At 41.1% G+C, this 58735-nt stretch overlaps 3 protein-coding genes across 7 annotated transcripts in view; all 3 read left to right on the forward strand.

Moving 5' to 3' along the window:
* USP45 (ubiquitin specific peptidase 45) overlaps nt 1-7587 on the forward strand; it is a 53956-nt gene extending 46369 nt beyond the window's left edge. For all 3 annotated transcript variants that reach the window (XM_068677855.1, XM_068677857.1, XM_068677858.1), the window contains 5 exons: nt 2285-2948; nt 4032-4129; nt 4532-4618; nt 5073-5226; nt 6436-7587. In XM_068677855.1, the coding sequence (XP_068533956.1) occupies nt 2285-2948; nt 4032-4129; nt 4532-4618; nt 5073-5226; nt 6436-6569 (1137 nt within the window). In that variant the 3' untranslated portion in view covers nt 6570-7587. The remainder of the gene's footprint in view (nt 1-2284; nt 2949-4031; nt 4130-4531; nt 4619-5072; nt 5227-6435) is intronic.
* Nucleotides 7588-13258: 5671 nt separating this feature from the next.
* On the forward strand, nt 13259-38763 carry PNISR (PNN interacting serine and arginine rich protein). 3 transcript variants are annotated; one of them, XM_068677852.1, is made up of 12 exons: nt 13259-13386; nt 23108-23217; nt 24456-24641; nt 27590-27813; nt 29457-29643; nt 29941-30131; nt 30717-30854; nt 31991-32090; nt 32789-32842; nt 34155-34325; nt 37080-38187; nt 38418-38763. In XM_068677852.1, the coding sequence occupies exons 2-12, from the start codon at nt 23139-23141 to the stop codon at nt 38446-38448; spliced, it is 2469 nt and encodes an 822-aa protein (XP_068533953.1). In that variant the 5' UTR covers nt 13259-13386; nt 23108-23138; the 3' UTR covers nt 38449-38763. The 3 variants fall into 3 exon arrangements, with proteins under 3 accessions (XP_068533953.1, XP_068533955.1, XP_068533954.1); XM_068677854.1 differs by lacking the exon at nt 13259-13386 and adding an exon at nt 13593-13862; XM_068677853.1 differs by lacking the exon at nt 13259-13386 and adding an exon at nt 19449-19486.
* Nucleotides 38764-42724: 3961 nt separating this feature from the next.
* Nucleotides 42725-48716, forward strand: COQ3 (coenzyme Q3, methyltransferase). Its single transcript, XM_068677861.1, has 7 exons — nt 42725-42883; nt 43334-43457; nt 43815-43967; nt 44124-44223; nt 45332-45574; nt 46300-46459; nt 47688-48716. Exons 1-7 carry the CDS (start codon nt 42763-42765, stop codon nt 47882-47884), a joined length of 1098 nt encoding a protein of 365 aa, XP_068533962.1. The 5' UTR covers nt 42725-42762; the 3' UTR covers nt 47885-48716.
* Nucleotides 48717-58735: the final 10019 nt, after the last annotated feature.

Here is a 58735-nt window from a genome sequence, read left to right on the forward strand (position 1 = left end):
GTTCTAACTGGTGAGGCTTTGTGATTCTGTGCTCCCACTCCATCTTTTTGGACGTGTATTTTTTTTTTTTTTACTTTATTCTTCTTTTGAATTATTTTGTAAGATGTCTGTTGGTTCTGCAGTAAAACTTCTATCCCCAAACAAGCAATTGTTGAATTCATTTAGCACATGTTGGTATTCTGTGAGTTCTGTTAATCAATGTATAAGTTTGCTACAGAAAGTGGGATAGTCCAATAAGTAGTCCAATACAGCTAACAGAGTATCTGAACAGAGGGTGTTGTGCTTTCCTCCTAAAATGGGGACCTTCACAATTCTAAGAATTCTTTGAGTGCTGTTCGCGTAATACCCCCAAATAGTAGCAGTAACTTCACACGAGTTCCTTTACCTCTTCTCCATCTATAAAGAAATAAAACATAACTGAGATGAGAAATGGTCCTAGTTGATAAGTGTTTGGGGTTTTTAATTATTTTCAGTTGGATTTTATTCCTTTTTTGTTAAATTGTTCTCTTGCTTTTAAGCTTAAGGACTTCGATTCTGAAGGAGAATGTTTATTGTAACTTTAAGCCCTGCTTAGGAAAACATTGAGAAATGTTATTTGCCTTTTATATTGACTTCATTTGACTTAAGTTCTTCCTTAAAGCTTAAAACTGAGTAAGAGCTGAAGGTTCTTCAAGAACTGAGCCTTGGTGTATATTTAAGGAATAGTCTGGACAAAGGTCTTACATACCTGCAAGATAGGCACTTAACTGTAGTGCCAAATGTGTTGGTCCTTGTGACCTGGAGTGGGATATGAGACTTCCAAGATTTACCTTTATGTGTAACAAAGACAGAAGTCCTCTCTACTAAATGAGAATCTACTTTGCAAAGTTTTTCAACTGAAAGAGATGAAGACTAAGGAGGAAATTCTTCACTCAGAGGGTGGTGAGGCCCTGGCACAGGCTGCCCAGAGAAGCTGTGGATGCCCCATCCCTGGGGATGCTCAAGGCCAGGCTGGATGGGGCTTTGGTCAACCTGGTCTGGTGGGAGGTGTCCCTGCCTGTGGCAGGAGTTTGGAACTAGATGGTGTATAAAGGTCTCTTTCAACCCAGTCCATGATTCTAAAGATAGTAGGAAGTCCTAAACATAAAGTCATGTCTATAATTAGATGTTTGCTGCTACTTAGGCACATGACCAAGTGTGCAAAAGGTATTTCTGTCCACTTAGTTTTCCTGTTATGGAAGCAACCCATGAAAGTTACTTTCTGTAGTTTATTCTGTGTAGGCAATGATGTGTGTCTGTTGTGCTGCTCCACACCTTTTTTTTAATTTCCTTTACAGGTATTTTCTTAGTGCCAGTAAGATTTAAATTTGTGTGCCTAATATCAGAGTGAGTCCTACTTGAAGGGTGTGTGCTCTGTTGGGGACTGTAAATACTCTTCTGAGTCAGGTCCTAACACAATAAATGTGCAGAAAAAATAACAATAAACATACCAGAGTGTGATAGAACGAGAATGAGACAAGCATAGAAAGTAAATGGTTTGGAAGATGGAAACAAAAAAGTGCAGAGATCAATTGTCATAGGAGAAAAGATATAAAACTTTAATTGTTGAGGTTAATGGAAACTGCCACTGGCATCATTGGAATTTTGATCAAACTCGGATTAAAGAAACAGCAATGAGGAAGGAAAATTGCTTGTTTCTTCTGGAAAGAAGCCAAAGAAAGAAAGAACAGAATCATGGATACTTATAAATAATTTAAAGTTATGACGGCTTTAAGTATTTTTTTTAATATGTAGTAGTAGTTTTCTCTGGCAGCAACACTTTTTCTTCTAGCTATCTGTCTTCATCCACAGTAAAATATGCAAATTAACAAACCATACTGCAAGGGATGGTTAATTTAGTTCTAAAATAAGTGCCTACAAAGGGAGAAGAAGGTGCTTGTCAGCTAAGGCCTCATGGAAGGTTAGCTTAAACTTGAGAACCTTTGGGAAGCTTAAATTAGATTAAATGATACCATTTCAAATGTGCCATCCACAGCTGTCACAAAGTGAATGCAATTAGTTGGAGGAAGTATTGATCCCACAGTAAGTATAATGCTCTTAGCTGGCTGGTGAGTAGGTTTTCAATCCTATATTAGTTTAAACAGGTCTTAAGGAGATCAAGTAGCTTAAGCAGGTGAAAGATGGAGAAGATAAAGCATTAGGTTTAATTTGCTTTGAATTTTTTGTTTCAAAAGTTATGTTAGATCACAGCCCTGTTTTCTGTTTCTCCCCTGTGTTCCTAAATTAATAATGCCATCATTTACAGAATCAGTTGAACCAGGAGAGAAGGCTTGCCAGAAAAGCTTCATCTAATGAAGAAGAAAGAAGTCCTATTATCATGGAGGAAAAAAACAAAACGCGTGAGCTGGAAGGTAGCTCTGGCATGCTGTACCCCAAAGACCCAACTGCTGAATCTGCTGTGAATGGGAGCCAGACTGAGGGCAGTGAGAAGGAAGCCAGCCGCTCGGAAAGCAGCTTTGATGCAGACAGCGAAGCCTCTGAAAGTGAAAGTGCTTCTAAGCAGTCAGCTTTTAGCTCATCCAGCAACCTCTCTGCTTTGCATGTCAACCACATCAACATGAAAATGCCGCACACCAAACCAAGTGACAATAGCGATGAGGTGATTTCCAGTGCCATATCCAAACTCAGCTTCTGTGATACTATAAATGAAGATGAAAAATCAAGCCGTGGTGATTCAGGTTTATCGAATAATTCCATGTTCTCTGTAGACAAGTCTTCACTATCCCAGAACCCTCAAAATGCTTTTCAGACGCTTTCCCAGACCTATATAACTAGCTCAAAGGAATGTTCTGTTCAGTCCTGCCTTTACCAATTTACCTCTGTAGAGCTGCTAATGGGGAACAACAAGCTTTTATGTGAGAGCTGTACAGAAAGGAAACAGAAGTATCAGAAGAAAACCAACTCCACAGGTAATTTGCTGGTGTCCAAATACGGGTATGTATGAGGTTTCCTCTCAAAACCTGTGCAACCACTGATGTTTCATTGCTCCAGCATGGGCTTCCCCCTTGTGGCTGAACAGAAAATGTCTTCCCAGACAGAACTGCTTGCAAGAACTTAAAACTTCATCCTGCAAATATTAAAACATAATAGTAGATGTAATTTAGAATTTATGTTGCATCTTTTGTTTATTTCTATCCAAGATAAGTCATTTAAAGATTATCATAAACTGAATAGGCTCATCATTTGATATTAATCTTTTCTGCTGTTTATGTGTGCTTTACAATCCTGGAAACTTTGAAATAAATGCCGTAATATTCAGCTCTAGCAACCTAAGTACTTAGGGAATTCATGTAATTAAGTAGGTGAGGGGCAAAAAAAAAAAAAAGAAGACACTTCTAATGAAGAAGAGATTATTATAAATCAAAGAAGAAGTAATGATCATTTATCAGACATTGGACTGACAGGGCTGTGTAATTAATATTTTGGTTCAATGGGCACAGTGAAAAAATGGAAATAAAAAAACATTTACAATCATTAATTTTTTTTCTCCTAAAACGAAAATCCTAAGAAGTCATCTACTTGTACCTAAAAAACTATATTCTGCCTCAACTGAAATATTCTGCTTTGGGCATGTGTAAGACAAGCCAATTAATTCATTTTTTCAGGGAAAAAAAAATGCTGGTGTCCTGTTCTCTGTACTCTATAGCTAACCACGGAGCTACTTTTGGAAAGAGCCCCCCATTCAGTTCCCTCTGCACCACAGGCATATCTCCATATCTCCATATCTCAGTGCACACTCTGACCTTGCACTTCCAGCTTTTGGTCAGATTTGCACTGAATGGGTTAAAATAATGCTCAGATTTGGTATGTGATGTTTCTTGAAAGCAAGAAGAGTGAGGAAATATTTTTTGGTTACTCCATAAAATTTTCATTGGAAAACATATACAGGCACAAAGTCATTGCAACACAGATCTATTCTATCAGAAATTTTAAAAATAATTGTGTGCCTGCCCTCACCTTACAAATTATTGTTTTAATATTCATAAATACAGAAAGGAAAATGGAAGGTGTCTACACAAACGCTCGGAAACAGCTGCTGATTTCTTCAGTTCCTGCTATTCTTATTCTGCATCTGAAAAGATTCCACCAGGTAAAAGGCCCAAAGCCTCTTGTATATTCCTCTGCCATGGTGGTGGTTGAGCAACTATTTAAGTATCATTGTGCGTACTAATGTTTCCTTTTTATATGAAGGACTGGTAGAACCACTATTTATTTCTGTTGGGAAATTTGCTCGTGTTTTTTTGAATCTTTGGTAACTTCAGAATGCATTTAGTCATTCAGATGTATCCAGAGAAGGCTCTTAGGTGTCTGCCATGCTTATGGTAGCATGCACTGTATTGAAAACATAACAAAGAGTTTCAGGAAGTTACAATCTTATTCTTAGATTTGGTTTATTTTAATAGTACAGTAATACACATCAGCTTTAGAAAGCTTCCTAGTAAAGGTATTTATGTTACGCTCTTTTTTTTTCTTTTTTTTTTTTTATCTTAAGGCTGGTTTGAGTCTAAGGAAAGTGAATAGGCACGTGGATTTCCCACTGATCTTGGACTTAGCACCGTTTTGTTCTGCTTCTTGTAAGGTACGTGTTTCAAATCTGTATTTTTGTTGTATTTTCACCGTTATTGTCCTGAATGCAGGTTAAATTGGATTGATGATGATGATGATTCCTTCCTTTCCCAGAGAAATTTTAGACTGAATGCTTTCTAGTAGTGCGCTGAAATCAGAATGTTAGCTGCCTGAAAATTCCATTCATATCAATAAATAGCACTGATGTTACCTAGTACTAGTTAAGCTGTGCTGTCCTGATGGTTTTAGTGTATCTTAACTGCATTAAGGACTGCTACCGTGCTGCTTCCATGGTAACTGTATTCAATTAATAAACTCTTAAGTCTGTGATGTGTTTCACCACTGGAAATGCTGTAGATGTCTGCTTTTTTCAAAGTAACACTAATACTGTTGAAAACTAATTAAGATATCTGTAAAATTCTTTGTGAAATAATTCATCTTTATTTTCTGTGTTTCTGGCAATACAGAACGTTACAGACAGTACACGAGTGCTATACAGTCTGTATGGAATCGTGGAGCACAGTGGGTCAATGAGAGGTGGTCATTATGCTGCATATGTGAAGGTCAGGACACCCTCCAAGAAATTACTAGAGCATATTTCTACCACTAAGAATGTTCTAGGTACGTACAAGAGAACCTCCATTGTGCGTGAGTAAAACCAAAGCAACCACTGGCTACAACTTCTTTTTGTTACAAGGGTATAGAATTGTTTTAGCTCAGAATATGATATTATTTTTAGGGCCCCTCGTGTCAGTTCTTTTTCGGTTACACACAGTGCATGACCTGCTTCTGTGTAACCACACACGGCTGAGTAAACAATGGAATTTTAGTTCAGTTATTAAGCAGAGAATTGGTGGAAAGTGCTCCTCCTTTTCCTAGTCAAAATAGTACATTTACATGAATGGCACTGCCCTCTAATATATCATTATTTGTAGATTTGGCATTTGAAAATGTTCTAGCACAAAAGCTGAATCCAGAACAATTTAAATCAGATTTTCTATATTTTTGGTATCTTACCTATTTATATTTGTTAGGATTTGAAATTTTGTAATGCTTAAAAATCTGGAATACTCTGATTTAATATAAACAGCAAGAAACCTTTCCATGGAGGATAGGCATTTTTTAGTAGGGGTTCTCGTGGTATTTTGCATTCCAGTTCTTTTTAAGATGTTTTGGTCATGTAGAGTGAAATAAGTTTCTAGAATAAACTTATTTCTGTTGGTAAATGATTTGTTGGAGGCAATGTTGAGTTGTCAGAGCAAAATAAATGTATTTGCTCTTCGCCTTCCTGTAGGAACAAGAGACAAGCACACACTTGTCTATCCTGCAGTAGCACTTTGCATTTGAAGCTCATCTCCCAGGAGGACAAGTATTTTATATTACTTTTGAAACAAGTCTCCCTCAGTCCTAGACTTCCCATGCAGTAATTACTAGAACTAATAACTAGATAAGATTAGATCCTTTCAGCGTTCTCAATTTCACACTGGCCAGCTTTTGAAATGTGATTTTTTTCCTATCAGAACTGGTTGTGTGTGCTTACGTAATTTCCTGTTAGAATTCAGTAAGCTGTACTTAGGTGTCTTAGTTTTTGTTAATAAATATCAAAAAGATGATGACGGTGTACATTTATAAGTGTTGTCTTCCACCAATTTCTCTTACGGTGTTCTTGGACTTGTACTTTTCAAACTATAAATACCGGACTGCATCTAAGTCATGAGTTATTCTTGTAGATTAGAAGTGATTTTTTTGTGTGTTTTGAATCATCTTTTTATTTGTTCAATGATGGTGTGAAGGACAAGAAACATGACTTCTTTTGCTGTTGCATTTCAGGTTTAAAAGAAGCTGTGGGCACATCATCAGGACAGTGGGTGTATGTTAGTGATGCCCATGTTCAGATGGTTCCGGAATCAAGAGTACTAAATGCACAAGCATATCTGCTTTTTTATGAAAGATTGTTACTATAATTCTCAACAGTTTAAATTAGAAAAAAAAAAAATGGTTGTGGTTATTTAGTTTATCTTATTTAAAGCTGCAGTGGTAAGAGTACCTGTAAATATTGTGCCTTTATCTTATAGAGAATTTATCATATGTTGACTCCGAAGTTCAGTCAAGCTATTATAAATATCTGAATATCTGAATCTTTTGAAATATGCACTTTGCCATACACTTTAAATTCCTGGATTCATTAAAATACAGTACAGTTAGAATGTAAGATAATGTCCTATCCTAGTGAGGTCAGTGAAAAGTTTGGTTCTTGATTCTAATGAAGAAAAGCTTTCACCCATAGTTCTAGAACAGGTGAGAATAAAAATGCTGATAGTATTAAGTGCCTGGATTTGCTGCTGTACAGTAACAATATAAAGTATTTCAACTTCTTTGTGATTTAGTCCAGATCTTTCCCATCTCTGGGTTGGATGTCTGCTGTTAGGCTTTCTGCAAACAAGTACATGTCAAAGCATGTAGCTCGCAGGTGTAGTGATTGGAAAGCAGTGTTTCCAGAACAGGGTAACCACAGATGTCTCTGGGTAATGCCACAGCACACTTTCCCAGTGTATTGTTGGGAACTGATTGGGAAAATGTGACAGAGAACCCTCAGATACTCAATACCTGTTCAGCTGTCTCCAACGGGCACTGGTGTAGCCATGTACTCCTGTTTTGATGTAAATATATACTGTGGTGTACATGTATATATCCTCGGAGATAAATACATATATATATATATATATGCACACCATAAAGCCATCAATATATATTGTCATTTTGCCTACTAGGATAGGAAAGAGAATTGCAAATACTTCTGTATTTAGTAAATTTTCAAGTTCATAATTATGACACATGTACAGCATATAACAAGCTCGTGTATGAATATGTATGGAATTAAAGTGTAACTGGGTAATTCTGTTACTTTGGGTTCCAAACATGAATTTATCTGTTCCTGAATACTTTTCTCACAGGAGTAATAAACTATAAATTATTTTTGCACTGTGTGTGTGAGTTGGACAGTAAATGATGACTTTTGCCTTCTGATGCGTGTTTGGACTTCCCTTTGCCCTTAGTGGAGGACAGCATGTCTTCTACTGGCAGAACATGCTCCCATAGTCTGGCTCCTGTTCATATTTTGACTGCCCCATTTGTAACGTTTACTTCTTTTGGTAATTGCCCATTTCCATCCCTGATAGTAATAGATACATTTTAAGGTCGAAATCTGATGATGATTTTGAAGCTGTGTGATTATGTATTTATTCCATAGGCAGGTACTTAAATACAAACTGCTCCTGTAACAGTTATATCTGCTCTAGCTTCCTCTGGTAGAGAAACAAACAAACAAACAGTGTTTATTTCTGCTTACTATTTTCATTTATAGAAAAGTTGTGTTGTGAAAAAGCTTGCTATTCTTTTTACCACCTCTACCATAGGTTATCATTTCTACTTGCACAGATTCTCTATTCTCTAGTTCTATTTCAGAGCTATATCTCACCTGTATTCACCTTTTTTTCCCCAAGAAAATAACAGAGCCTGCATTGTTGCCTTTGCTCAATCAAACTGCTGTGGCGTATTTGATAATTACAGTACTTCCACATACTTATGTAGGCAATAAGGGCTGTTTGGCCATGCAACTGTTTGTCAGAACAGGTAGAGTGAGCTTCTGGTCACATAGGATTTTAGTTTTGAATGGAAAAACTCCTCTGGTCAGGTCAAAAATAGGCTGTATGTCTTGGCCAACCCAGTCAGTTTTTCCCTTTGCTAATTAAAATTGTCTCAGTTTACCCAAAAGTGGCAAAACTCAGAAAAACTAAGCAGACAGCTTTAGCTATCCATATTTCAACTAAACGCATCCTAATTTTGAGTCTACACTAAAACAGAAAAAAAACACTGTGTTTAGACTGGAGTCTGTTAAAATGTTAATTCTTTTACCTTTGTGTCTTCTTGTACCCTTCCTCCACCTGCCTTCCCCCTCTTTGCATATAGTTGACCAAAACTCAAAAATAGTTCTGAGCAAGAATCATGCCAATTAAAGAGTAAATTTCATTCTGTGACTCAATCTTACGTACAGACCACAGATGGAGTATATTTGACCCAGCTTAAGGCAGACAGATTGACTACATGAGGCCCTGAAGTCTCTGTTTTTGCTGACTTCTGAAAATGTGTAACTACTGAACTTACATCAGTACCTATATTCATCTCTTACTTTTCAGCCTAGAAATAACTCCCTAGAGTGCAGAACCCAGAGAGAAGCAGAATAAGATTTTCTTTCTGTATTTCGTTTTTTTAATGCAGTTTTCAAGGAACTCTCTTTGAGGTGGTCTTTGCTTCCCTTTAACCATGGTTCACGTGCTGTTTGGACTGCTGAAGTTTTCCAAAGTGCACATAGTGATTAGGATGCCGTGAGAGATGCTGGCAGGATGATTTCCTCATTAACAACATGGAGGAAACACGGAGGCAAAAAAGGCATGAAAAGAAGCCAACACCTTTATCCAAGATGATCATTCTTGCTCCTGGATGAGCCTTTCTCACTTGACATAAAAAGTAGTTTTGGCAGCAGCTCCAGGTAGTTCAGGGTCAGGAACAGATACAAGAATACTATAGAAGAAAACATTCTGTAAAAATAAGTCTTTTTGTTTTAGAATGAAGAGTTCAAAGCTATACAGAATGCTATCCACAAATTTTAATACAACTCATACTTAGGGTGTCCTTCATGACCACAGATTTTTATTTTATTTTATTTTATTTTATTTTATTTTATTTTATTTTATTTTATTTTATTTTATTTTATTTTATTTTATTTTATTATTTTATTTTTTATTTTAATTTTGCCAGAATTTGTCTTCAAATCAAGTAGCTGTAAATAATATGCATACTGAAGACCTGTTGCAGTTCCTTCTCTGGAATGGCATAAGTTCAGAGCATTCCTTGAAAATGGAGGTTGACATCCTGTATTGTTAAACTCAATTCTACAGCCTATTTCCAAGGCCGAAGAACTTGGCAGCGACCCTGAGATGTGTGCACACTATTGAAAAGTAATGGGTTTTCAGAATTTAACTGAAGGGCTCCTTCCTTGAAATCTGTTAGCAGACCAGAGATCTCTTCAGGTCTACAGCATCTGCTCTTCATAGAGCTATCCCATACCTTTGTTTGAGAAAGTGCAGCAGTAGCCCGCTTCCTCATTTGGAATAGCTTGGAGACTTCTTTCTCTTAGTCCCACCCTTCTCTTCGCACCAGTCTTCATAAGCCTCACTTGTTCTTTATGTTTGGGTTCTCCATAAAATTCTGTGCTAATGCCTTTTCTTTAATGATCTCTTAACCATAATACATGGTTTCCCACTCTCATCACCTTGGTTCCTTGAACTAGCAAAACCTGCTGGAAGAGGTACTCTTCACCATGATGTTGCTTCTCCAAATTACTCTGTGGGCTCTGTCCACAGGTGGCAGTACAGCTGTTTGTAAAACTGACTCCGGAGCAGCTCACACAGCGATGCCTTTAAACCAATGAGGAAGAAAACAAATAATTGCCCATCCCTCCATAAGTAAACCTAATTTATGAGAAGTATTTGATTTGCATATAGGGCAACCAGATCCTCTACAATAGTTTCCCCAGAGCTGAGGCATCAATAAAGATGGCTCTACCAGCTAAGAAGTTAGTCCCGATTATACAGTCTTCCTCGTCAGAAAGCTTTGTTATCTTTGGATCTCTATACCATTTATGCTATATTTGGCTGAAGATGGCAAAAAGTGTCAGGGAAAAAAATTACACTAACCTGTCTCTGCCAATACACCTACAGACATCATGTTTGTATAAGCATGTTCTCCTAAGAGTGTGCTATATGTACTTAGTGGTGAAGGAAAAAGAAAAACCCCCTAAACTTCTGTGCCCAAGATATGTGCGCTGTAATTCTTTGTTTAGAAAATGAAATCCTTGTAGTCTGCCAAATCTTCCTCCCCTATTCCCATCTGCACCTTTCTGTGTGCGTCAACAAAGTGCTCTTGCTTGTAGATTTCAAGTGGTAGCAGGTGAGAGTGGCTTATAAATTCATTAAAAGGCCAAGATGTCTTAACTTCACCATTTGCTTCTCTTTTGACTTCTTTATACTAACATGAACTGAATTATAAAGGGACATGCAATTAATGCACCTACATTCATGAAGTAACCTGTTTTAAAATTCTCATTTGAACTTACTAGTAACAAACTAAGATTTGGTAATTAGTAATTTCGTAGGAGATGGTTTAAGATGTGATAAAATAGAGACAAAGAAAACATTCAAACACAACCTTCAGGTTAGCAAAAATTAGCAAATCTCGTTTTAATTAAAAAGTAAATGGCAGAATACTTCACAAAATAGATTTACTAGCCCTGATTAAACAAAACTTTGGTATTTCTATTTCCATTAGCTGGAAATTTTTTTTTTCCCTGAGACCTGTACATGTATAAAGGTACAAAAACTTCTCAGTCTAAAAAGTCTAAAACTTCTCAGTGGATTATTTTTGCTTCCATACTTACTGTGCCTTGGGGTGTCACTTGCCAGTTGTTTTAGCTGTTTTTACCTCTCCCTTTGGTAAATAAGCTGCAGAAACAGGGAGAAAGTAATATTCAAGATGATTCAAATTTATTTTTTCTGTAAACTGAGATTATAAGTACGTTCAGATAAAAGTCTGTTAGTGCAAGTCAAAACACTTCCTTTGCACAATACTACATAAAATGTCTAGGTGAATTGAGTTTTTGACATAAAACAATTGTAATTCTTTGCAACTACGTTAAAAGTACTTGATATACATTCTGTCTATTTAAAGTTATAGTTACTTCTGTCTTCATGTATACTTATGCAAAAACATTATTTTTTTACAGCATCAAGAATATTTCTTATATCTATTGTAGCTTCCAGTGTGTTTTTAGCACAAAATACAAAGTTGCAGTACTGCTTTTAAGAGCAAAACAGCATTCCTTTTGAGATGGTTTATGACTTCTTAACACTTACCTCATTGCTTTGCTAGGTTAAATTTTTGCTTTTGTGCTATGTAAACTGGGGTTGTTACAGTGAACTCTAATGACACCGCGTCAATGGCAACAATTCCCTATTTAGCCATTTTACAAAGTTACGCTTTGATCCTACTATCATTCCTGCATGTGGATAAGCCCTGGTATGTTCACATCTGCTTGTATTTAATACAAAAGACAATCTAAGTAATCAAACAAATAAACAAACAAAACACCCTGTTGTTCAGTCTGAAATACACAAAAGCAGTAAGTATGTTAAGGTTTCACCTTGCTTTCACTCATTTACTCATTTCACTTCTTTGAACTCATAGTCTCTTTATTCTGCAGGTATTTAAGTAGCAGTATTTTAAAAATTTTACCACAGTACTGAAATTTTGTACACTTTGTATATTTCTAATTCCAAATACTACTAAGTAAACAGGGCCTTAAATGCAAACTCTAATAAAATAGAAGTCTCAGCAGCCTCTATCTTTGGTGCTTTCACAAGTTTCTCAGAATGAAGTTGCCATTTGTCTTCTATTCATTTTGTCTTTTACATCTATCATACATATAATTTGTCAAGCGTATAAATAAAACATCTAGTCATTTGGAATACTATGCCAAAGTACAAGATGTATGTTGTACAATTGAGTTCACAAAGCTTCCATTTTTTTCCCTAGCTGAAGGAAGAATATTTTTCTCCTTTTATCTTGTGTGACGACTTCACAGCACCTGGATGAGGTACCCAGATACAAATCCATATCCTTGAACGTGTAAACTGCACCACGTTTCCCCCATTGCTTTACCACCTGTGGCACAGGTCAGGGACAGAGTTCTGCTAACAAGAAGAGAGTTTGGTGACTCTGTGGTCAGTAAGGCCTGGAGCAGGAGTGCAGGTCCCCACACACCCGGTTTCAGCAGTAGTTTAAAGCTTGTCCATCCACAAAATGCCAGTCCAGGCTGCAGTTTTCTGTCCGGTTGTTCGTCCCTGGTGCTTAATGCTTCCGTAACACTGCTGTTTCTGGAAAGCATTCTTGATGCAGCCATTTCTTGCAGCATAGAAAAAGAGACATCTAAAACACTGCCCTTAACAGTGATATGATGACAGCAGCAAGCCTTTCAGTGGCATTGCTGCATGAAGTAAAGCACATGTTCCCTGCAGCTTTCGGTTCTCTATAGTCAGAGAAGTTAATTTATTCTGTTAATCGACGTTGGTTTTAGGGTTGGTTTACCCAAGGGTCAGACATAATGGCTGTTTGGTACATTCACATCAGAGGAAGCCCAGAGGAGGAAACGAGGTGAGGAGGGCATTAGCTACTGGAAATGTGCCCACTGCACCTGAAGCAGCCCCAAATTCCCTGTGGGGAGACCCAGCGTGGTTCAGGGGGTGACAGGGGGTAGGGGGGCGGTTGGACCAGGTGATTTGGGAGGTATTTTCCAGCTTTAATGTTTCTGTGATTCTGTGGACACAGGGGGCCGAGCCCCAGGGGGGACCCCACAGCCCCCCTCCCATGGGGGCAGCCCCCCAGGACGCGAAACGGGAGGGCGGGCTGCCCTCAGTAAAGATGGCGGCACCCAGGGAGGGTGCCTGCACCCGTCCCTGTGTGTGCGTGCGTGTGTATGCAGCGGCGGGACGCGCGGCCCTCAGTAAAGATGGAGGCGGGCGGCGCCGGCGCGGGTCAGCGCCGTGACGCGCTCTGCTTCCGGGTGAGCGGCGGCGGGCGCCATATTGTCTTGTTCGCCGAGCCGAGCCTCACGGCGGGCGGAGCGCGGCCGCGGGGCCACGGCAGCGGCGGGAGGCGGGGGGCAGCGTAAGTAGCGGGGCGGCCGCGCTCCGGGGGCCGCACGGGCCCGGCCGGGCCCCCTCCGCCTCCTCCTGCCGCCCGCGGCCCGCGGGAGCCCCGCGCCGTGAGGCCCGAGCAGGGCCCGGCCGTGCCCGGGGCCGGGGGTGTGTGAGGGGAGGGGAGCGGAGCGGGGGGCGTGAGGGGGGCTGAGGGGCCCGGCACCCGGGTGGGCCCCGGTGAGGGGTGAGGGGCGAGGGCTGAGCTGCCCCGGCCGGCGAGTTTCTGGAGCGGGGCTCGCCGGGCGGGCGGTGTGGGGCCGCCCCTGGCAGGGCAGGGCCTTTGTGGCGGGTGCGGGTGCGGGTCCCGGCCCGCTGTCAGCGCCGCTCCCGCGCCAGCAGGAGGCTTGGGGCCCTGCGGGGGGGTTGCGGAGCTCAGGAGGCCACGAGTGTAGCGCGGGCAGCTCACCTGCAGCGACAGGAGGGGTTTCTGTGTTTGGTTTTCAGGTAGGCACGGGATAGTGCAAAGGTTTTATGGGGACAGGAGCGCCCAGTGTCTGCTTTTCACGTCTGAGGTAGCTGAGGATCGTAAATCTGCCTTTGGCAACAAATAATCCTAGGCAGCATATCTGTGGGCTGGCTTTATTGCTTGCTTATTTTTCTTACTTCAGTCACTGAGTGGCTGAGGTTGGAAGGGGCCTCGAGATCTTCTGGCCCAGCCCCCTGCAGGGATGCCCAGAACAGGTTGCGTGCATCCAGGTGGGTTTTGAATATCTCCAGAGGAGGAGACTCCACAGCTTCCCTGGACAACCTGTTCCATGCCCTGACACCCTCACAATGGAGAAGTTCTGCCATGTGTTCAGGTGGAACTTCCTCCGTTTCTGTTTGTGCCTGTGGCTGTTGTCCTCGCCAGGTCACTAGCTCATCTCTTCCCTTAAGTGATAGCTGCATTTGTCACAAGGGCTAAAATCTGCTCACAAACAGTAAGGAATAGCTCTGTGTTTATTTAGGTATTGCTTTTTCTGATTTTGTTAATTAGTTATTGGTGCTGTTTGCTTTTCGTACAGAATGTGTTTGCATAGGAGGAAGCTGCAGATGGACAGCAGGGAAAAAGCGCTGTTACGTGGCTAACTGCAAATGTAACATCAGGTCTTCTAGTGGAATGATATGTGCAAAAAATAATCAGATCAGACTTTTTTCCAAGCCCAACAGAGTTATGACTCACTGCTTAAGTTGCTTTGGTGTTTCTGTAGCAATGTTTTAACAGTGTTTTTAGAGCTTGTGATAATCAAGCATGTGTTAGCCCTTATGTCTCCAAAATGCAAAAACCCAGTAAATGATACCTGGGTTGCCAATTTCTGGTCCTTTTGTTTGTTTAAAGGGATTGGCTTCATCTCAGCGGATATGTGGATTTAAGTTTAAAATAACGTAACTTGGAGGCTATGCTGCTTGAATGACTCACTGTAGGAGTTCTTGTAGTATTTTTTTTTTTCAGTTTGGCCTTTGTTCAGCCGACTTCATCTTAGTAGAGCTGTAAATATTAGTCGGACATGCTGACCCATGAAATAGGTTCTGGAAAACTTTGTGGCTACCAAACAAGCTGGTTTCTTCAGTTCCTTTTATGTTTCTGTATCTTGGATCATGGCTACATATTTGGAAAGCCTCTGGTCTTCAATTTGAGAAAGAGCAGTTCCTACATTAGAACTGGAGTGGGGAAATGTAATTGATTTCCAGTGTTCTAGTGATATGCAACTGCAAATGGGCTAGGAGAATTTAACACTTTTTTTTTTTTGGACTAGACATCTTGCTAACAAATCCCAGCAGGCAGCTTGGTGTAGTTTCTGGTTCTCAGGAAGAGAAAAGCTGTGTAGTATCTAGGCATTAAATACTTGCAACAGCTTAAGGCCATGCCTTTGGCCAACCAAAAGGGGGCTGGGTGAAACAGAGTAACAATGAAGATACTTATTTTTAACTTTTTTCCTTCATAATTGCAATCTTAGCATGTTCCATAAATGTTTCATTTTCTAACCAGCAGTTCTGTAACATAGTAACAAATACCTGCTTCCATTTTATTTGAAGAAAATAAGTGGGTTTTTCTTCAGGTTATAGGTGTTATCGTGACCCTAATGAAGCAATAGCACAGCACAAAGAAGGGCGAAATATTTTTCCCAGAGTCGATATCAACTACCTTGAATGAAAGCAAAAGAGTTTCTGTTGGAACAAGGCACTTGCACAGAAGATCAGGACATTGGGCTGTTGACTTCAGAGAGGTCTCAGAGGTCCTTGTTTTCCTTTTGGTTCTTCTCCAGAGCTTAAGGCTGTATGGGAGATGGAATATAATTTTTTTTTACCTGGATACCTGACTGATGAGTGGAATATCAGAAGGAGCATGTCTCATCTCTTAACCCTGTGCCCAAAGGCAGTATTTGTGTGGAGGGTTCTCAAAGTATGCATTGCAGCCTGCAGTTTCAGCTTCTCTGCTTATTAAGGCACTGCATTCTTCTATGCTAAAATTCAGCACCTGTTTGGAAGGCCTGTAGGACCAGATCTTTAGTCACCAGGAGAACTTCTGCAGCTACATATTAGAGCTCAGGCTGCAAGTAAAACTCGTCAGGCCATCTCCCATTCCTGTCATTCAGGGGTGGTGAGTAACATTTATCAGAAAGGTGGTGCAGCAGCCCCTCTTTTGCATCAGAAAGCACTTGATTGTTGGCTGTGGTTCCATAGGTTCCAAAACCACCCGCCTTCAGTCTGCCTGTCTACAGGGCTGAGTAAACCAGACTGTCAGTGTGCTGGTTATATGGTCAACTGATGTTAGTGTCTGCTGTAGGAATTCCTGACCTTCATCTCTTCCGCTCGTGAAGGTGCTTCTGCTACGTTCCTCCTAGGACAGCGTGAATCCTAGGCTGTCTCCTGATTTCTTGGAGTTGAGGTAGTTTGGTGCATTCCCTTTGATCTTGCTTTTACCAAATACACTGTTGAATGTTGTCTTCCTAAGAATACCTGTTTTTCTCTGCCAAGATACTTCACTTCCAGGAATGTCCTGGGACATGCCGTTAAGGATCTCCAGATCTCTTTTCCTGCAGAAGCTGCTGCTGTATAAGGTGTTCTGTGGAGTTTGGGTGCTGCGTAACGCTCATGGGAGAGGAGCATATTTTCCCAGTGACGGGAGGTTCTTGGGAGGAGCAAGAAAGCCTGCTAGATGTACTCATCACATAGATGTGGCTTTCTTCCTGATGCTCTTCTGGAGTGCAGCTGACTTCGTAAGCCTATGTGCTTCTCATCTACATTATCTCTATTAAATTTCGTTTATGGGCAGGTCTTCCGTGTCAGTCCAGGGAAAATTGCTTGCCACTTCTCAGTTCTGCTGTATGCAGTGTCATAAAGTATGTAGTGGAGATAGCCCACTTGTCATCATGGTGTTGCTTTATCTTCTTAAATTCATGGGACTGAGCCTCACTCCCCAAAACTGCTCCTCTCTGTTGCTGAGTGGTCCGGCCACGGTTAACTGTGCACAAGCACTCTTGAACTGGATGACAGCTTCTGTGAAGCTGCCAAGGCAGAGAGATGTCCAAGGAATCTGAGTGAGTCTAGTTCAAGTTCTGCTGGTGGCCTTGTTCAAAAAACAGCCCCATCCTTGATGTCCACGGGCAGCTACCTGGAACACCCCTGGGGCTTTCACCAAGCACTGTGCCGCTGGGAAACCTGTGCTGCATACGGCAGGGTGGCATTGCTGTTGGTGAGCAAGTTTGTATGTGCCTCAAGTGGGGTAATTTGGGGGGAGTGCTGGCGAGAAGTCTCCCAGAGTTTAAAGTGAGCATAAGAATTGCCACTCAAAGCTCTGTCTGCTGGTAAGTAGCTTCTATTTGTGTACTTCTTGGTGTGTGTGGTGTGTCAGGACACATCATACAACTATATCAGAAAATACCTTATTTGTGGACAAAGAGGCAAGCTGAAGAAGAGGTTATTTTTCCTAAAAGAACAGGTTAACGTGAAGGTATAGTCTGTTGCTGACATTCACATCGTAGTCAAGGAGAGGAGCGGACAGGTACCTTTTAAAATAGCTCTTCTTCCTCTGTCTTACCCTAGCTTGTGTTGGGTAATATCCTGAAGTGTAATAGAGAATTTGACCCCAGCCTCAAATTTGTCTGGGTGCTGTTACCCTCAGAGTTTACCATCTGCTGGGCATTGAGGTAAGTCCTGGGTATGCCCCCACACCAGCTTTCCTTCCTAGAGAAGAGGAGCTTTGACCAGCAGTCCTCTTAAAGGTGGCACGTGTTAGTGCTAGTAATTTGGTATAGTAAAACTTCATTCAGAAGGCTCAGGCTTTGAATAAAGTTCCAGTCCTAGAAAATGGATGATTTTTTTTTTTTAAGCATGCAACAGGACATATTTTGGAGCAAGTCTGCTTTTAAAGGCTTTATCAAAATTTTGAGGCATTACATTAATTTCCTATAATCTGTTAAGTACTTGTGACTGAAATTAAATGCAAACTGACAGGGTTCTTTTCTGTCATGTGATTGTTCCTGTGTAAAGCAAAAATAATCCTGAATTGGCTTCTGTTTCTTCATTGGTAAACAGATTTTTAATAGATTCAGGTTCCTGTTCTGTGATCTGACATCAGGGAACGGTTCTTGGAGCATCAATAAACGTCCTTTTGTTTATTCATGCTTCTGGAGAGGCCGAAAGCAGAAGGGCTATATTCAATGAAATTGGAGGGTAGAACAGCTAAGTAAAGGAGCCTTAATTCATCATCATGAGGGAGGTCAGTATTTCCCTTTGCAAGGAGGGATCTGTAAAATCAGTCCATTCTTTGAACCTGCTTTTCTTTCAAAACTTGTTTGCACTGGTGGCACTGGAACCAGGGCGTCTTAATGGCTTCCAATTTGATGCACCCCCTCAGTTAGTAAGGCAGAGGCTTGCTAATGGCTGAATTTGGTAAATTCTAGCCAGTAAAGTCTACCAATTGTCTTCCCCCTTTTTGGCAGAAAATAAGGCTTGTTTCAGTGCAATTTGGGTGCTCTGCAGTGTGTGTGGCATGGTGTCACTGGGGGGAAGCAGGCTTAGATCTGTCTGCTGCTGTTAGGCGAAGTCTTTCAGGTGATGCTGACTGGGGAAGCCTGGAAGAAATTAACATTCATTTGTTATCTGTGTGGCAGGATCCCAAGTTAGTTTGGGCAGTGCAAACTGCAATTAGGTCGGAGAGGATGTTGATTCTCTCTTTTCCATCCCTTCATTATTGCTACTTGAATTGTGTCATGAAAATAATGTTTGCTTCTTGTCACACACATGTACGAGGGTGTTCAGCTGTTTCAAGCCTTTAAGCTATTGACTTGGTTGAGGGGAGACTTTTTTTTTTTGTTTTCCCTCAATATTATGGATTAATACCTTGCTGTAAAAGTAAAATTACTGAGAACAGGTTGTGTTTTCTTAGCTATATTTTGCAAGCTCATCTATGTGTAGTTTGTGGCGCTCATGTTTAAATGTGTCATTTTGTTAGCTCTCACGTCTGTTTGTTTTCATTAAGTGAAGACATCTCAGTCTGCATGGATACTGTTTTTTTTTTTTTCTTTTGAAGTCTTTAAAATAGCATCACTAGCAAAGGGAAGTGTAAGAGTGATGCATGGGACAATGCTGAGCTTCTCTGGAAAAGGTCAAGTTACACTCTTCTAAGTACAGGTGCACAAGCAGTGAGCAAACCATTACCACTTTTTATGTAAAACAGCAACATGAAATAGTCTACATGCATGTAATGGTATGAATGTGTGAGTAAGTAAGATTTATTTAGTTATCTTTTAGATTATAGTAACTTAAAAACAAGGGCTGAAGTCTGTTTATTTGCCTCTGAAACTTGACAGAATCTGAAGTCATTAAATCCGTACTTAGGAAAACAATTCATGAAGGCAATAAACTACCTTTAAATTCCTGTAGTAAGTGAGAAAGCTTGTCATCCTTTCAAGTACCTTTTTCTTGTGAACTCCATACCAGTTAGTAAAAACTCAGTAAAAATGCAGGAAGCCAAGCAGGGGAGTCTGTTTCTCTTCCAGGAACAAAATGCAGTGATGTGTCCTGTTGCCTCTGGGCACTGTGTAGATGAAGGCCTTAGAACAAACCACTTTTCTTCACTGGCTGTGAGTAGTACGTATTAAAATACATCACCTAGCTCTGAATACTGAAAGAATGTGAACACGTTTTATATTTTCCTTTAGTAAGTACATTTAAAGATCTTATTTATTAAATATAAACACTTTCAGATGATGATTTTGTTTCTTTCTTATCCATTTCCCATTTCTGTCCGAAAAATAGCATAGGGGAGATGAGTTGAAATGGGTAAAAAATGAGAAATGTTTTTTGGCCAATTTTCTTGCGATATTTGTAGGAGTACTTCTGTGTGCTCATACACAGATGCATAAAGAAAGTGATGCAATTGCTAGAACATTTGTGTAGTATGTGGTTTTGATTAGCAGAGAAAGTTTTATGCTAAATTTGGTAATGAATCTGCTTACTTGAAAGCCAGCATGTCTTAGAGTTGCCAACGTATGAAAATTAATATTTCTTAAGGATAACAGTGAAAGTACAAATGCAATACAGCATCAAGAGCTTTCAAATGCAGCTCATAAACTAACATTAGCAGTTTTAAATAAGTTTCGTTTTGGTTTTTGATCATTCTGCTGTGGTTGGCATTGTTTGAATTAATCCAATGTTGAAGGTCTGCAGAGATGCACAGAGTTGTTGCTGTCTGGTCATATTGTTGTGCATCGAAACAGGAGGTGGCTCCGTGTCTGTCATGAGCTCTTCACGTCTGGCTTTGCACTTCCCTGCCTGATTTCTGTCCCCAGAATAGCAACAGTAGGGTGAAATAATCTCTTTGGGGAAAGCTGAAGGCTCTGGGCCATGCTGCGTTGCAGAGTGGCGGGGAAGTGGCAGTGGGTGCTGACACAAAACCTGCTGGCGCTGAAGCCAGCTGGCACAGCAAATTACTTCCTTTGAGCAACTTGCACAACGGTAAGTTGCTGTCTTGAGGGCATGTGATGTGGAAGAGATTGGAGGAATTTGTTACCTTGCATCCTCTTTCTTTCCAAACTGGTGCTTCAGTTCATCCCTAGTGAGAATCCTGAGCATAAAGGGAAAAAGGAGGGAACACTGAACAGCTTGTTCAGTGCACAGTCCAGGAGAAGCAGGTAACTGCTGGGTGTCTTCACAGGGACTGAAGTGTATTGCAGACTCATTCTCTTAGTTGGAACACATCAAAAACGTCCGTGCCCAAGATTTTGGGACAGAGGTAGAGCTAGTCCAACAGAAATAAATCTTACCTCCTTCTGTCAAGTAAAGATTGGGAGATCTCCAGTTCTGTTGAATTTCTGGAGGTGCTCTTAATATTTCTACACTTCATAAGAGAAGTTAATATTTCTTAACTGTATTAAAATATGTTTTTAAAATGTGTTTTTTTTTTCTTTATTGCCAGAGCTATTTAATTTTCTACTTTTTTTTAAGGTTATTTTAGTAAATATTGGCAAACTTTGTTCAGGGAATTACATATTTAGTTAAACAAGTGATGTCAGAGTTACCAAAATACATTTTTATTACTGCTAGTGGGATTTAACAGCTGGAAACAAACTGAATACATGCCGTGAAGCTGTTGGGTTCTTTGAAGGCTGGTGCTTATCTTGAACCGCAATTGTTACAGCTTTGTTTTTATGTAAGCAAGTTTATTTTGACAATGGAACCAATCTGGGTTCTGGAGGGGAAAATGGATTAAGGGGAGGAAGAAAGTTATTTACTTTTTGCTTGCTTTATGCTGAGTAACCTTACTTCAGGCACGTGAGTTTGCTTTTTCATACTTTGTGTATGAAATGTTAGCTTAAAAGTGGCAGGGTGGTTCCCTTCTTAGTGGCTTTTTTTTTTCACTCAACTGGTGCAAGAAAGTTGACTTCCTAGGTACGTACAGGTCAAAATGTAAAAGTGTAGGGTGAAAAAAAAAAGACATGGTATTGACATACTAGAAGTATTAATATGATAAATATGTCATTGAACAGGAAAAAAACATATGTGCTTATTTTGGCAAGGAAGGATAGGGAAAATAATAAAGCAGGATTTGCCTGACAATCTTCTCTGTTCCTGAACTTGATCTTGAGCCCCTCCTTCCCTCCAGAAGGCATTTGCAACTGATTATTTTTTTTTCATGAACCATACACACCATTTTTGTAACGGCTTGAATGTAAGTGGTCTCAAAACAAAGGTGACCTAGGGTTTTTCAGATTACCTATTTTAAAAAAAAGAGGTCTGTAAAATCCTCACCTGCGTTCATCTCTGCTTGACCCATCATCTCACAACTTTGTGTGCAGTTGTGTGTGTGTTTCTGCAGCACGCTGCTTTCTTCGTGTGCAGTCATGCAGTTATTTATGTCAATGTGTAGCCACTGGGCACGAGATCCCTTTGCAAGCAGGATCCACTGTAGTTGCACTTTTTGTGTGTGCTGTGAGCTGGCTTCGCTCAGCACGGTGCTAAATAAGAGTGGTCGGGGCTGTGTCCCTGGCTGCCCAGCCAGGCGGCTCTGGCTGCTTTCAGCTGGTGGCCCCTGAGGCAGGCAGGCTGTGTTTCTTCCTTCTGCTTTGCACTTGGCTGCGAGCCTCCTCTGTGTCATAGGTGCTGCTTTGGTGACCTGAGGGAATATATTATCTGTATTTCTTACAAGTTTGGAGAGACAGCGTATGTGGGTGATGCCTTTCTAGCATGAAAACAAGGACTGTGTGTTCAACAGCATGAGGATTATATTGGTTGGGTGCAAAGCCTGTTGAGGAGTTGTTATCTGTACTGGCATTTGGGAACAGTTCCTGGACTGAAATACTCATGAACTGTGCCCAGGCTTGGTGTTCAAGAGGGCTGTGTGGAGCAGAGCAGGTGGCCACGCTCTGGCTCCCCGTATGTGACAGGTTATCTGTGCACAGGAGGTACATATCACCGAAAGAAATCCGTTTGCTGTTACGGACACCCCAACTTGTAGGAGCTGCTGTACCTCACCCCCTTCCTGCAGGGCTGGTCGGAGCCCTGCCACGGCTCCTGCTTTGGCAGGTCCCAGTGCTGGCACTGCCAGCCCAGCGGAAGTGTACAACACTGCACCAAAAATGCTTCTAATGACCTCAGGGGAGTGTGTGGTAAATGTGCAATTAGGTAGGGATATTTGCTCATCAGATTTTAAGGCATGTTTTATGTAGGAATTATGAGTCCGCACTATACATCAAGTGTCTGTGGATGCTGACTTGTACCTGTTTGGTTCTCTGTGTAGTTGGTAAAGATCTGGTAATCATCTGGTAATCATCTGTGTACCATTCGGTGATGTTCCTTTGTCTCACTTAATGGCCTTGCATGAAACTAGTACAGAAAGTACACAGTTTTTCTCTACAACACAGGCAAGGTTATCATATAAGTAATGTCTTATCTACTTTACTTTATTTGAATTACATTTACTGACGAATATTTTTGTCTTACAAACCTGTCGTGTCTTTCCTTGAACTCCATGTAGTAGTTAATTTCTTCGCGCAAATGCAGAGAAAGCATACTAGTCTTCTGAAATCTTACAGTGGTGTTTTCAAGTGTTGCTCTAAAGGATGAACCATTTCTTCCAGCTTAAAATATTAAGCCAGCATTGCTTCAGCTTGCTTTGCAAGGCTTAAATGTAGCTGCAATTATGTAAGTTTCAGTTGTGTGATATTTCATGGGCATCTATTTAAATATACAACTATTATTTTTAGTTGAAATATAGACTATATAAAGACTTAAAAGATGTGGGATCAACCTTGGCAGCAATGGCCTTTGAACCAACAGCAGTGGATGCAGTCATTTCAGCACCAACAAGATCCAAGTAAGTATATAGAAAGCTTTGGGGATTAAATTCTTTTTCTGTTGTAATTTGAATTTTTGAGTCTTTGTTACAGAGCATGACTGAGAGTTGCTTTTCTGTGTCTGCTTTCGAGATAATACATTTATGGTGCTTTTCTCAACAACTAGAAGAAAGAGTCCATACATTCATTTCAAATGTTTTGATGTCTTTAATATTTAATATAGGCCAGCAAACTGAGGGATTCTGGACAAATTATATTAACCATCTACCAGTCACTCGGATCTACATTTAGACTGCATTTACTTTTACAGAATCTGTATCCCTTTCAGTTCTTTATCTAAACTAAATTATAAGGAAGTTTTATTTCAGAAAATCTCCATTTTTGTTCAGTGCCTCTGTGGCAAAAAATACTAATGTAGATGTATACACAGAACTCACTAGAAAATCAGTATGATACTTGGTTTAGGTTATGGCAGTGATGATCACGATCAGTTGTTTGCATTTTATTCCCATCAAAAAACACTTAGAACAGAGCGTTACTTACCTTAAATTGAGTGTGAGCTGACAGCAATTAAAGGTATTCAGAGAAATGCAGAAATGGATAGAGAGGATAGAGGAATGTATTTAATACTCAGGCAGAGTGATCAGGCTGACTGATTTAACATTTTCTGTCACTTAAATTTCTGTAACTTTGCTAGAGAGATTTCCTGATGTGATAATGAGCAGAAGATGTAATGCTGTCCTCAGATGAGAGTGCAATTTATTTGTCTACTGGTAGGAACGACAGCAAAGAAAGAAGAGGAAGAGAACTAACATGAAAAAGCATTCCAAAACCTGTATTACTTAAAAAGCATACATTGCAAAATGTGATTTACTAACTATATTAGAGACTTAGAACAGTTCAGTCTCTATGAATTTAGAATTTAAGGCTATATATAGTTCTTTTTGACATCAAAATTAGTTTATTTATGGGGAAAAAAAGTGTATTACCGTTATCTACTCAGTGTTAATGTGAACCTAAAATAATTTGCTTTACGGCATTTTGGACACGTGCAGGGAAACTCAACTTTAGCAAGTATGTACGCTTTAAGATTTGTTTTGTTTGTTTTACTCTACCCTGTAAAGAAGTTTTAATGGTGCTCGTGGTACTTGCTGAAGGCAAGCATTACCTGTTTCTCTTGAGCAATGAGGTGTAATTGAGAAACAGTGTTAGACTTGAGAAACTTGAATACTAACCTTTTAAATTTCCTCTATTTTAGGCCAGATTGACTGGGCTGCATTAGCTCAAGCATGGATTGCTCAGCGAGAAGCCTCAGGGCAACAGAGTGTAGTGGAACAACAAGGAATGATGCCAAATGGACAGGATATTTCAGGAATAGAGTCTGGTCCAAACAACCATAATAATTTTCAGGGGGATCCCAACTTCAACAGAATGTGGCAGCCAGGTTTGCTCTCCTTCCCATTCTTTTTTTTTTTTCTATATAATGAAATTTTATTTTTGTCAGGCATTTTTGGGTTGAATGTGCCCTGTCTCTCAGGTGTCAACATGCAATACTACCAGTAGCAGCAGCTAATTAGTTGAGCATCACAGCTGCTGCTTTTCAGCCAGTGTTCCACAAAATGGGTAACAAAGGTCTTGTAACGCAGCTTGGTGATCTTTATATAAATGTGAAATATTTGTTCTGTCCTTGAATGTTGTAGAAAGGTAGTGTGAATAGCAGTTCTGTATTTATTTCCCACCAGTCTTATTCTTACATCGTTTATGTGTCATTGCTTATCTCGTGGCACTAGGAACTGCAGCACTGAGGGCAGCAGGCTGCTCCAGAATTACAAAACATCCATTGCTCTCCTGTACCATAATACCTGCTTCTGGTATGATTTTGGCATGTACAAAGAGTTAACCTAGAGAACTAGCAGATAGTAGCTTCTGGTGCCTTGAAATCTTTTAAAGAGAGTTGAGCAAAATTCTGTGCATAAAATATGGTGTTTTTTTTTCTATATCTAGTTAGTTTGTGTCTCATTTGTCTGGTTGTCATATGCATAACTTTTCAATTATCATACAGTCATAGAATGGCCTAGGTTGGAAGGAACCTTAAAGCCTGTCCAGTTCCCAACCCCTTGCCATGGGCAGGGACACCTCCTGCCAGACCGGGCTGCCCAAAGCCCCATCCAGCCTGGCCTTGAGCACCTCCAGAGATGGGGCAGCCACAGCTTCTCTGGGCAGCCTGTGCTAGTGCCTCATCACCCTCTGAGTGAAAAATTCCCAACATCTAATCTAAATCTCTTCTTTTAGTTTGAAACCATTCCCCCTTGTCTGTGGCCACTATCTGCCCACATAAACAGTCACTCTCCATCTTTTTAATATGTGAGGTGAAAAAAAATCCTTAGTGCAAATTTTTTCACATAAAGTGGTATAAGTGAGGAAGACGTTTCCTTGATAATAAGGCATCATTTATTACATTATAAATGTTGGGAACCCAATACTCCCACAGAACATGCAGAACAGGAAAGCATCCATTAAGGATTAGATCCGGAGTGGGAAAAATGTAACACATTGTGTTAATGGGAAACACTGTGCCACCGTGTTATCATTTGGTAACCAAATATATGATAACATACAAATGATAACATTTGTATGTTATCATATATATCATTTGTATGTTATCATTTGGTATATCATGCAGAGAATGTGTTGTTTTCCCAGTGTTTTGGGATGCTGATAAAAGACTCTGCTGATGTAGGCAAGGCTCAGCTTTCCTTAATTTAGTCAATGTCATTCTTAGTGTCTAATTGTCTCAGAAGACAAACTAAATCATAGTATATGTGGGTAGCCAATGTCGTCCTTCACGTATTTACTTTTTATCTTTCTCCAGTGTCCTTCCAAGTTTCTGTGTCAATTCTAGATCTAAAAGTTCTTTGCATGCTACTGAAAAGTGGCAAAATGGCAATATGAGGGCCAACTGCGTAACTAGCAGGCAGTTCCTTCTGAAGGGTGTCATGTTCCAGTAGTGAAAACAACATGTTGTGTGCAGCTTGCAAGCTTTCACATCGTTTGATTTCATGTAAACTGGGCATTTAAGTAGTGTCAGAAGTCAACATGAGCAAAAACTGTTGTAAGCTGTACTTAAAGGATAAAGGATTCTCTTAGAATACTTCAGAAACATTGATTTTGGAAAAAAAGTTTGAATAATCATCTAAATATGACCTTCAAGGATGACAGTGAGAGTGAAAGGAGTTGATGCCATCTTTGAACATGCAAATAAAAGAGTAACCAAGTAGAAAAACTGTTACCCCTATTTAGTTGTTATTATGATGCATCCAATCATAGAATAGAGCATGCTGAGTTAGAAGGGTCCCACAAGGATCACAGAGCCCATCTCCTGGCTCCATGCAGGACCACACACAAATCAGACCATGTGTCTGAGAGCATTGTCCAAATGCTTCTTCAGTACTGTGACCACTGCCCTGGGGAGCCTGCTCCAGGGCCCAGCCACTGTCTTGTTGAAAAGCCTTTTCCTAACACCCAGCCTGACCCTCCCCTGTTGCAGCTCCATGCCATTCCCTCAGATCCTATCACTGTCAGCAGAGAAAAATTATCATGCAAAGGATACTAAAAACTAGAAAAATGAAAAGCATTATTGAAGGGTTGGAAGCCACAACTTAACCTGAGAGGCTAAGTATTTTTATTGGTGAAAGTTAAAAGGTAGTAACAATCAGCGTCTGTAAGTATTTATACAGTGGATATAATTGGACTGATGTTCTAAGAAGACAGAGCTTATGACCACACAAGCTATTAATTCCTCAAAATCTCTGAATTGTAACTTCAGCCAATTGTAACTTCAGTTTGATGGTTTATAGCCGTAGCTTATGCTGGGACCTGTGCCTGGATACTGGAAGCTCCAGGGAATCATCTTTTATCAAAACACATCTGCATAAACCAGGATTCAGTGGTTCTGCTGCTCACAGAACTACTTACATTTAGAAAAAAAAATAGTATAAAAGTATTATGCAAAGGAATAAAATAGGTCATTATTTTAAAAGCTAAAATAACAGAAGTAGAGAAGTAGGAGCAGTTCTTCTAACAGTTGACATGATTTCTAAGTGCTGTAATGGATGCAATAATACTGGAAATTAACTAAAACAAACTGACAGATCCTTCTCCCTATCCTCCCCCCCCAAATGTATGTTCTATTTCAGCTACAGCTTATATGTATTTCCTTCACTTAGTTATATTACTGAGATAGTAAAGTACAGCCTGTAGGCTGATGATTTGCCATATCTTTATCATCTGTGTTGCTTTGAGGAACCTTCTGATAAACAGAACACTGAGTGATGGGTGACTCATATGGACATTATTAACTTGTTATTGAATTGTATTCTGCATCCTAAACAGAATGGGGAATGCCTCACCAACCCCCTCACCCACCTCCCGATCAGCAGTGGATGGCTCCAACCCCAGGTCAAATGGAAATTGTTCCTCCATCTGAAGACAGCAACAGTCAGGACAGTGGGGAGTTTGCTTCTGACAACAGGCATATATTTAACCAGAACAATCACAACTTTGGGGCACCTCCCGATAACTTTGCAATGGGGCCAGTGAACCAGTTTGACTATCAGGTGAAACATATTTGTTGCTTTAATATTGTAGACGTGCAGAGTCCCTTCCGTGGATGTGTTCCTCTAATATCACCTAGCGGCGACTTTCATTCTTCAGTTCTACAAACAACTACAGAATCTGTTATCTGCTAAGATACATTTTTACCAAATACTTTACAGAAGAAGACTTTTAGAGTTTTCTGTTCTATTGAGGCCAATGTTTTTTTCTAGACTAGTAATGAGAAATGGCTGTTGTCTGCAATATTAAAATGAATCACTGTTTTCTAGTATATAAACTAACATTATGAAGTTTTGTGTTTTTTTTTTTTTTTTTAAACAGGGAATAAAGGTCAGAAATATCTACTTAAATACACTAGATAATGTACCATAGGGAAACAGTCTCCTATTTGCAGGGAGATAGACTGGATGATCCACTGATCTTTTCCATATCTCTCTACTGTGATTCTTTGAATAAACAATGGTATTTATAAAAAAAAATCCACATCCAATTTTTTCTTCATTCTGGCATACAAGTTGTATAGCACAATGAAACCGTAGGTGGTTTGAGCACTAATCATAGAAAGAGGCATTGCATAAATCTTTAAATGTAGAGCTTTTGGATCTTTCTCCAAATTTCAGTATTTTTCTCTCAAAACTCTTGATGTAAATGGCAAACTATACCTTTTGAAATGTCTACATCCTGTTCATAAACGAACCCAAGGGCAGGCTGGTAGAGTTGTGTTTCTGCCTTCTGGCCTACTTCTCTCTCTTACTCAGTTTTCATGTTCAGCTATGTTGATAGGCAGTGAACCATTCATTTTCAATTACACTAGGTTTATAATGGTTTCCTATGCTTACTATTCGGAGACCAAATCTTAAAATGAATTTCTCAAAATTTTCTAAATACTACAAAAAACTTGTTTTGCAGAGAATAATGCAGGAACTTAGATAAACAGTCAACAGAATATAATTGAAAACAAACAACAAAACCCACTTGATGTTCTACCTTTCTTCCTAAACACCACCCTCTTAAACAATTTCATTAGGCTTCTGTGGATGCCAAATACTTTTAAAACAAAGAATCCCACTCATGTATGCCTCATGATTTGTGACTTTTGGATTGTAAATAGGTTGCTTAGAATCCAGGGTCTGTACTAAACTTGCACATTTGTGAACTTAATATTTTAATCAGCCATATTAAAAACACCTGTGAGTGGTTACTGGAAGGTATGCAGTACAAAAATTTTTTTTGTACTCAAAACTCAAACTTTTCATTTTTGACCTCAGTTTGTAGGTGTGAGGAAATGCTGATAACATAGCTGGAATTTTCAATATATATATATTTTTTTCATTTAGCTGCATGCTCTGTTGATAAGTTGGGAAGGAGCTGCTGGAGATAGATGGTGATTATAGGGCTTAACAGTTAGCACAATGTGAAAGACTGAAGCCCATTCGGTTTCACTAGTATCTCTGCTTAAACCTAAATTTACTCATTGAATGTTTAAGGAAAACCTGTTTCATAGGGACCACAGGAAAGGAAATTGAGAGACCTTGTAGCCTAGAAATGGTGGATTCCTACTTGCATGGATTTCTGTAGACCGACTTGCGCACATGCTGTGTACAGTGTTCAATGTGAAGGAAAATAAACTGCATTACTCTTTCAGCATGGGGCTGCTTTTGGTCCACCTCAAGGTGGATTTCATCCACCTTATTGGCAGCCAGGACCACCAGGGCCGCCAGGTCCACCAGCACCTCCTGCACCTCCTCAAAATCGAAGGGAAAGACCCTCGTTCAGAGACCGACAGCGTTCACCTATTGCGATGCCTGTGAAGCAGGAGCCTCCACAGATTGGTACATGTTAACCACTCCTTAATGAAAAAACAAAAACATAAGAACTGTGTTTAAAAAAATTGCAAAATGTGAAGACTTTTTTTCTTATAAGGAAAAAAAAAGGAAAGAAAAACCTATTGTAAATGCTTGTTTCTTTCACCACAATCATTGTTTGGATTTGTGTTTCACCACAAAATTGTTTGGATTTGGGTGGAGGGTTTGCTTGTTTGTGGCTTGCTTTTTTTTTTTTTTTTTTTTGTCTCCCCTGTAGTGGGGAAGGTTTTTCATTTTATAGAACTGTAAACTTTGTTTACGCAGATGCTGTGAAGCGTAGAACTCTGCCTGCCTGGATTCGCGAAGGCCTAGAAAAGATGGAACGAGAGAAACAGAAAAAATTGGAAAAAGAGAGGATGGAGCAGCAACGTTCACAGATGTCTAAAAAAGAAAAAAAGGAAAATGAGGATGCTGAAGAAGGGGATGGCCCTCGGTTACCTCAGAAAAGCAAATTTGTAAGTAGATGCTTGTTAGGTGTGTATTTCCTGAAATTGTTAACTTTTTAGTCCCTTCAGAAGAGAGACTTTACATACCTGGCTATCTCTTTGTTTCTGTTGCTTAAAGTAAGGTGAAGCTGCTGCTGCTTAAAATTCCCTTGTTGTTCTGAAGTTGTCAATGTCTATCTAAGATGTAGAAGTATATTACTTGATTTGAAGAAACAGTGAAAAAATGTGCTTTATGCTCTTCTGTTTTATTGGAAATATACATGATCTTTTGAAATAAGTAGTTGAACAAATTTGGCTATCTGTACTTGCTAAACTGAGCCCATTTAAGTAGCCTCGTGTTGCATTTCCTTCAGCAGTTATCTCATTTGTGTGCAGTTCTGAGCACCTGTCTGGTAGTGAGCTGGCAAGCATCTGTTTATTTGTGTGAGGAGAGAGGGACCTGTGTGTTCATTATGAGGAAAGAAAAGAAATTGGGTTTTACGATAACTGTAATAGAGTTTCCAGTGCAAAATAAATCAAGTTGATTATCGTAAGTAGAAGCTAATGAGCTTTACATCTTGTTTTTTCCTGAAATGTGTAATGCTCTTCTTGTAGGACAGTGATGAGGAAGAGGAAGATGCTGAAAACACAGAAGCTGTAAGCATTGGGAAAATCAGCAGGAGTCCATCCCCAGCTCCTCAAGAGGAGCAAAGTGAACCAGAAATGACAGAAGAAGAAAAGGAGTATCAAATGGTATTAATAATGTAGTTCTCACCAAGTATTGTTTATTTGCTGATATTGTGGGCATAGCAACATAAATCACTTTTTCTCATCCTGATACTGTTAATAGAGGCATTTGATACATCATGCAGTGAGGCAGGGTTAAATCTGCATGTCTCTTACTCACATAGATAAACATACAGGTTATAAAAACTCATATTTAGCCCGGTAGTTGAAGAATATAGTGAATATAATCTTTCCATTGACTGCTGTTAATTCTGTATTTCTGCTTAATTTGGCAAATTCCTAAAAACTTTATATATTAAGTACATCCACCTGAAAGCTATACTTCAACATCAGTCCCTGAAAAAGGGGATTTAAAAAATGTTTTTTTGCAAGAACGTGCTAGAAACTTAAGTCTTGTACATGTGACGGTTTTATTGTGTCTGCTAAACAGTTATACCTTAAATCACAGTTGTACGCTAATTGTTTAACTGAAACTTTGTTAATGAAGGCCTTGGTTTCTGGGGGGGGAAAAAAAGTTCTGTGAGTGTATTTAAATTTTGTGCTGTGGCTTTGTGTATGTGTTTTTTTGTTTTTGGTTTTGTTTTTTTTGTAACGCATGTCGCCAGGTTGAACAGTTTGGAGAACCAGCTACTAACAACTCAGGTTTTTATAATAAATAAAGACTAATAAAATCCTATGTCAGTAACCTCTGATGCAGGATGGGAGTGAGTGTGACAGTATGCCAGACAAAAATGTGTTTTTTGTTTTTGAAAGAACAAATAGGTTCGATCTAAGCATAGTTCTGATTATATATTCGTTTTTTGCATCATCTTTGACATTAGCAGTTAGTGCCCTGCCTAGCCGTGTATAATACATGTGGTTATAGTTCACAGTCAAAATACAGGCTGTTCTGCAACTTTTGACTGCAGGTCAAATGTAAATAATTTCAAACTTAGGTTTTTGAGTCATGTCTGCTGAAAGGAAGCATTAAAAAATATGCAGGAGAGTAGTTTCATAGCCATCAAAAGAATTGATTTTTTTATGGATGTAATTTAAATGCAGAATTCATTCAAGAGGTTTTGTCCTTTAATTTTGTATATATTTTATAAAAATATATTTTATGTATATGGTCTTTAATTTTAATTTTATATACTTTTTTTCAGATGGTGATGACAAAAATGCTGCTGACAGAGATTCTTTTAGATGTCACAAATGAAGAAATATATTACGTGGCCAAAGATGTACACCGTAAAGCAACTAAAGGTATGCCAGTTCTTTTTTCAGTTTCTTCTGTGAATATTCTATATTTGCATGTCTCTAGAACATTTAACCTTCATAGCTATCCCCCAAGAAGAATTTCAGTATAATGCATCCAACTTGATACAGTTCAAATCCAGTAACCATATACTATTGTCCTGTGCAGTGTATTGTGAGTTACTTCAGTTGTTCCATTTCTTTCATACAATTCATTTATTTAGTTAAAATGGTACCTGTGTGTCAATGGCTCTTCAGTTGTAGCTGTTTCTTAATGCTATCATTTATATCTCAAGTTCTTAGCTGTTCAGAAGTGAAAACAGATGAACTTTGAGTCCTCAATTAGTAATTTATTCGCTTTCACTATTAACATGTTTTTGTACTTGCATAATGTTTTTTTAACATAATTGAGTTAATCTAAATATATAACTACTGAAACTTGAAAATTATGTGCAGATGCTGTAACTTGGAAAGTGATTTATGAGTATCTGTTTTTTTCTCTTCACTGTTGATTTGCAGTTAAATTCTAAATCTTCGTGGTCAGAAAATCTAGAATTGGTTTTAAATGGATGATGCGTTTTTAATGTTTCTTCTCTCCCTCCAAAGAACAGCAATAGTAGTAGATTTAACAATACCATAGACTCATGACTATGAAATCGTGGCTATTTGTGTTAACATGTTGTTCCTGTTGTTGATGTGATACAAAGCTCCTGCAAAACAGCTGGCACAGTCCAGTGCACTGGCTTCCCTCACTGGACTCGGTAAGTATGTTCCTTATTTTTGAGAGGGCTTAAAGGGGGAGTTTCACTCTTGCCTTGCTTTTCTAGAAATTGCATTTTGAAACTAGATTTTAATTGCCCGGGAGTCTGGGTCACTTTACAGTAACTTTATCAGCACCTCTGTTTGTTCCACAGGTGATCCTACTGATATAAGTGGGATGGTTTTTGGAGTAAAGGCCTAGTCAGTGTGAGTTAGTGTATGAGAATCTTGCCCTGGTTTTGGAAAATACATTTTAAAAAAAGAACCGTTAGATAAATTTACTTTCCGAAGTATGATTGTTTCAGGAGCACACTGCAGTCTTCAGAGAGAGGAATGCTCTTATATGTTTTTCTCCTATTTTGATCCATCCATACAACAAGGGAAAGCTGATAGAACAGTAATACAAATGCTTATAAATAAAACTGTTGTCATCTTCGCAATGTTTGTTTTACTGAAAAACTACATAAGCACAGAGGCTCCCATATCATGTATTACCAGAGTCAACACAGGAAAAAGAAATTGAAATTCCAGCTTGAGACGCAACAGCAAAAGATCTTTCCCAACATGTGTTTTATCACCTAAAACATACTACAGCGGTGTCAGTGATAATTTATGTGCTTGTTACTTGGATTTCTGATGAATTCGATTGAACATTATAATCACAAGTATTCAAGTGTTTTAAAACTAACTCAGTAAAGATCGTAAGAACCTCAAGCTGAAAGAAAGTTAAATATCTCCATGCCAGGTGTTTAAATTGACTTTGTTTCTTATCAGTCCAGTAATTGTTAATATCTCTGGGGGAGAAGAAAGTCCATTTCTGTTCCATCTCTATACTTGTCAAAGTGCAATATTTCCTAAATCAGTGTAGAAAAGTTGATTTGGCATTCAGAATTTCTGTAGCCTTGGACTACGGAGGAAGCTGAAGTCATTTCAGAGATGTCTTTCGGGAAAGATCCCAGATATTTCACTGTTTTTTCTGTCCGGTTGCTGGTACAAAGGAAGGCATTGTTATGATCTCCACAGGGAGTTTTTTTGCCCTTCCATACAGTGGAAAAAAGTATCGTGATCACAGTGGTTGCTTGATGAAAATAGACGATCTGTTCCAGAAGGAGTAGAACCGGACAGTAAGCATCAATGCAGATATGGGGGCCTTGTTCACACCAGTCAAACAACATTGGCACTTACCAGAATAAAGTGACTTCTGCTCAGAAGAGGAAGTGAAGGAAGGGCAATGTTACTCTCCTCTTTGCCCACAGAAATATTAAGAACAAAGCTTAATCTTTCCTCGTGATAGACTGGACTTTATGCACGCAGGTGGACTGGGTGGTTATGGATCAGGAGACAGTGAAGATGAGAGGAGTGACAGAGGCTCTGAATCATCTGATACTGATGATGAGGAACTACGACACAGAATCAGGCAAAAACAGGAAGCATTTTGGAGGAAAGAGAGAGAACAGCAACTATTACTAGAAAAACAGCTAGAAGGTAACTAACATAATGTCATTTTACTATGCTGCTGTGTATGTAGGTTACTACTTAGCATATACAAATTTGTGGGAGAGAAATCACGTTTTAAGCCAAAAAATACAAAGTCTAATTTAGAAATAATGTTCTTTGATTAAATTACATTAATGAAAAAGAATGATTTTTGAGCTATTTGATCCAAATTGGGTTTGCTTCTTTTCTAACAAGGAAAAAAAGATTTAATGTTTTCCATAATTTATTAGACTTCAGTGTTTAAAAGATCAGAGAGCATATAGACATATATGTTACCTATGGAGATTGTATCACATAAAGAATATTATCTCTTTATAAAAAATGGTGTCTGGGTATTTATATATATATAAAAACTATTAGTATCTCAGTTGTGTCTGGGGGATAGATTTCATCCCTCTGCACCAGACTGTGTTTTATATAAACTCTATTCCTTAAAGTTGCATATAAAGCACATTTCACTTCATCTGAAAAGCTTGCCCTTGTGTTACATAACCTATGCAGTATGCCTTTCAAACTGTACAGTTGGAAACTACAGTTTCTTTGAACTCATTGTTCTCAGCTGTAGATGAGGTTTCTGTCCATATACGGCATCTTTATAACAAGGTTTCTGGACCTAATACTGGGAACAGATTACTGAACCCAGTAAGGTCACATTTAGCCTCTGAGAAGGTGACAGGGTTGATTTTAATAAACAAATCTGTGATTTACTTCTGCTTCTCCCTACAAGGTAAGGCTTATCCCTTTGTACCAATATTATAGCTCAAAAGGGTATCATAGTCACCTTGCACTGCTGAAGAGCAGTCTAGATGGATGGATGAATACAATGGTAAGAAGTTCACATAATTTTTCAGGATCTAAGTTAAATTGGAGGAGAAAAAATGCTATTAGAGCATTTTTTTTGTTATTTTTACATGGATTATTTTGTCCTTTTTATTTTATCCTTTTAGGCCTAGAAATAGACATGAATCCCTTAATAAAAGGGATGCATTCCAGTGTGACGTGATCTAGGTGTTCCTGCTCCTAGCAGGGACTTTGGTCTAGATGATCTTTCAAGGTCCCTTCCAATCCGTAACATTCTGTGATTCTGTGAAAAGGCTGGACTAGCTAAACGTTTTTTTTTCCTTAACATTCCTGTGTCTCTCTGCATTTTTGAAGATTTATTGCATAAAAGGGTAGCAGTGGCTTATGACCTCCCTCTTCCTAGCGCAAGAGGTTGTGCCAGTTCAGGGACAGCTCTGCTGGGCTGCTTGGAGAAACATAAATCTAGAACCCTGGAATGGTTTGGGTTGGAAGGGACCTTAAAGCCCATCCAGTTTCACCCCCCTGCCATGGGCAGGGACACCTCCCACCAGACCAGGTTGCCGAAAGCCCCATCCAGCCTGGCCTTGAGCACCTCCAGGGATGGGGCATCCACAGCTTCTCTGGGTAACCTGTTCCCATGCAAATGAATAGAGAAAGAAGCTGATTCTGTAATCCCAGCATAGTGAAGAACAGTAAGGGTAGGGTTACCAGCCTGTTATAGAGGCATTTAGAAAAGACAGATCTCTAGTATACAATATAGCATCTTCTAACATACACTGGCTTCTGCATGTGTTGCCTAATATCTCAGGGACCAGATGGAACTGTTTTCTGCATTACATTTGAGCAGAAGTTTCTATTTGAAGTACTCTGGGTTTCCAGATGCATTTTTATTCCCTAAGTTAATTCATGAACTGATAGCCCACATCAGAAGGCCATATTTTGGCTAAAAATGTTATATGTCAGTTCTTTTTTTCTGGGTTCAATTAAAAATGGGAAGGGGAAGTAAACTTGGCCAGTGATGCAAAGGATCCATGTGGAACAGAAATAAGTGAAACTTCTTTAAAGTTGGAACCCCCTACAAAATGCTCTGAGAGTCTGAATTTCTTTATTTTGCTATATGAAAATCCTGGTCTGCACATTTATTGTTACTTTCAGGAAATGTATTTTTTTTTTCGACAATTATCTCCTTAGCATGTTTATAGTCTTTGCTGACTACCAGGCTTACATATGATCTCAACTGATGTTAACTCTTTTTTGTAAGAGCTTCTCCATCTGTCTATATGAAATACTATGGTTTTTACTCCTTAGCTGAGTTTTAGGCAAACTGGTTACAAGTCTCCTTTTTATGCTGTTCATTCTTAGGAATTCCTGGGCTACAAAAATATAAGGAAAAATGTAAATTGCTTGCACTAGTTAGTATTTAGGAATAATCTAACTTTCCTTGCTAAAACTCTAAGCTGGCTTTTTTGTTTAAAAAAGCAAGCATGCGTCACTACAGGACCACACACAAACAGGGCTGGAAGGAAGGAAGTACAGGTATAGCTAGAGGGTTATTAAAAGAATGAGAAAGAAAGTATGTAGAATGGTTGCAGGAGAAAAAAAAAGTGTGTGTGTAAATGAATTTGGGAGTTTTATTGGCTCACGGTATTCATTTGAGACCTTTGTCTTCAGCCACTGAAACATGAAGTGACATCAAGCACTTCTAAAAGTGTCAGGTTTGTGCGCTCTTGCTAGATCAGGGGAACAACCTTTCTGTAATAACATTTATAAATAAAGAAATAAAAGACCAAGTTGTTTGGTAGGTAGTTAGTACAACGGCAGACCTTGTATTAGAAGTGTGATGAAAGGTGCTTGGAAATCTTTTTGGCAAAAGGAACAGTATGGAAATTTTCATATTACTCTAAATAACTTATACTTTTCTTTTGTGTATTTCTTTTTCAGAAGAAAGGCTACAAATTGACAAAGTTTCAAAAGAGATGAATGAATTTATCAACAAAGAACAAAACAGTATTTCAGCAGCACAGGAGGCAAAAGAAATTGAAGCTGATATGGTTCATGAAAAGAAACGATCTCCAAATGCAATAGCCCCTGATATAGAACCCAAAAAAGAGGGCAAAGAAAAAGAGAGGGCAGGGAGGAGTAGATCAAGAAGCTCTAGTAGTGGTAGCACTAGCAGCAATAGCAGAAGCAGTAGCAGTAGCAGCACTGTATCTAGTTCATCGTATAGCACTAGCTCAGGTAGTAGTCGCAGTTCTTCACGTTCTTCCTCTCCTAAAAGGAAGAAGAGACACAGTCGTAGTAGAACGCCTTCGCATAAAGTTAGGCGCAGTAGAAGCAGGAGCTATTCTCACAGAAATAGGAGAGAGAGGAGTAGAAGCAGGGAAAAAATAAGAGAAAGGAGAAGATCTAGCAGAAATCGGAGTGCTGAAAGAGGGGAGAGACGAAGAATTCAGAGCCCTTCTCAAGAGAGAAGCTGGGATAGACGTAGGAGTAGTAGCCGTTCAAGAGACAGACGAGCTAGCCGTGCCAGTCGCAGCCGAAGTAGGGATAGACGCAAAGCTGAAGACCAGCGTAGAAGTCCTCCGGGAAATAGGCATAAACATAAAAGTGATGGTAAAGATCAAGAGAGGAAGAAAGAGCAGGGTGGAACTGTAGATAAAGACAGAAAAAAGAACAGAGAAAGGGAGCGAGATCAGGAAAAAAGAAAAGATAAACCAAAAAAGGAGGAAAAGGAAAGCAAGGCTGGCAATCATGACGACAATAGATTAAAGAGAAAAAGAGACAGTGAAAGAACTTTCTCTCGCAGTGATTCAATAACTGTGAAAATATTCAGACAGGATTCCAGACAAGACAGCAAAAAAAGTATAACCAAAGATAGCAAAAAACGGTCAGGCTCTGAATCTAGTGCAAGGAGTAGTTCTGAATCACCAGGAAGCAGTAAAGAAAAGAAGGCTAAGAAATCGAAGCATATTCGATCATGCTCCATGGAGAAATCTCAAAGGTCTGGTAAGAAGGCAAGCCGCAAACACAAGTCTAAGTCACGATCAAGGTAGTATACTTTTTAAGTATTTTGTCTGACTTTTTTTTTCTATTCGTCTTCATGTGTACGACATATGAACTTTTTTAATAAAGTATGGTATTTATTAAATTTTCTTAGGCAAAAGTAACTTTGGAAAAAAAATTTAAAACTATTAATTATTAAGCCTGACGTGTGTGTGGGTTTGGGGGTTTTGTATTTTTTTCCAATTAACTTTTCCCCCTTTTTCCTTTATTTTTCAGATCAACAACTCCTCCTCGTCGTAAACGCTGAGGAATTTATGGCACCAGTGCTATGACATTTAAAAATTCCATGAGTTATAAAAGGCTTGTCTCATTATAGAGGCACATTGTGGCTATGTAGGTGAAACCAGAATCCTTTTTTTATCTGTAAATAGGTGTATTTTTTTCCAAATGCTGCTCAGAATTAAATACCTAATAGGATTTCTTTGTATTACATTTTTTCAAGAACGGTAGTGCTTAATAAGAATATAAAATATGCCATTCTCTTTCAGCTGTAATGTTCTTAAAATTACTATTGAATGTACTGTGATGTCAATAAAGCTCTTTAGTTCATTTTTGTTTAAAATTCTTGCACCTGTATTTTGTATTAAAATGTAGGAAGTACTTAAAAAAAAAAGAAAAAAGAAAAAGGCAGCTTTTTTAGTATAACAAATTTTTAAAGTACTTGAAAAAGGATTTTAATTTGTCCAAGTATGTTATTCGTGGAGTTGATGAGATTAATCTGTTGGGTGGGGGGGGGTGGAAGAACAGAGAAGAGTCATCTTTTTTCTTTAGACGTGTAATAGATTTTAAAATCTTTTTTTTTTTTTTTTTTTTGGACTATCAAGTAACATATGCTTTGTGTGTAAAATATGGGTCACTGTAATCCAAGCTATACATAAACAGACTGAATCCCAGTAGGAATATGTGCAACTAACTGATCGATCTTGTGTGACAGTGTTGAGCTCTGGAACTATATTCCTCACCCAGTTTTCAGAGAAAACTTTGTGGACATTTAGGGATATTACAGGAACAAGACTCAGTATTTTAGATGTTCTATGGAATATATTCATAAATGGCACTCAATACACATTAGAAAACCGACAATAGATAGATTTTACATTTTGGCATATGCTTTAAATGTTTAGTAAACATTAAATCTGGTTATTTTTGCTAGTGTTACGAGAATTGTGATTCCTATAAAGCTAATACATTGGCTAGACAGCAACTTATTTAATTTTGTTAATGTTTTTTATATCACTATAAAGTGAATGAAATCACTGATTACCTCCTTCTTCAGGAAATGAACTACTGTTATTAGTAACAAAAACAAAACTAAAAAACCTGCAGCCCTAGGCCACTGACTGTTAGAGAAGAATGAGCATTAATTCTGGGGAAGATTGGAGACCTATTCCTGAAAGGTCTGGTATGATACCAGTTGTGAAAAAGATAAAAGGCTTAACATCAAAGTAAGATCTCTTTGATGGCTGTATCTTCTAAGAAAAAAATACACCAGTAAAGGCAACTTGCAAAGCATGTCATCTTGAACAGATTAATCCATTTAACTAAAAGTAGAATTCAGCTATGTAGCATTTTTGCCAATGTATTTTCTTTTGTAATTAGACACAGAAGTAAACTGCTTCACTGGAAAAAATACATTTTAACTATACATTTATTAAGCAAGTTAATGGCTGTTGAATACATGCATGTTTATTAAAACAATGTTACAAATAATTAGTTAATTCAGTTACGAATAGCATACATCCCAAACTGAGTACTTTTATAATAGAGTAGAATAAGCTGACCTACCTAATAGCAAAATAAGGCATAAATTTTCAACACACTACTTTTAGTGGCATTTATACAGATATAAATAATGCTATCTTGATCCAATCTCAGTATGCTATTGGCTTTCAGTAAAAGTGAGGATTTCTTGAATAGTATAGGTGGCATAGCAGCTCAAATATCTCAAAAGGACTTTGTTTTTGAGAGAGAGAAGGGAAATAAAACTAATTTTAAGAAAGGCTATTGAGGAATACAGTTTCCAATGTGCATTGAATTTGATTTTCGGTTCAGTTTTTATATTATCTGTCTACCAATTAAAAAAGATTGTATGAAGAGCTTTATATACTCTGCCAACAACTGGACTTCTGTCACTTCCTGTAAATATGGACATTATTTTTTCTGACACGAATGCACTTATATGGGTAGTGACTGTATGCCAATAAAAAGAGCATACGATCTCTGTACTTAACTGTTTCAGAAATTTTACTGAACAGCTTACTCAGCACACCAGTACTTAAAAATACGTTGGTACTATGTCAGCTTCACATACATTAGGCCTTCTCATGTTTTAGTGACTCCCTTATGAGTGTTTTTTTCAAGTGTAAAGGTTAAAATAACATCCAATCGTGATTCCGTACCTTTGAAGTGATTTTAAATTAAAATGTGTAAAATATGTGCTACAAAAATGGGAATGTGTCATTTTGGAAAAGTCTGAATTGTTTTTTTTACTCTATTCTTCTACGTTTTTAAATAAACATTTAAAAGTTATTTTGATACTTGTGCAATGTAGGAGAGCAAGACATACAACTTCCAACTGTCATGCAGTAACTCTAAGGGAGTTCCCTTGACTTTTTTTTTTTATTTATAAATAAGGGATGGTATTGGATCAAGTGAAAAAACTGGTTTCCATGCAAATAATGCTTTGAAGACAAACACAACAAAAAACATTGTCAATAAATACCCAAAGATACCTGTTTTGTAATCTAATAATGCAAACAGGCTCCTGCTGTGGATAGGCCAACAATAGCAAAGTAAAACAATGTAAAGGTTGAGCAGCTACAAACTTCTGAATTATGGCATGATTCTTGGTTTGTGTCTTTGAGGGCCTGCCTATCTTAAGGCAAAAGGAAGCCTGGGCCATGGCTTTTAAATGCTGTTATCTTAAAATTTGCATTTAATAGTGGAATAGGCACCTCTAGTTTAAAACCAGCTTATCCTGTTAAGTAAAATATATTCCAGTGTGCATGTGTTTAATTACTTGTTACTGTTTTTTTCTTTAAATAGAAAATATAAAAAGCAATGGCAACATGTTGGCTCTCTTGTTCTAGATCATGCCTTTGCTCTGCTAAATAAATGAAAAAATATCAATTAATTTGCTTAAGGAATATACATAAGCACAGGCTGGAGGAAGGCTTAGTGTTGTGCTTTAAGGAAGCTTTTTTGCATAAAGGATTTCTTTGTCTGAGCTCCAGCTCTTCAGCAGCTCCCACATGTTACTAATGACACTAAAATCCGCTGCATTGAGAGCAGTGCTGGGTGGAAAGCAGGCAAGTAGAGAAGCTGTACAGATGCACACCGAGCACATTTGCCATGTATTCAGACACAGCAGTGACAAACTTCTCTGGGACTTTTCAGTAGTCTTTATTTAGATTTTTTCTTCTTCAAAACAAAACAACTGACTACCAGATGAAGTGTGATGGCAGATCTGTAAAGGTGCAGATCTCCATCAGCGCGCTGGTGGAACAGGCCCACAGCAGGCACAGAGCCAAATGCATCGCATCGAGGCTGGGAGCACATGGGGATGCCTGCTTGGTGGGCTTACTGCTCCAACCCATAGCTCAATAAAGCGTCGGGAAAGCGTCCTCTCCTTGGTCAAATCTGGCTTGGATCATTGCCACTCAGGAGTGTTAACCTAGCGCCCTACCGCAGCCAGCCAAGGGGAAGAGCTGCCTTGACTTGTCAGCACTGAACTGCTGGAGTTGCTTACGGGGGTTTACGAGTTCAAACCTCTCAACCCAACCCTGCAGCTAAATCAGCATTTTGGTGGTGCTCGAGGAAGGGACTGTCCTCTCATCGCCCCTGTAGCAACTCCTTTGCTCGCTGGAGCAGCCGCCTCTCACAGGGCTGCGACCACACTGACCTCAGCTTCTCCAGAAGCCGATGGGTAGCTGATCACGGTGTCAGCCACCCTCTGCTAGAGGAATGTTTTCTCATCCCAAGACGAGCTCAGATCAGCTCTGCACACAGAGGAAAGGGGGCACTTGTGTGGGTAAAGTCGCTGCCTCCATTCTCCAGGTGCAGCCACGGGCGAGGCTGAGGGGAGAGACCCACTGCCCGCTGTGGCTGACACGGCCGTGCCTCTGGGCAGCCTTGGGTGGGTGCTTGCAGCCATGCTTCTTTAATTTCATAAGGCTTTTTGCGGGAGGACACGGGAAGAAGCAGCTGGAATGGCTTCATTCGTCATTTTGCGTGACTTTGTGAGACAGGGAGCTCCCGCCAGCCCTGCAGCTTCTCCTCGCTGCCATTTCCCTCACACGTCCCCAGGCGCGTCCCATCAACGTGACTTCCCTCCACCTTACCCTAAAATAAAACCCCAGCAGCTTAAAAACGTCCACTAACAACGCTTCAAACACTTTATTAATAACCTCCAGCAGCGGCCCCACACAGGCGGCTTTTAACAAGGGAGGGAAGGGACGGACCGGGCAGGCCGCGGAACGCCGCCGCGCCGCCTCCGTTGCCGCCGGACTCGGGGAGCGGGGCGCGGGGCGGGCCCCGGCGCGGTGCTCGGGCGGCGGCGGCGATGTGGGGCGGCAGCGGGGCCGTGTGGGGCTGCTCCGGGGCCGTGCGGGGCGGCAGCGGCCCCGGCCCGCTCCGAGCCATCGCCCGCGCCCTGCGGGGCCGGCGGGAGGCGGCCGCGGGCGGTGAGCGGCGGAGGGGCCGCGGCGGGAGCCGGGAGCCCCGGGGAGCGCTTGGGGAGTGCGGCCGGGGCTGGGGGCGGCTGTGAGGGGGGTGCGAGGGGGGTGTGAGGGGGGTGTGAGGGCACAGCTGGCGTGTGCTGGCGGGGCAGGCCTGGGGAAGGGCTCGGAGACAGGGCCCGCGGGGGTTTATGTGAGTAATGCCCCTGCACGCCTCCAGCAGCACAGTGAGCACAGCCTGCACAGTTAATATCTCAATAAAACTGTAAAGCAGTCCTCATGACTTCTAGCGAGCCACCGGCTTCCTTTTCCTAATACAATCAGATATTTAAACTGCATAGCGCTGAGTGCCACATGCAGGAGTTCTTAGGGCAGCCCTGGTAAACCAGATCCCTGTGCCTCTGAGCTCTCAGCGCTGCTGTTTCCCATCCCGTCGCCCTTCTTCTGTTCATGCAGGTGACCATGGCGAGCTGTCCTTTCGGACAGGCCCAAGGGCTGCTCCGCAAAGGTATAATCACAAAGCACAGCTGGAGCCCAGTAGCACTCTGCCTGCCCCCCTGACTGAAATAAAAAGCAGCATGTAAGTAGTGCGACTAAAATAATTCCACGTGACTCCTCATCAATAATAATTTAGGTTTACTTTGTGACAGTGTCGCTTGAAGTTAATTCTTAAACATCATAAAGTGTTCTTGTCGAAGCCCATTTTTGTTTTACAAATGACTAATTTAAAAATTACAGGTATGTGGCCATCTGTTTTGGAAGACACATTATACATACAGTGCAGAAGATCTGTTTGCTTTTAATCAAGTATAATGAGTCTCTAAACGACCATGAGTTTTATTTATTTTATTTGTTTTCATTGCCTGAATATGCAGGGTTTGTTTTTCGCATCATATTTCAGGTATTAATTTCATGATACTCAGCTTTCATTATTTAGGCTCACCGCGAAGAGACTTTTCAGCACCTCACACTCATCAGTGGATCCAAAGGAGATGAAAAAATTCCAGCTCCTTGCACATAAGTGGTGGGATGAAGAAGGAGACTATGCAGCCCTTCATTCTATGAATGACCTTAGAGTGCCATTTATTAGGTATGGTTCTGAAGACAGATGTTTTATACGTGCTCTATCTGTGCAACCTCAAAAAAAACACAAAGAATAACAATTAATGATCCTTAAAGTAACTCCATGTTACATCCATTAAACCACCTTGTATGTTTGGCCTTAATCATGTCCTTTTTCTTTCAGAGATACTCTGCTGAACATGAGTAGCAATTATCATCTGGGAAGCCCGCTTTCTGGAATAAAGATTCTGGATGTTGGCTGTGGTGGTGGACTGCTAAGTGAGGTAAGAAACAGGGTGCTCTGTTTCTCTTGTTAAAAAGCATATGAAGTTTTATAATTGTTTAACTATTATGCTGTTTAATGCCTAACCCTCAGAGAAGGAGCTTTCTCTTTCACGGTAGTTTAGTTGCCAAATTTTCTGAAGTATTCTACAAACAGTGTGGACTCCTGAGCAGTCTGCAGAAATTTGGGATTGAGAAGTAACTCAAGTAACTATTTGCAGTGGCTGTATTCTGTCAGTAGACTTTGGGTAGTTTGTAAATTTAGCATGACAGATCTGGCTAAGTTATTCTTGGAACTGCATCAGCATCTGAAATGAAGTGTTACAAAGGCACCTGAATTTCTTTTTTTTTTTTTTCCCTCCCCCTCTAATACATTCTAAGCAAAGTGCTGTGGTCTTTTGACAGTCAGCTCTCTGACAAGACTGGCAAAACTGATCTGCTGTGTGGCCTTCTCAGGCTGAATGACCGGTGAATTTCAGGTTGGAATAACATACATGTGGTCATGTTCTGCAGCCTGTTTCAGTTTCAGAAGAGGTGATGACTGAGGTGTTAACCTATGAGTAAGAAGACACTGGAGAAACTTGAGTGACAGCCAAGCGTGATGCTATCCTAGCAAACATCAGTGTTTAGTTCTCAGCAGTGAGAAAGTACCAGAGATAATCATGCATTAAGTAACCATTAAAAAGATATGAGGATTTACCATTACAGGTGGATGTCAGAGAAAGTAATGACAGTAATTAAATTTGGCATTGTTTTCTCCCCTTTGAATACTGTTGATTCTTCCTCTTTGTCTTTCCAGGATCTGCAGGTAATAGTGGAGGAAATCTTTGAACTCAGAACAGTTTATTCTGAAAAACAACTTAAATGTATATATTCCAGTATATAATTCTGTGTTTGAGAAAATTATTCCCCCCCATGCACTAAATGTGTGTTTCTTCCGCTGTAATAACCATTTAAAACAAAACTGCTGGATCAGCATTCATCATTTATTGTTGTTTGTCTTGTTCCCAGACAGGTGTTCTCTGTGCCGTTTGTGTACGTTGCAGAGTTGCTGACACCTTTAAGTAAATTGTTTTCGTGCAGAGAATAAATTCTACTCTGTATTATTAGCCTCTAGGTAGACTGGGAGCTTCAGTTACCGGAATTGATCCTCTGGAGGACAACATTAGAACAGCAGATCAGCACAAGTCATTTGATCCAGTTCTGGCCAAGAGAATACAGTACAAGTCCAGTTCACTGGATGAGATGGTGGAAGAGTGTATGGAAACGTTTGATGTAATTGTAGCTTCAGAAGTAGTGGAGCATGTGGCTGACCTTGAAACGTTTATCAAGTGTTGCTCCCAGGTGTTAAAGGTAAGAGAGTTCTTGCTTTCATTATTGGGAATATTTATTCTCTTTTATTATCAAGGCTTTAACTTGAAGCTATGTGAAAACACCAACCTCTGCATTCATTCACCCTGAAGTGCTTGAGGTCTGAATCATGCTCTGGAGGTGCCTCCCGTTCTCCTTGATAATGCGAGTACATCTTCCTGATCTTCCCAACTTTGGGAACCTGAAGTGGGAGGAAATTTATTTCCCCAGCCCTGCCTTAAAAAAGTGCTAATGACACTGTCTATGTGTTGAAATGTTGCTTTGCATCAAGACCTTAATAAATCTGAATGCGTCTGATTTCATCTAGGTAAGAGGAAACATGGAAGTGTTAATTTAAAAAAATATAAAATCTTTTTGTAATAGGCATTGTAGAGACCTTACACCTATCTTTTATTCATTTCCTGGGCAATATTATAAGTGACTTTGTTAGGTGTTTTGGGGGCAAGGAAATGGTTTTCAGACCATCCAAAACTTTGGTTATGCTAACCTTTTGAGGACTACCAGGTGATGATCTTAGAAGATTATATTCTGACTTTTTTATTGTATTTGTATGCTTGTAAATAACCTGTCCTGAGATGAAATTAGTTCTTACTCTTGCAGCATATCAACTTGTAGATAGACAAGTAATGTGTTTTAATGCAAGTAAATATGCAGTTCATTTTTTTATTAAATATTATTCTAACTGATCATTTTAATATCTTAATTAGCCTGAAGGTTCTTTATTCATTACTACAATCAATAAAACACAGTTGTCCTATATCCTGGGAATTGTGGTCGCAGAGAAAATAGCAGGCATCGTACCAGAAGGAACGCACGAGTGGGAGAAGTTTGTTCCCCCTGAAGAGCTGCAGCGCCTCCTGGAATCGCGTAAGTACCAGGCCAGGTGATGGGAACACAGAGAGAGACTCAGATGCTCACTGGAGAAATGGCAAGGGGATGAGATAGGTGGGGTGATGGCTACCAACAAAGGAAAAGGCCAAGCAAGGTTTTCCATCCTGTCCTGATGGCAGGATGTGTGCCCTGACGTGCTTCATATCTTCCAGGTCAGGTGTCAGAAAATAACGGTATTGGCACTCGGGAGCTGCACTGCTGCCATTGCTTTGTCTGTTGTCTTCCTGTTAAGAGGAGGTGTTCTTATTTTTGGTTGCTGCTCCATCTTCTTGATTCTTACTATGTTCCTAAAGGATTTCTTTAAGAATGTGAAGATGAAACCTACCACAAATTCATTAGTCAGCTATTGACAAGCTGTACCATGCTGATTTGAACAAATAATTTAATTTCTGTGGTTTGATTGCTTTTAAAATAGACAAAGCACTGAGCTGGAAGAGTTTGCTCATTGCCCTCCTTCTCTGCAGATGTTTTAAAACCCTCTCACCTCATACTTGCTTTAGTTCTCTGTAAAGAACTTGGAGTATGAGTTGTTATTCTTTCAGTAAGGATCATGACTAACACCTGTTCACATGCTGGTGGTTCTTTCCATTCTCTCTTCCGAAGGAGAAGCAGGTGCTGTGGAGCGATTTGTTTTGATAGGGTGTTTGTTTTCTGCCTTGTCTCGTGCATCCCCCTGGGACACAGCACAGTCATGCAGTGAACTGAGCGCTGCTCAGCAGGGAGTGCTAAATCCCTCTGCTTGTGCTGAGTCCGTGATTGTGTTCTTCTGCCTTTCCTGTATTTCCCATTCTAAAGGGAATCTGCAAAACCCTTCCAAAGACTTGCACACATTTTGATTTTGAAGTATACGGTGTTGATCTGAAGGATGTGTCTGCCTACAGAAAATGTTACCGTTCACCACAGCGTGGTGGTGTGAAGCTGGGGTTGCTAGCAGGCTGCTTTGCAGTGGCTCACCATGTAGCGTGATAATGGTGGCCTGGCACAGGGCTCCTGCTGCTGCCACCAACAGCAAGGACCAGCAATCACCAGCACTGCCAGTGGTGATGCTGCTGTCACTGCTTCTGGTGGTATCTGACAAAAACAAGCTTGTGAAGCACTGTCCACAGCTCAGTGGAATAATTTCAGACGCCATTCTAAAGTGCTTTATGTGGCAGCGATTTACAGTATGTGAAGACAGTTGCTGTATGCCTTCTTACTTTTCTAGATGGCTTCTCAGTTCAGGCTGTGAACGGGATGTTGTACAACCCCCTGACGGGGTCGTGGAGCTGGATGGAAAGCACGAGCATTAACTATGCGATGCACGCTGTGAAATCTGGTGCTGGGGGACCGTCAAGCCCAACAGAGTCTCTGTCAGAGATGGAAAGCGAGCAGCGCTCAGCCACAGCTGGCACCAGCGTGTGACCATCTGAGATGCGTGCTGATGGACTGCCCCAGGAACAGAAAAGGTTTTACACAGATGGACATAATAAAGCCTTTTGTGACAACAAGCTTGCTGTTTGCATTAATAATGCTGACGCTATTTTGGCCAAATATTTTCGGGCAGTCTCAGAAAAAAACAAGCGCCCATTATCTCAGGAATCATTTAAGATTGAAGTGAGCAAAGCTTTTGAAGAATAAATATTTTTATGAGAGAGTAGTTTCAAATTAATCCGTCAAGAGCTTCCCTCCAAGCTATTATGTGTGATGGTGTTTGTGTGTGATCTGAGGAAAACCCAGGTCTCCAGAGAATGACAGCTTAAGTGTAGAGTGAGTTTGAAAACAGTGTTTGAGAACTGAAATGCTTTACATGTATCCGTTACACAACTGAGTCAGTTAAAATACACAAAACACTTCAGAAAACACCACTTGTTTCCATATTGTGCTTCCTCCCTGAGAGGGAAAAGATAAAGAGAGCAGCAAACCTTTTCTGCTGGGTCGTGCTATTTCTACAGTTGATGTGAGCTGACTGACTGCAGTGGAAGAAGAATTTCCTTGCCCAGAATGCCTCTATCTCAGAAGTCTTACCATGGTAAAGGTACTTCAAGGTACTTCGTCTGCCTGTTGTTCCAACCTTCTTCTACCTGAATAAAAGGAGCAACCAGAGCTTTATGCTTGAAAAATGACACGTTAGCAGTCTATCCTAGAATTGCAATGCCACACCTAGTCTGATGTTAAGTCCTGGTGCCAGGGTAAGGAAAAGTGTTCATCTGCTCTGAAATAGGACTTTCTAAATAAAATGTGTTATGTGTGTTTATGGTTGTATCTCTTTCCTTCTCTTTCTTTCAGCTGTGTCGGTAGAGAGGTGGGCTGGCCATACTAACTTGCAGTTTGCAGGGGTGACAACTAAGCTTTTTTTTCTGCTACTTGGGCATTTCTACTGTGGTTTGCATTATTGCTGTTTTACTGCATAGTACCTTGAAATCCACATTTCATGATGGATCTGATGATGTACATAAGAATGTAGTTAACTGGTAATGTAAGTAATAGCATTCATAGATACTAATACTGAAAAGGATTCTCTAGCGTGAATGTTTCTATGACAGTAAATGCTGCTTTGTATTAACTGGGCAATAGTTTGGCTTTTGGTAAGAAAAATTCCCAAGTTTGGTGATGGAGAAGGCACTGTAGATGAGGAAATTGTTCCGAAAGTTCATCAGTTGAAATGGTTTAAACTTGGATTCCAGACAGTGATGTCCTAACATTTTTTTTTTTGTAAATGCAATTGGTGTAGTTTTGAGTCAAGTCATCCTTTAATCTCAGTCTATTTACTCAAGAGAAAATTATCTCTACAGCTACTACTGCCACAGTGTAAGTTTCTGAGTTTGTATAAAATTTTATACAAAGAACCTGAATCCATTCCAGTTCTTGCTCTTCCTTTTTGCAGCATGACAGCGAAGATGGATGCAGTGTGTGAGCTGTTTGCAGTAGTAACTCCCTCATTCTGCTCTGCCTGACCTTGTTCTTTCGCATGGGAGCCTCCACTCCCTTGGTCACCTGTGCAAAGAAGGGCATAGTGTTTGGGAGACAAGCGACACTGGGAAAAATGTGAAGCCACAGCAGATAACTAGCAGGCTTTGTTCCTAACCCTGTGTTTAAGCATTTTAAACTCTGTAGTTTGAGCTATTTACCTGTTTGCTTTGAGACCAATTAGGAAAATATGATTAAAGTAATTAAAACTGGGATAGAACAGCTGATTCTAGCTTGCTTTAAAAGTCTTAAATCCAAGTATTTACATAAGTAGCTGTTATCCTGGCTTTCTAGTCCTTGCTTGTTGCATACTTGTATTTATTGTTAAGCTGTGAGCTGCCTGGGGAAGGAACTGGTTTTGTTTGTTTTGACTGTATTTCTATGGCATCTAGCACAAAAACCCCTTGATGCTGCTTGGGTTCTCTGCCCAGCCTCACAGAAGAGCTCGTGTACCTAATTAACAATGGCTGGCATTTAAACAACAGGCACATGGGCCTGATTGCCTAGGGTTCCTCCTGTTGATGGAAACCTTAGCACGGGCTCATCTGCTGCTGCTACCTGTGTGTAGGAGCCCTGTCAACATAGGAGAGCTCAGTGGGTAGGGTGGGCTGCTTGAACGGGTCCCTGTACCCATGGCACCTCTCCAGATGTCCACATGTGTCCCATCCTTGTGGTGGTTTCACCCTGAGGGGCAGCTCAGGTCCAACATACCCCTCTCTCATCCCACCTCAGAAGATCAGGGGGAGAAAACATGATGAAAAAAGGCTTGTGGGTTGGGATAAGGACAGGGAGCTCACTCAACGATTACCATCACAGACAAAACAGACTCAGCATATGGGAGATTAATGTAGTTTACTACCTATCACTAGCAGACTACAACAGTACGAAAACAAAAGCAAACTAAATACACCTTCCTCCCATCCACCCTCTACCGTGTCCTCTCCCTGAGTGGTGTGGGGGAACAGGAAATGGGGGCTGCAGCCAGTCCCTAACGCTTCATCTCTGCCGCTCCTTCAGGGTCACTCTCTGCCCCTGCTCCATATGGGGTCCCTCCCAGGGGATGCTGTCTTTCCTGAACTGCTCCGACACGGCTCTGTACCACGGGGTCCATCCTCTAGGAGCAAACTGCTCCAGCGCGGGTCCCCCACAGGTGGCAGCTCCCCCCAGACCCCCTGCTCCTGCGTGGGCTCCTCTCCACGGGCTGCAGCTCCGGCCCGGGGCCTGCTCCTGCGGGGGCTCTCCATGGGCCGCAGCCTCCTCCAGGCCACATCCATCTGCTCCACCAGGGGCTCCTCCACCCATGGGGGGGGCTGCAGTGTGGAGATCAGCTCCATGTGGGACCCATGGGCTGCAGGGGGACAGCCTGCTCCACCAGGGGCCTCTCAATAGGCTGCTGCGTGCCTGGAGCACCTCCTGACCTCCTGCAGCACTGGCCCTGGTCTCTGCAGGGCTGGTTCTCACTCTTCTCTCCCAGCTGCTGTTGCACAGCAGTTTTTTTTCCTTTTCTTAAATCTTAGCCCCCAGAGGCTCAACCAGCCTCACTCCTCGGCTCAGCTCTGGCCAGCAGCGGGTCCCTTTTGGACTTGGCTGGAGCTGGCTCTGCTCTGACATGGGGCAGCTGCTGGGCTCTGCTCACAGCGGCCACCCCTGCAGCCCACCACTACCAAAGCCTTGCCACGTAAACCAAATACAATCCTCAGTCCTGAATTCTTCTCTCCTGATGGAAAATCCTAACTATATTTTGCCTATATTTTATCCTTCTGGTTAAAGCAACCTATTTGTAAGAGAGAAAGTAAATGACTGCACTAGAGATAACTCTAATATGATATCAAATACTGCAAAAATATCTTATTCTTTTATTTTTTTTTTTCAAAAAAAGATCCTTGATTAAAAAAAAATAAATCCTTGATTTATTCATAATTTTTCATCCTGGCACAATATAATTAGGTTCAGTACTATGCACTGAACATGTGCTAGCTATTCATGCTGCTTACACTTTTTTTTCTTTTTTTTTTTTTTTTTTTTGTTATTTGTGATTGGAAACATTTAATGCTTCTCTTAGCCTAGTTGCTGTGGAAATTTAATATGTGCTACTGAAGTGGACAGAAATTAAGTCAAATAAATTTGCAAATCTTTGGCTTTCCTTTTGCAAGTTTTTCATGAGTATGGAGCCATAGCCTGGAAGCTAACAAGAATAGCAGCAGTAGGGGATAAAAAAAAATAAAAAATAAAATAAAATAAAAGTAAAAGCCATATAGCACCAGGTAGACACCTGGGACTAGGTGTAAAAGGTGAGACAGAGCAAACTGTTCTGGCTTGTGTCAGCTGCTCTCAGCCCACACAGTACCACCTCATCACTGCGTCTGATGCTCGTCCAAGTTGTCTGTGCACTGATTTTTTTTGTTGTTTGTCCTCTTTTTGGGGGGTCAGTGGTGGTTCTGCTGTTCATTGAGCTGAATATTCCCACTGTCAAGGACCAGCACCAGCTGGGGCAGTGGGAGCATGTGGCCAGGGCTGTGGCACAACGGCCCTTTGAGTGGCAGTAAGCTTTTAGCAAGCTCAGTTTCCCTTGTGGAAGTGTGCTTTCAGATAATAATTGCAACATTAATTGCCCTCCAGCCTAATCTGAGTCATATGAGATCCTTGAAGAGATTTGCATTTAATTTCCTTTTTAAATAAAACCAGAACCTGAAGTTTGCATGATGCTTTATTACACTCTCTCATTGCCCATTGTTCCCTTGTGGCCAAGTGACTTTTCCCAGTCATTTTAACAGAACTTTAAAATGTCTTTACATGTGTTTTCACAAGCACCCTGTGTCTGTTCCCTAGGGAATGGAAAAGAAGAGGGAGAAAGTAGTTGGAACAGAAAAGCGTAGTGGCTGTGAGTAGAAATAAGAATAGAGACTATCTTGTAGAATATTTTTCGGAGAACGGCTTCTGAAGTTCTTTCATTATGCTGAAATCTCAGCTTTAATTAAAAGAGAGAGAAAAAAAGCGCTTTTTCCACATACTTCCAAGAAATACTTGAAAGGAAGAATCGCATACAGTCTAGAGGTTCAAAAGCCAACAGGCCCAGCTTCTATAATTAACCGGTCTGATGAAGCAGGCTGGAGAAAAAGACAGGCAGAAGGAATAGGAGCCACCCTGTGAGTGTTGGTAATGTAGCTGTGGTGCTTTGAGACGAATCCAGGAGCATCTGGACTGCAGGACAGCACTGAAGAGCCGAAGCCATAGTGGGAAGAACAGTGACTGCTGGAAGAGGAATATAGTTCAGATAGGCAACTGCAACGTGAAACAACAGTACGTGGGGCAGTCAGCTTCAGCTGTGCTTGCAAGATGAACTGTGGATGATTGGGAGAGTGCCTCTTTGGCAGGTTACCGAACATGTCCCGTATTCACAGCTATTTGTGAAAGGAAAAGTGGGTTCCTCTAGCTTCAGACTGAATATTGGTCACTTGTTGCTGCCAGTTCCCTCACTCATGGGAAGACCACCGAGAGGCAGAGCCTGCCGCCCCCACCTTCCCATGTCTCGCTGTTTCCCTCCAGCAGATCCCACAAGTGCCCAGCTCAGAGTAAGCAGGCACGGTGTGCCCATTTCACAGGCAGGCAAGCTGAGGCCCAGAGCTGTGGGTGGCTGTGGGCACCTTGCTGGAGCTGGCAGCAGAGCAGTGCCCAGGCTCACGGCTTTCAGTGCAGGGCTCGCTGTGCCAAACAGCACAGCAAGGGAACAGCAACATTTAGTTTGCAATTATCCTTCAGCATCTCTAAAGCAGTCTTTGTGGTTTGTTGCCTTCTGAGCTGTCTCAGAATAACTTTCTGTTTTTCCAACCTGCTGTGACTTTTATTGCACTGTCTCCTGCTTCACGATGGGATAAGTGACCAAAAAATCGTTCCCATTATGTGATGCATGTCTTGCTGTCATAACCACATATCTTTTCCTAGCTCCCCTCCAGTGGAAGGTAAGACATTGCTTTACAACCCTTTCAAAAGCAATTAATTCTGCTTGGACTGAAGACTTACATAAATTTGAATACAAATAACATTATTTTCAGATGATGTTTTCAACCTGTATTTCCCCTGTTTCCCCCAGGCTGTAGGATTAAACTCTAATCATTTAATATTAGTAGACCTTTGTATTGACACAATCAGGCCAAATTTGCTTGAAGCAATATGATGTCATGTTTTAACCTAGCCCGAAGGGCTGGGGCATCATCCAGGATGTAAAATCACCTGACCTGTCTTGGCGTACCCGTGCATTAACTGCACCGCCACCTCTGCTGATGACATCAGCGCATTAGGAATTCAGGATATACACTTTAATCTGCATTTTATCGTGCTTTTATTCCCACACGGAGTCACTCCAGTGATGTAATCAATACTCTCTTTTTCTAAAAAATCAGTTGTTTTTTTTTTCCACTTAAAAGGATTGTGGAGACCATTAGCGTTCCATTAATAAATTTGAAACCTCTCTTTTGTCCTCATGGGTTGGGCGAACTGAAAAAAAAAAAAAAAGAGAGATTAAAACACTAATATTGCCTTGAAATAAAGTAATTATGTTATGAAAACTTATAATAACAGAAGATACAGAAGAAGATTTGATGCGTTTATTGTCCTGGATTAGAATAAGCAGATGTTTATGTCTTTAGACATAAACATGACAGTAAACAATAAAATAAAAATGAGACTTGAAAAGACTTTATTCACACCACATACATAACTGTGAAAGAGTGAGTAATGAATGACAGAATGCTGGATTTCAGTCCATTCTTTTTATTCATTATCAGCACTAATGAACATATGAGAAACTTCCACAGGGGCACGTCTGCCAGGAGACTGACCCCAAATACCCTGTGGAAAGGGCAGCTCTGGCACTGGAGCCTGGGGCTTACCACGCAGCTTTGCCTTCCCTCTGTTGGACGGTGCCTTGCCACTCTTGGCCCACCCCCAAATCCAAAAGGGGATCCCCCAGTGATGCTAAAAACCAACAAACCCCAAAATTGTTCTTTCTGAACAAAGCCATGGCATATTACCTCAGAACACCAGAGAAAGGCACCCATGTTGACCAGCTCCCTCCCCCAGAACAGCATTTCTCTGTACACCCCCGCGAGCAGACATCCTGCCAGAGCTTCCTGCAGAAGGTGTCTTTTAAGGAGAAATGCACATCGAGGATGAGATCCAGCTCACCCAGTGACGGCTGCTGCCAAAGTGCTCTGGAGACAGCTTGCTTTTTGCTTCTGTGGAGGAAGGATGAGACGCCAGGTGAACCTGGGTGCCAATGTGTCTGGAGCCGCAGTCAGGTGAGGTGGTCTCCCAGGAAGGGGCAAGGCAGGGAGGGAGCTACGTGGGCTGAAGGACCTCACGGTGGGTACAGGAAGGCATTTCAAACGTCTGTCTAGGCAGGACAGCACTCCTGTGCAGGCTGTGCAGCACCTCTCTTATTGCATCTTACCTGTTGGTAAGGGGAAAGCTTCTGGCTGCAGTGCTGTTTGGTGAGCACCTATTTCCAGAACCAAATTCACAAACCACAGCCCTGCTGTCTGCTCTGGTGCCCATCAGTTCACTCCCAGGGTTTGCAGACAGTAGGTCAGTGGCTCTGCTGCTGTCTCTTCCATCTGTCTTTGTTTCCAGAGCTCCTGGGACACGTAAGAATAGCCTTGGCCTCGGGGACGCAGCCTCTGAAATGGGCTCTCTTCCTCCCTTTGCCATCTCTGCTCATTCTCTGCCTGCCAGCATCTGGGAGCTGGTTTGCAGACAAATGTGCTGCGCTGAAATGACCAGATGACAAAATGACCTGGTCATTTCAGATGCTCTGATCAGATGTGCTGGTCACAGCTCCTGTCACCTTGTCCTGGACTGGCAGGGTGTGTGTTCACTATGGGTACGTCGCTCTGCTCTGCAGGGTGTGCAGCAGCTAGCACTTATGGCAGTGAGCTGCCAGCCTGAGCATTTCCATCTGCAGAAAGCAGGAGGTTTCATGAACAAACTTTTTTTTTTTCTTTTTTTTTTTCCTTTTTTTTTTTTTTTTTCTGAAGCAAGGAACACTGAGTTATTTTCATCATCTGGGGCAGTCCCATGGTGTGAGTCACCTCCAAAAGTGGCTTCGTTTATCAGGAGGTGTGAGGGAAACTCTGGGACTTACATATAGGCATAGCAGAGAAGAAGTAGTTCAGATTCTGGATGCTTTGCCTCTTCTCTGTATCTGTAGGCTTGTATTTAATTAAAGTTATCATTAACCCCTTTGTTACATCCAAACTGAAATGCAGCATGAACACTTTGCAGCTATACCTTGCCTATTTTTATCTGAATAATCAAAGAGATGTGTATATGAAACTCAAACTGCCCAGTGATCATTAATATTACAACAAAACAAATCCTGGCAGCAACCAGCAGCTGTTTCAGAAGGAACTCAGAGAGCCTGCCGGCTATGACGAGCCCCTTTTCACCCTCTCTTAAACTCAGCCCTCACCACAAAACCCGATCAGATGTCTTCTGCAGGCAAGGGCTTGGTAAACAGGCAGTTTCAAGCAGAACAAAAGCATCTCCATATCACTTGAGCCTTCCCAGAGGATGCTCAAATTGGAGGGCCCTACCTGAGCAGCAGTGACACCACTTTGGCTGGGGACACCAGGTTACCCCACATCAGCACCCTGCGGGTGCCCTTTGGGCAGAGCATCCCTGGGCAGCATTTGCAGGAGAATCTCCTCCAAGCGCCCCAAGAGCAGAATGATTGCTTAACACCACGTAGCCTTGGGAATAAGCAGAAAACAATCTGTACAAGTTAATGGAGCTGTTAAAAGCTCCACTTTGCCCAAGCTCTGGCTACTGGGAAGAAAGAGAGGGTAGGAGCCATGGGCATTAATGATGTGGGAGATGAGCAGCAAATGGGTGGCCCTGCTTGTCACAGCTCTGGGGGAGATGTGGCAAGAGAAGCTCTGCTCTCCAAAACTGACCAGCAGCATTACAGGACAGCAAACCTGAGCGTGAGGCATTCCACGATACTTGATTTTAAGAAGTTTGGTGAGGTCCCAGGCACCAGACGCACCAGGGCAGCTGCTGGGGACGTGACTCTGCAGAGAGCCTGGCTCAGACCATGGGTTGGATGCCTGCTGCGGCTCCACGGGCAGCTTGCTGTACCCACCGTGGATGGGTTTTAAGAGGTACAGAGAACCCAGAGGCACCACAGGAAAACAACAACAACAACAACAACAAAAACACAGTAATGTAATGAAGAACAACAAATTTTCACCAGTACACAGCATGAGGTAATGCCTTTACTAGTGCCATCCCTGCCCTCAAGTGAAACAGCAGACTTCAGGATACTGGTGGAGAAAAAAAATTGTCTTGCCGTGTAACAAAGTAGGCTTAGATTTACATTAACTGGAAAAATCTGCTTGCTTTATTCTATTAATCTCTCTTTCTTTAGAACAGACTGCTGATAAATGGACATGTTTGCATATTAGATCTTGCTCTGCCCTGCGTGATGTATCACTGCTCAGGGCTGCGCTGCTGTCGGTATGGGTTTGCAGCCATACAGACACGTGGGTGCACCACTAGTTCTGATTTTTCTCACTCCAAAACCTGAGATAATCACAGAATTGACATGGTGGTTACATGGACACCATAGAAACATCAGCAAAGGCAGGAGTTGGAGTATGCACACAAAGCACTGACCTTCTGAGCATGAACTGCACTGCTTCCTTCAAAGCACCAGGACTCCTTACCTTGTCCAGGGCAGCACCGAGGGGTGAAGGGCTTAATGCCTCCTTCCCACTCTCCTCTCCCTCACAGCTCATTGCCACTTGTGCTGACACTGATCCAAAACATGGATTTTAGGAGAGCTCAATTGCCTCTGAAAGTGCAGCAGCTGCCATGTAGATGCCCAAGGCCTTTTCCTGCCCTCCCAGAAGCTCAGATCCCATCTGTAATTGGATCGCTCTTATCTGCACCACAGCAAGCAGTTCCCTTGCAGCAGCAAAAGCTGAGACTGGCTACCAACCTGCAAGAGTCCAGATTTATTGGGCTATCTGCCACTTGAAACAAATCCTCAGCCTGAGATTTGCAGGTGCTGTAGTAGAGAAAAGAGCTTTCCTTCCTTGTCTCTTCTCTGTCCTAACAAAACTCATGCTGCCAATGATCGACTGTGGCATGAAACTGCTCCTGCTCTCACTTCCCACTCGTACTTTGATATTTGTGCATCATCTGTAGCATGGGGCGGCCCCAGAGCTGTGAAGAAGGTGCTCTGCCATCAGCTTGCTAAGGATGAAGACCAAGAAGCACAGAGAGGTTTTGAAAGAGCACCTGGTGTGTGGAGCGAGATTTGCCAGGTCCCTGGGACCTCTCTGCTCCTGTTAATTGCTGAGTGGGGTGTCAGCATGGGCAGGCACTCTGTGTCAGACATGGGGCTCTGTGGCCTCTGGCTGCTGAACTCCAGTACGCAACCCAAAAATGGGAAATAAAAGGAAAAGCTGCGAGGAGCTACTGCAGGGAAGTGTCCTGAGCACAGCATCCCTCCTGGTGCATGACGGCAGATCTCGCTCCCACTGATGTTGTTCAACAGAGGAAAATGGAAAACCATCCACCGCTGTCACCTGGAGAAGGCATCACACCTGAACCCCACGGCTTACTGCATGGCCATGCTGTCAGCTCAGGGCTCTTCTCTTCCTTGTCTGCTTTTCTGACCTGCCTCATATCCCGAGGCAAAGCCCTGGTCACGGACCCACTCCGTGCCCTGCTGGGCAGTGCGGGTTCTTCTATTTGTGCAATGAATCTGACCACTTTTGTTGCCCCAGTGATGGGATAAAATATCTCACTTGTGGAAGGTTTTTGGAGCAGCTTTGTATGCAGCATGGCATTTCATGAAGGGCTAAGTACTTGGTCAGTGACAGTAACCCAAAGAAGGGCACCTGAGGGCTGGTGTGATGCACAGGGCCATGGATCTTCCGTGGAAGATGAAGCCAAGTCCTGCCTGTGGTGTCTTGTGGCCCTGGAGCCCCAGAGCAGCAACAGTGAGGCCGGAGGTGAGGAGCAGCCCTCAACTTGTGTGCTAGTAAAACCGTGATGAGGTATTTGTTTTAGAATTGTTTTGCTGCTCTTGTTCTATACCTTTCTACATTTAGAGGGGAGATTTAGATTAGAGGTTTGGAGGAAATTTTTCACTCAGAGCATGGTGAGGCACTGGAACAGGTTGCCTGTGGATGCCCCATCCCTGGAGGTGCTGAAGGCCAGGCTGGATGGGGCTTTGGGCAGCCTGGTGTGGTGGGAGGTGTCCCTGCCCATGGCAGGGGGTGGGACTGGGTGGTGTTTGAG

The sequence above is a fragment of the Anas acuta genome, chromosome 3 (genome assembly GCF_963932015.1).
Source record: "Anas acuta chromosome 3, bAnaAcu1.1, whole genome shotgun sequence".
Classification (NCBI taxonomy): Eukaryota; Metazoa; Chordata; class Aves; order Anseriformes; family Anatidae; genus Anas; species Anas acuta.

What these genes read in the sequence shown, in the direction of transcription:
- PNISR (XM_068677852.1), top strand. Translation starts at nt 23,139, where the DNA reads ATGTGGGATCAACCTTGGCAGCAATGGCCTTTGAACCAACAGCAGTGG. An exon ending in GCAGGAGCCTCCACAGATTG is followed by an intron (nt 29,644 to 29,940) that starts GTACATGTTAAC and finishes TTGTTTACGCAG; the next exon opens with ATGCTGTGAAGCGTAGAACT. An exon ending in AAGTCTAAGTCACGATCAAG is followed by an intron (nt 38,188 to 38,417) that starts GTAGTATACTTT and finishes TTTATTTTTCAG; the next exon opens with ATCAACAACTCCTCCTCGTC.
- COQ3 (XM_068677861.1), top strand. Translation starts at nt 42,763, where the DNA reads ATGTGGGGCGGCAGCGGGGCCGTGTGGGGCTGCTCCGGGGCCGTGCGG. An exon ending in GCGGGAGGCGGCCGCGGGCG is followed by an intron (nt 42,884 to 43,333) that starts GTGAGCGGCGGA and finishes CTGTTCATGCAG; the next exon opens with GTGACCATGGCGAGCTGTCC. An exon ending in ACTGAAATAAAAAGCAGCAT is followed by an intron (nt 43,458 to 43,814) that starts GTAAGTAGTGCG and finishes TTCATTATTTAG; the next exon opens with GCTCACCGCGAAGAGACTTT.